The 69101-nt window shown below is 47.2% G+C and overlaps 4 protein-coding genes across 11 annotated transcripts in view; 3 read left to right on the top strand and 1 right to left on the bottom strand.

Moving 5' to 3' along the window:
• The first annotated feature begins 14728 nt into the window (after nt 1-14728).
• Nucleotides 14729-42065, top strand: USP30 (ubiquitin specific peptidase 30). 4 transcript variants are annotated; one of them, XM_035017202.1, is made up of 13 exons: nt 14729-14941; nt 18298-18407; nt 19478-19660; nt 24464-24567; nt 28987-29085; nt 29692-29734; nt 30917-31011; nt 35566-35625; nt 36119-36205; nt 36741-36869; nt 36969-37188; nt 39010-39130; nt 39752-42065. In XM_035017202.1, exons 1-13 carry the CDS (start codon nt 14859-14861, stop codon nt 40014-40016), a joined length of 1599 nt encoding a protein of 532 aa, XP_034873093.1. In that variant the 5' UTR covers nt 14729-14858; the 3' UTR covers nt 40017-42065. The 4 variants fall into 4 exon arrangements, with proteins under 4 accessions (XP_034873093.1, XP_034873092.1, XP_034873096.1 ...); XM_035017201.1 differs by having other exon boundaries at nt 29689-29734; XM_035017203.1 differs by having other exon boundaries at nt 14859-14941; nt 29689-29734; nt 36789-36869; nt 39752-40016.
• Nucleotides 42066-42246: 181 nt separating this feature from the next.
• On the bottom strand, nt 42247-45966 carry ALKBH2 (alkB homolog 2, alpha-ketoglutarate dependent dioxygenase). Of its 3 annotated transcripts, none has more exons than XM_035017206.1 (4): nt 45728-45966; nt 45039-45472; nt 43838-44036; nt 42247-42559 (listed from the first exon to the last, which is right to left on the bottom strand). In XM_035017206.1, exons 2-4 carry the CDS (start codon nt 45313-45315, stop codon nt 42253-42255), a joined length of 783 nt encoding a protein of 260 aa, XP_034873097.1. In that variant the 5' UTR covers nt 45316-45472; nt 45728-45966; the 3' UTR covers nt 42247-42252. The 3 variants fall into 3 exon arrangements, with proteins under 3 accessions (XP_034873097.1, XP_034873099.1, XP_034873098.1); XM_035017208.1 differs by having other exon boundaries at nt 45813-45966; XM_035017207.1 differs by having other exon boundaries at nt 45829-45966.
• Nucleotides 45967-48182: 2216 nt separating this feature from the next.
• UNG (uracil DNA glycosylase) lies at nt 48183-58591 on the top strand. The gene is made up of 7 exons (XM_035017200.1): nt 48183-48329; nt 48953-49159; nt 49710-49805; nt 52048-52145; nt 52824-52912; nt 54194-54372; nt 57576-58591. Exons 1-7 carry the CDS (start codon nt 48198-48200, stop codon nt 57714-57716), a joined length of 942 nt encoding a protein of 313 aa, XP_034873091.1. The 5' UTR covers nt 48183-48197; the 3' UTR covers nt 57717-58591.
• A 5304-nt stretch (nt 58592-63895) lies between these two features.
• Nucleotides 63896-69101, top strand: part of ACACB (acetyl-CoA carboxylase beta) — a 123827-nt gene continuing 118621 nt past the window's right edge. For 2 of the 3 annotated variants that reach the window (XM_035017198.1, XM_035017196.1), the window contains exons 1-2: nt 63896-63997; nt 65409-65504. The gene's annotated coding sequence lies outside the window, so the exon portion shown is untranslated. The remainder of the gene's footprint in view (nt 63998-65408; nt 65505-69101) is intronic. The other variant, XM_035017197.1, reaches the window with a different exon arrangement.

The following is a 69101-nucleotide window of genomic DNA, read 5'->3' as shown; positions in this document are numbered from 1 at the left end:
AAGAAACTTAACCTGCGGTTTAGGAAGACAGAGACTACCTTTTATTCTTGTACTTCTTTTTGAACTTTATTTACCCTATGTATAGATTATAATAGTACATTATATTAACATGAGTATAAAAAACTAAATTAATTTTTAAATTTAAATAAATAAAAACCTCATCATTTTTACCTCCTTTTTAATTAAGGAAGGAATTGTCACAATAGTGTCATGTCTATACTTGAATAGATTAAATATAAATGAATCTCTAAGTAATCTGCAAAGTTCACATGCTCTGACATTATTTGAAAATTTATCTCAATAAACTGCCGTTCCAATATGTATTGTATTCTTATTCTGAGTACCAGATTTCATATTTCAATTTCTGAATTATTTTTTTAATTTTGAGATAATAGGTTGTTTTTTTTTTAACATGAGATTTATTTTCAACAAAAGTGGTGTTTCCCTCAAGAGACTTACAGTCACATATGTATATTTTTATATATTCATACATCGACCTCTGGATTTTATAACTGAACATCCTTTGGCATTTGTGAAATAATGCTGATTACATAAGATATGCTATTTGTAGACCAATTAATAAAAACTTAAAAGTAAAATTTAATTAAAATTTTTAAATGAAAATTAATTTTACACCGATTGAGAAGTAAACATTAACAATACCCTTCAGTATTCAGAGCCTCAGAGAGCTGTATCAGTCACACTAAAAGTCACTTGGGAGAATTTCTCCGTGGCTTACAGAGGAAAAAAAAATTTAAGTCAAGAAAATACACATACACTAACAATGATGTATCCTTTACAACAAATCCAAACAGTGTCTACCTTTACCATCCAAATGGCTAGTGCTTCTAAAAATTAAAACAAAAATCCCCACTAATGCCCCATCCCATAGTCTTGGGATTTGCTTAACAATCACCAGTGGCTTGTAGTAGAAGAAATTGGTAAGCCCCTCCACAAGGCCCCTGTCCTTTCTGTTGCTTGGTTGTATTTCTCCAAGATTCTCAGGGTAAATTTGATGTCCCTTAAAAATTCCCATCCTCTAGCTTTGTATTCCTGATGTTCTCAAGGATAGCCTTCGACAGAGTCTCACTCTAGGTAGCTGTTACAAAATCCTTTCATTCAGGAGAAGGCAAGAGGTTTCAGCCCTCTCATTCACACACTTCATAAACAACAAGACTTTGCCCAAGCCTCCCCTCTAGGAAGGTATTCCGGCTTTTTAGAAACCACTTTGCAACAGCAGTACCATTCCCTTCCAAAAGACCTTGCAGAAAAATTAGGAATTTCACAGCATAAGAGAAAAGGCTGGGAAAAACCAATGTCATTGCATGGACTCATCAATTCAGTCCACATTTTCAAAACAGCAGCTAATGCTTTCTCTTAAAACACAGACCTCAAAAATCCCTTTAGGATTGCGAGCAATTAAAAGGGAAAACATAACACCCCCAGGTCCCCATAAGATTCTGACGGATCTGAAAAATAGAACTGAGTCAGAGATACAGAGGCTGGACTGTGAAATAGGAAAATGGCTTGTCTCCTTGGGGCCTAATTCTTTCCTCTCCAACAGTTCCTTTTACATTCAAGAAGCCATGCAGAGATGCCCCCCTGCCGGTTTTCATTTTTTAAAGGAAAGCCTGTCTGCCTCTCCCTCGCCCCCATGATACTCACGGCAGCTGCCTTAGCTGGAATAAGTCCTCCTCCATGTCCGCGCTGCGCCAGGACGAGCCCTTTTCATGGCCCTTACATGGTGTTGGTGGATGACGAGCGGTCGGGGTTTCAGCACCAGGGTGCTGGACAGCTCCCGCGCCGCTTCCTCCCTTGGCGGCAGCTGTTCAGGGGAGGGAGCCGCCGGGGACCAGCCCACGAGACAAAGCCGCGGCCGCCAGGAGAGTGGGCGGAGAGGAGGAGGCGGAGGGCAGAGCGAGCTGCGCGGGGAGAGGGGGCGGGGAGAGCCCTTCTGGTTAGAGGAATTTACAGGCTCTCTGTGGTTGGCGATGTTTTACTGGGTGCCTATAGGGCACAACAGCCTGTGAAATGGCTGTCGAGGTACCAATGAGCACTCTTTGGTTGACAACCCCTCTCTAAATGTTTATTTGTAGGGATTCATTAGTGTTGTTATCGGTGTAATAGTCTTGAAACCCAGGCTGGTATAGCAAATGAAGGGAATGAAAAATTCAAAGAAGCATGCATGAAAATACTGTTTATTGAGCACCTACTGTATGCCAGACACTGTAATAGGCGCCAGGTATATGCGAGACAAGTTAGACGTGTCATTGTCATCATGGGGCTGTCTAGTGAAATGGATCAAGAAAAAAAAATGTTAAGTATGGGAAGCTCAAAGATCACTCATTCATTCATTTATTCATTCATTCAGGAAACAAGCATTTTTGAGTGATTTCTATAGCCCTGACACTGGGGAATCAAAGATTAATAAAACCAAATCCCTGCCTTCAAAATCCTCCCGATCTATGGTTTCCTCATCCTCCTCCAGCTACATTGTCTGCCCTCTTTAGGACTTAAGCTCCATAAAGGTTTGCTGATGTACCCCAAGGGCCTAGAACAATAAAACTTTATTTATGGACACTGAAATTGGAATTTAATATCCCTCACTAAACTTAACCCCAGGGCTTTGCATTGTGTACACTCAATACATGCTTGTTAAACTGAAAACAAACTGAACTTTCATTCCAGGTCAGTAGGGATTTGGTATCTATTGTAAGCCGTGGAGAGCAAGGGTAATGATTTCTATTAGAGCTGGCTAGTTGGAGGTCCATTGGTAGTGTGTCCAACTTGTCCTGGTTTGCCCAGGACCTCGAGTTTTAGCACTGGAAGTTCCAAGTCCTGGGAAGACCTGAGTCCCAGGCAAGCCTTGACAGTTGGTTACTCGACAACCACAAGCCAGATCCACAGAGAGATGTGTTTTGAGTAGCCTGAAGGGTTAACAAGAATACTTTTAAGTGTAAAGATTCAAAACCATGACACTCTTAGAAGAAAGCATAGGAGTAGATCCTCATGACCTTGAGTTAGGCAGCGGTTTCTTAGACATGACATCAAAAGCACAAGAGACAAAAGAAAAAAATTAAATACATTGGACTGGACCAAAGTTAAAAGCTTTTCTGCCTCAAAGGACGCCATCAAGAAAGTGAAAAGACAACCCAAGGCATGGGAGAAAATACTTGCAAATTATATACCTGATAAGAGACTTACTTCAAACAATATAAAGCACTCTTACAACTCAATAATAAAAAGGCAATGTAATTTAAAAACGGACAAATAGTATGAATAGATATTTCTGCAAAGAAGATGTGGCGCCTGGGTGGCTCAGTCAGTTTAGTGTCCGACTCTTGATTTCGGCTCAGGTCCTGATCTCAAGGTAGTGAGATTCAGCCCCACATAGGGCTTTGCACTCAGCAGGGAGTGAGATTCTCTCCCTTTCTCTCTGCCCCTCCCCTCACTCTCACACAAGCTCTCTCTCTCTTTCTCTCAAATAAATCAATAAATCTTTTTTTAAAAATGTGTGACTAGCCAATAAGCACTTGAAAACAATGCTTAACATCATTAGTTATTAGGGAAACGCAAATCAAAACAATGAGATACTACTTCATACCCACTGGAATGGCTAGAATTAAAAAGACAGACCATAACTAGTGTTGGTGAAGATGTGGACTGGACATTCCCCTCATACACAGTTGCTGGGAATGTAAAATGGTGCAGCTGCTATAGAAAACATTGAGTAGTTTCTCAAAAGTTTAAACAGAGTTACCTCAGGACCCAGCAATAAAACTTGTAGGTATATACCCAAAAGAAATGAAAACACAGTGTGCCCAAAACTTGTACACAATGTTCATAGCATTGTTATTTATAATATCAAAAAGTGGAATCACCCAAAAGTTCATCAAGTGATCATCAAATTATACACTTAAAAAGAGTGAATTGGGGATGCCTGGGTGGCTCAGTCAGTTGAACGTCCGACTCTTGATTTTGGCTCAGGTCATGATCTCATAGTTGTGAGATGGAGCCCTGTGTGAGGCTTCGGGCTCGGCATTGAGTCTGCTTGAGATTCTCTCCCTCCCTTTCCCTCTGCTCCTCCTCCTGCTCATGATCTCTTTCTCTCCATCCCCCACCCTCAAATAAATAAATAAATAAAATCTTAAAAAAAAACCCAAAACAAACAAGCAAAAAGAGTGGATTATGTGGTATGTAATTATACTTCAATAGAGCTGTTCTTTTTTTTTTAAATAATGACTTTTAATAATTTTTAATAATAAGTAATAAAATTTGACTTCCAATTTTTTCAACATTTAAACAGAGGGTTATCAGCTTCTTGGGGAAGAGGGAAGCAGTGTTCCTCCACTGGGTCTGCCTTTCTGTCTGGCCACTAGGAAGTGGTGTCTGCACGCAGCGTGCCTGGCATTATCAAAGCTACAGCAAGCTTCACACATTAAGGTTCCCTCACTGCCCTCTGGAGACTTTTGAGGTGCCCCTGAAAACTGGGAGAACAGTACTCAGTACATAATAGGTATTTGAAAAATCCTAAAGAATTAATGTTTTCTCTTCTTTCTTAGAAACATGGTTACATTTTCTAAAGCAGTGGTTTCCGCCTTTGAGTGTGAGTGAGCATCCCCCAGAGGGCTTGTTAGCTTGCAGATGGTCGTGCACCACCCCCAGAGTTTCTAATTCAGCAGGTCTGGGGTGAGGCTTGAGAGTTTCCATTTCTAACAGGTTCCCAAATGATACTGATTCTGTTGGTCTGGGGACCCCACTGAGAACGCCTGTTTTAAAGTTATGTCTGGATGAGATTATCAGCCAAGAAAAATACGACCCATGTTTGTTTATACCTCTGATCTTTGAGACATCCTTGAGCAGATATGAATATCATAAAGGCAGTAACTTCCAGCTAACCACATTATCCATCTGTCCGGGAAATGGGGGCATGCCAAAAGCCAGATGGGTTTTATTTCACATCAGAGTAATGCATCATGGTCTCTCCTCTCAGATTCTTAAAACAAAATCTGTAGGGGCTGGAATAAAGACTGAAAAACCGCCCCGTGGCCTGAAATACTGAATATATAATTATGTGCTATGAACAAGTAATTCTCCTATCAACTGTGATCTGAATTCTATTATTATTAAGACAATAGTCCACTAGTTATAAAAATGGCACTTAATTTTTTTAAAAGGAAGCCTGTGGATTTAAATTCATAAAGAGATTTGTCTTTTTTTTTCCCCCCCCTTTGGAACTGAAATAGGATAAAAAACCAAAAGGGGCAAATAAGCCTTTGGTGGTAGATCCCTGTTCTGCTAGCCATGCTGGTAGGATGGCATTTCCACCTGGAGTCATTCCCAGGTCCCTGGCATTATGCTGGGAGCTGTTAATTACCTACTGACTTTACCCAGGAGCCAGTAGAAAGAGGAGGCTTGGCTACATTAAAAAATATAGAGGTGTATAACTTCAAAGACTCCCTTGGCCATATGTCTCATTAGTCTATGAAACACAAGATCTCTAATCTACAATGAGAGAGGCCTGAAGGGGGCAAAGAGAACCTATTTTCCCCTTCAATTCTGCCCTCTTTTTCTTCCTGTATTTTGGGGCAGCTGGCTCAAAAGACAAACTCTAAAGCTCTGCTAATAAAACCATGATCTCTCAGACATTGTATTTCCAGAGGAACATAAAATAAGCAAGAGGTAAATGTGAATCAGAGGCCAGAACACCTATCCAGACCTAGGGAAGAGATTATCAAGCAGAAGCAGTTCAAGATATCTGAGTCAACACTGAAGAAGAGATAGGTCTTTTCTTTGCAGTCTTGTGACTTGTATTTTCAATTTCTTTCATTCAAAGTGTTTCCTAATTTCCCTTGTCAATTCTTTGTTTACCTATTTATTATTTAGAAATGTGTTGTCTAATTTCCATGTATTTATTGGTTTCCCAAATTTCCTTCCATTACTGATTTCTAATTTCATTGCATTGTGGTTGGAGAGCATAATTTGTATGGTTGCAGTCTTTTTAAATTCATTGAGACTTGTTTTATGGCCTACTGTATGGTCTATCTTGGAGAATGCTCCATGTGCACTTGAGAAGGAAGTGTATTCTGCTACTGTTGTGGGAAATGTTCTGTAGATGTCTATTGGATCTAGTTGGTTTATTGTGCTGATCAAAGTTCTCTTTCTTTGCTGATCTTCCGTCTGGTTGTTCTATCCATTATTGAAAGTGGGGTATTGAAATCTCCAACTGTTATTCTTGAATTGTCTATTTTCCCCTTAAATTCTGTCTTCTTTTACTTCATGTATTTTGGGGTTGTGTTGTTAAGTGCATCCATGCTCACAGTTCTTATATCTTCTTGATGAATTGATGTTTTTATCATCATAAAATGTCTTTCTTTGTCTCTAGTAACATTTTTTTTGGTCTTAAAACCTATTTTGTCTCCTATTTGCATAGTCACCTCATTCTCTTTTGGTTATTGTTTGGATGGTAAGACTTTTTCCATCCTTTCACTTTCAACCTATTTGTGTCTTTGAATCTAAAATGAAAAATCTCTTGTAGACAGCATATAGTTGGATCATGTTGTCTTATCCTTTCTGCCAATCTCTGGATTTTAGAGAATTTAATCCATTTAAATTTAATGTAATCATGGATCATGTAGAAAACAAATTATGTTTTATGTCTGTTTTGTTCCTCAGTTCCTCCATCACTGTCTTGTTTTGTGATAAACATATTTTTTAGTGTACCATTTTAATTCCCTTGTCATTTCTTTTAATATATATATTTTTAGTTATTTTCTTAGTGGTTGCTCTGAGGATTACCACTAACATCTCAATTTATAACAATCTAGTTTGGATTAATACCAACTTAATCTCATTATTCTACAAAAACTTTGTTCCTGTGTATCTTCATTTCTCCCACCTTTTAAGTTGTTTTGGTTATAAATTGTATCTTTATGCATTGTAAATAAAGAGAAAAATTAGTTACAAACAAAAACCACATTTTCCATGTTTTATATATATTTTTAAATATTTTATTTATTTATTTATTTGACAGAGAGAGACACAGCGAGAGAGGGAACACAAGCAGGGGGAGTGGGAGAGGGAGAAGCAGGCTTCCCTCTGAGCAGGGAGCCCAATGTGGGGCTCAATCCCAGGACCCTGGGATCATGACCCGAGCTGAAGGCAGACGCTTAACGACTGAGCCACCCAGGTTCTAAAGTTATGTTAGTCTGAAAAATTCCCTTTAGTATTTCTTGCAGGGCAAGACTGCTAGAAAAAAATCTTGGTGTTTGTTTATCTGGGAAGTCTCAATTTCTCCTTCATTTTTGAAGAGTCGTTTTGCCAGATATAGGATTCTTGATTGACAGTTCTTTTTTCTTTTAGAACACTGAATATATATCATCCTGCTGCCTTCTGTACCCTATTGTTTCTGATGAGAAATCAGTTGTTAATCATATTGAGATCCCTTTTGCGTGAGAATCACCTCTCTTTCTGCTTTCAAAATTCTCTTTGTCTTTTGACTGCTTATTTGTGAGTCTAGGTGTGAATCTCTTTGAATTTATCCTGGAGTTCACTGAGCTTCTTGGATGTGTAGATTATTGTTTCCTATCAAATTTTGGAAGTTTTTAGCCACTATTTTTTCAAATATTCTTTCTGCCCCTTTCTTTCTCCTCTTTTCTGGGATTCCCATTGTGCATGTGTTATATGCTTGATGGTGTTCCACAGGTCTCTAAACCTCTGATCAGTGTTCTTTATTTTTCTTTCTGCTCCTGAAATGGATAATCTCAATTGATCTATTTTTGTGTTCATTGATTCTTTCTTCTGCCTGCTCAAATCTGTTGTGGAGTCCCTCTAGTGAGTTTTCATTTCAGTTATTCAAGTCCAGAATTTCTACTTGATTTCTTTTTATAATTTCTTTCTTTTTATTAACATCCTCTATTTGGTGAGACATTGTTCTCACTCTTTCCTTTAGCTTTTCATACCTGTGTATAGGAAAAACCTGCCCAGTTTTCCTGAGTAGGGAAAAACCCAGCTCTCCTTCCTGTGTTTCTCTTTTACTTTTCAAACTACTACCACATTCACTACACTTCTGCCAACATATTTCTCATACCATGATTTCCCACACCAAGCAATTGTCTGTAACACCAGCTGGATGTCTTATAATTTAACTCAACCCTGACACAATTTACCTGGAGATACTGTCAGATCCTACAGGTTAAGGGCTCAATCCCGTAAGAGTGCTTCTACCTCACTACAGATAACAATTGCAATTAGGTTACCCACAACTTCTGTCCAATTTGGCTACAGATTGGAGGTTCCCATGACCCCCACCTCAGGTTCAATTAATTTGCTAGAGTGGCTCACAGAGCTTGGGGAAAGAATTCCTTACATTCATCAGTTTATTAAAGGATATGATAAAGGATATAGATGAACAGCCAGATGAATAAATACATAGGGTTGAGGACTGGGAGGGTCTCAAAATGCTGGAGCTTCTGTCCCCATGGAGTTGGGGTGCATTTGCCAACCGGGAAGTTCTCCAAACCCGTACTATTGGGATTTTATGGAGGCCTCCTCATATAGGCATGATCAATTATTAACCCATTTCTAATCCCTCTCCCCTTTCTGGAGGATGGAAGGTAGAGCTGAAAATTCTCACCTTCTAATCATGGCTTGCTCTTTCTGGTGACCAGCTCCCATTCAGAGCCATCCAGAGCCCACTCAGAGTCACCTCAATAGAATGAAAGATGCTCCTACTGCTCTTAACACTTAGGAAATCACAAAGGTTTCAGGAGCCTTGTGCCAGAAACTGGGGGGCAGATACAAACACTTTGGAAAACTATTTGGCAGTTTCTTAAAGCAATGTGCTAAGATCTTATAGGACTACTGTTTGAATAGGAATGGGTGACTTTGAATGCCATTCTTACTGGGGAAAAACAAAGAAAGGAATCCAGTCACTGTTTGACAAGACATAAATTAACATCAAATAGGAGGAAGTGTACACAATTAACCATATCCAAGTTCTAAAAAGCCTATAGGGGCTTGCTAGTTTAAGAAAGTGAATATACACAATGTATGAACTGATCAGTCATATAAATTAGGTAATGATTACTGTAATTCCTTCTTGCAAATTATTTTTATAAAGAACTTACATTAAAGAGCTACCTAGAAAGGGTTAAATGTGGGCTCAATATTGTCAGGATCTGAGGTAAGAGGAGCTTAAAAGCTGAGTTTTAGGATTCCTCTGGAGACTGGACATCAACTAGGATATGAGTTACAAAGGTTGCAATAATCCAGAACTATTGCTTACAGAAAGAAAAAAATCATACATATAATCTTCTCTTAAAAATTGGTTTTCTAGGGGTGCCTGGGTGTCTCAGTCGGTTAAACATCTGTCTTCAGCTCAGGTCATGACCCAGGGTCCTGGGATCGAGCCCTGTATCAGGCTCCATGCTCAGCAGGGGTCTGCTTCTCCCTCTCCCTCTGCTCTCTCTCTCAAGCAAATAAATAAAATATTTTTTAAAAATTATTTTTCTAATTGTAAAAGAAATAAATGATCATTTAGAAATTCAGATAACATGCAAAAACATTCAGAAGAAAATAAAAATTATTACTATATACAACAAAGAGATAACCAGAGTTACCACTTTGGGAATATATCCTTCTAGTCATTTTTTGATGCTGGGACACCCATACATAAATATCTTTTTATAAATTTGAAATCATATTTATCCTACGGAGGCTTGCTTTTTTCACTTTTCACAAGCTTCTAATGAACATTCCTGACCAAAAGGAATGTCAGTTTTGATACTGTCTCCCCTATGTTTTTCAAGTTTTAAATTTTTAATTATTTTTTGAATAAATAATGCATGCACATGGTACAAAATTCACAAAGGACAAAAGGATGTCTTTCCCTGTTCTCAGTAACATAGTTTCCTTACAAGAGGCAAACAGTGTTCCTGGTTTCTTGATTCTCTCTATATTTATAAACTCTTAATTTTTATTCTCTCCCACAAATAACAGCATTCCATTTCATTGTCCTACAACTTACTGTTTTCTCTCAATGTCTTAGACTCTTAGAATCTTAGAATCTTCCTTGTCAGTCCACAAAGAGCTGGTTCATTATTTTCACACTACACAGTACTCTGCTGCATGGGTTACCATAATTTTGCTGGGTATCTTCCAATCTTTTAATATTAGCAAAAAGACTGCAATAAATATCTTTATTCTTACCTCTGTATGATAAATACTTAGGTCACAGAATATACAGATTTTTAATTTTTCTAAGTAGTTCAAATTGCCTTGGATGGAGATACTCATCTATGCTCCCACAGGGATCCCCAAGAGTGCCTGTTTCCTCATATAATTGCCATCACTCTGTGTTATTGTGTTTTTCATGCTTTCAATCTGATATATATTAAATCAGAGGAAGAGAGACAGAGACTGAGAGATCATTTTTAAGGTATTGGCTCACATGATTGTGGAAGTTAGCAAGTCCAAAATATTCAGGGTGGGCCAGGAAGGTAGAGACCCAGAGAAGAGTGAATATTGAAGTTCAAGTCTAAAGGCCATCTGCTAGCAGAATTCCTGCTTGTTTGGGGGAGGTCCATCTCTTTGTTCTATTCAGACCTTCAACTGATTGGATGAGACCCACCTACGTTAGGGAGGGCAATCTATATTACTCAAAGTCTACAGATTTAAATATTAATCTCACCCAAACATCCAGAATAATGTTTGACCAAATTTCTGAGCACCATGACCCAGCCAAGTTAACATATAAAATAAACCATTACATCCAGGGGAAAAGATCAATTGCTTAAGTTCACACAGTCAGCCAGATGGAAGTTTTGGTCTATGTCTAGAACCAAGGATCTCTTTATTTAAGCCCAGTTCAGACCTGTAGTTTTAATACTAGTAACACTTACATTTGACTCCCCAGAGGGTTCAGTTTAAGCAGAGAAACCCTTTTCACCTCTGCTAAACATTTAGAAATCTGAGTGCTTATCTGTCACCCCATCCCCTTCTGGCCCTTGGGTCAACTCATAAATTCATCCAGGGAGGAGGGAGAACTAGCTTCAAGAACGTGTTGCTGACATGATGAGGGCCAACTGTGTGGTCAGAGGACTTCTGGGAAAAAACATAACAACAGAAGAATGCAGGAGAGTCCTGGAGTGTTGTTTGAGGCAGAATTTACCCATTTTTGAGCCATTTTGTTATGTTTTTTGGTTTTTTGGGGGGCAGGATGTCTACGAAACAACCACGTAAGGAAAAAAACAATAACAACATTCTGCTAATGCTTGTATCTTTCTGTTTTTATTTTCTCTGTCTGGAAATAAAAGCAAGTGTTCCATTCATGTGGAAAGGATCTTATCTTCTTGTCTTTCCAGAACAGACACGTAGGCCCAAAGCTGAGGATAAAAGATACCAAGTGCTACATAATCTAAGTTGAGAGAGTTGCCAGCCAGAGCCAGGCTTTGGGGCCAGTCCTGCCCTCAGGGTTTACTAAGAGGGGTTGGGTCGATGAGGCTTTTGAGGAGAGGGGCACCCAGGTCTCTACTAATGAGAATGCCCCAAGGAAAAGTCTGTGTTTAGCCCTGCATCAAGTTCTAAAAACTGGAAAGGAATTCAATGCTCTTTTTCGTAGTTTACCTATCTGGTAGGAAAATAGAGCACAATGATAACTTTTAAAAATATTAAAAAGACGCCCGATTGGATTCTAGATCTTTCTTGTGGCTTTGTGTGACAATATGATTACAGTTTCTGACATCTGTCTTCTGAGTCACAGGGGAGCTAGCAGAGGGGGTGGAAAAGGTATTCAGAGCTGGACTTCTATCTCTCCAGGTCACTCTCTCCTCTGGAGTCTGGGAGAAGGCTTTTGAATCACATTTGAGTTTTAAATTCAAAAATAAATGGGACAGTGACTTAAATATTGAAATGAGATGGATCTCTGAAAGTAGCTACATAGCTGCGTTATTTAGGGACCTACTCCATGGTGTGAAAGGAGGAGGTCCGACTTAGTATAAGTGGGGGCAGTTGGAAAAATATTGTTTCAGGTCTTTATCCCATGGGGTTTAGGATCTCAAATAAACCATTTACCTGCAAAATAATCCCAGCAGCTGAGAGATGCCCAAGGCTCTGTCAGATGAGCTTGTGATCTCCCAGGATGCTGCAAATCCTTGATCCATCTGATGGATGTTAGAGCAGGCACTGCCTTGTTCCTGGCAGCAGCTATCATCATAAATTAGTAATATATCCTTATTTTTAAGAACTTCTATTAGTCAATGACAGCCACACCCCTACTGGTTAGAGGAGCAGCAAGGACCAGGCTGCAGGCATTTTTAACTTCATGCAATGTGGAGTACAGATCTTCCTTGACTTGTACAGGGCTACATTCCCATAAACCCATCATAGATTGAACATATTCTAAGTCGAAAATGCATTTAATACACCTACCCTATTGAACATTACAGCTTAGCCAAGCCTATCTTAAATGGACTCAGAACACTCACGTTAGCCAATAGCTGGGCAAAATTATCTAACTCAAAGCCTATTTTATAATAAAGTGTTGACTATCTCTTGTAATTTATTAAATACTTTACTGAAAGTGAGAAACGGGATGGTTGTATGGGTGCAGAATGGCTGTAAGTATATTGGTTGTTTACCCTCCTGGTCACCAGGGTGACTGGGAGCTGTGGCTGGCTGCCATTGCCCACCATCATGAGAGAGCATCGAACTGCATATTGCCAGCCCAGGAAAAAATCAAAATTCAAAATTCGAAGTAAGGTTTCAACTGAACGCATGTAGTTTTCACACCATTGTAACGTCAAAATATCGTAAGTCAGATCATCATAATTTGGGGGACTGTTTGCACTGTTATTACTCATGGGGTCACTGCAAGAATTAAATTGAAATAAGGCATATAAAATGGTCAAAATTTTGTGAATTGATTGACTATACTCTGTAAATGCCAATTATTTAAAATAGTCTGGTATGTAGACTTCTTAGCATACTTGTTGGTCAGGATGGCAGAATATTCACTAGGCAGGTTACTGTAGCAGTTCTCAAAATATAGTTGCAGGACCCCACTTTGAGGACCTTTTCAGGGGGTTATTGAGGTCAAAACTATTTTCATAATAACACTAAAACGTTTTTTTATTTGCCTTTTCCACTGTCACTCACTCATGAGTGCACCCTGGAGTTTTCCAGAGGTTCACAGCTGGTGATGAAGTCACAGCTTCAACGTCTAATGGAATGTATGCTTTGGTATTCTTGGATTTTAAAACTTTTCTCAGCCTTAATCAGTGGCTGCCAAGGACTGGAGGTGGGTGGAGGAGTGGACTACAAAGGGACAGGTGGTAATTTTATTTGGGGTGGGGGGTGAAGGTGCTATACCTTGTTTGTGGTAGTGGTTACACCACTATGCATTTGCCAAAATTCACAGAACCAAATATAGGTGAATCTTATTGTATAAATGATACTTCGGTTAAAAAAAAAAAAACCAAAATTTTTTCTCGATTTTAATTTCTAATAGTCTACATATACTTAGATATAACCCACATACACAAAAGATCTCAGAAATTTTTAAGCATACCAAAGGGTCCTGAGACCAAAAACTTTGAAAGCCACTGAATTAAAGCATTGATTTCTTTACTAAAGCAGGTGCAATCACTTGCTCTGGAGTTGGGGAGAGTGATTAAAAGGGAGTGCAAATTCTCTCTGGCTCTAAGGTTCTAGAAGCTGTGTTGTCCAACGTGGTAGCCACTGGCCACATGCGGCTGTTGAGCGCATGAAAAGTGCCCGGTTCAAATCGAGATGAACTTAGTACAAAAAAAGAACGTAAAGGATCTTGTTAAAAACTATTATAAAGAAATGACAAGGGCGCCTGGGTGGCTCAGTTGGTTGAGCGACTGCCTTCGGCTCAGGTCATGATCCTGGAGTCCCTGGATCGAGTCCCGCATCGGGCTCCCTGCTCGGCGGGGGGTCTGCTTCTCCCTCTGACCCTCCCTCCTCTCATGTGCTCTCTCTCATTCTCTCTGTCTCAAATAAATAAATAAATAATCTTAAAAAAAAAAAGAAATGACAATATTTTGGACATAGCGGGTCAAGCAAAAAGTTATTGTTAATATTAATTTCATCTTTTTTTTTTTAAACTTTCACGGGGCTATTCGAAAATTTAAAATGTGGCCTCCGTTATATTTCTGGAGAGAAAGAGACTTCACCGCCAATCTCGTTTCCACCATACAAGCTACTTCCTACTTCCTGTGAAGTGTGGGTCACTTTGGGGTTGGTGTGAAGGTAGAATGTGAGTAATGCATGTGACGTACTTAGCAATGCATGTAAGTAAACAGTAAGTTCGGTGGCTATTGTCGAAGGCCTCGCTCTCTCTGTTGATGCCATCAGAGATGGGCCAGCCTGCTCAGTAAAGGCCCTTCCTCCGCGACCTATTTACACTCTGATGACACCAGAGGGTGATAACTAAGGGTGGCCGAGGCCTGATCCCGCTTTCGGGCGGGACTGCCCTCTTCATAACGAGAAAATTAAAATGACCCCAGGAGCTGGCAGTGGGACATCTGTATTTAAAATGCACGGAGCCAGAGTAAAAGTTGAACACCCAGCGGGCAGCGGGCCGCAGGCCCTCCCTTGGTAACCGACGCCGCCGCCGGTTGCTAAGGGGGAGAAGGGGAAACAAGGATGTGGTCCGTCGGCTCTTGTTCTCCGGCGGCAGCTGCTTCCGGTTCTCCGGGGAGCCCGTACTTCGTCCTACCTTCCCCGGAGGAGCTGGGACTGCGGCTGCGGGTTCCGCCGCCTCGAGAGCCCTGGGAGCCCTCCGTCCCGCGCGGTGGTAGCGGCGGGGGCGGCGGCGGGTCTCCCGCGCGGCCGCGATGCTGAGCTCCCGGGCTCAGGCGGCGATGACCGCGGCCGACCGGGCCATCCAGCGCTTCCTGCGGACCGGGGCGGCCGTCAGGTGAGCCTTGGGGGGCGGGGCGGCCGGAGAGGCCGGGGCCAGGGTCCCCAGCCTGCGCCTGCGGCGGCCTTTCCCGGCGCTGGCAGGGTCGCCAGGGCCGGAGCGAGCATTCCGGAGGCTTCTGCGGCGGGCTCGGTTGGAGGCCCAGGCCCCGAAGCGGGACGGCGGATGGGCCTCCAGGCCCTCCAGTTCTTCGGCAACGCCAATTCTGTCAGCCCTCCCCAGTTCTGCTAGCGCCCCAAATTCTCAGTGCCCTGCCCCCCACCTGCCAGTGCCTCCTCCAGTCCTGTCCTTGTCCCCAGAACTTCCAGACACCCTCAGGCTTGTCAAAGCCCCGAATTCTGCCAGTGCCCCTCAGGCCTCTCAGTGCCGCGCAGGCCTTCCAGGACCCCTTAATCCTTTCAGGGTACCCCCAATCCTTCTGGGCCCCCCGGTCTTGTCATTCCCTGGGCCGCCAGCGTTCCCCAGTCTTGCCAAGCGCCCCAATCCTGCCGTGGTTCTCACAGCCCTGCAAAGCGACCCAGGTCTGCTAGCCCTTCCCCCATTTTGTCAGTACCCCTATTCCTGTCATCCCCCTACCCCCCAGTTAAGCCAAGGATCCCTTACTCTGTGTGGGTCCTCAGTCTTATTAGTGAATCTCTATCTTGCAAGGGTCCCGGAACAGATCAGGATCCCTTAACCTGTAAAGGCTTCCAGTCCTGTTACGGTCTCCCATTCCTGCTAGGAACCCCAATAGTATGGGCCCCCAGTCCTGTCAGGGTCCCTATTTCCCTTTTCTTCATCCTCCCATGGGCTCCAGTCTTGAGAGCTGAACGCTGCACCCCCATTACTGACCCTAAATGACTGAGACCTGTTGCTCAGCCTAGCTGCTTTCCTCTGAAACTGGAGCAGGTTTAAAGAGCTTATTAGTCCAGGTCCGGGAGCTCTTAATGGCTATCCTGTCCAGTGCCCCCATTCTGTAGGTGGTAAACAGGCCTTCAGATGGCTTTGCCTGTGGCCCTCCAGCTGACCTCACAGTAGAGCTGGGGGAGAAGACAGATCTTTTTATTCCCAGACCCCACTGCTCTCCTTGTGTTGTCATTTTGCAGAGGAATGGGGGTTCCAGAGTCACCAAATTTCACTGGGCTTTTTTGTCCATACCTTGCTGAGGAACCTGGGCAAGTCCTCTCCCAACCCTTCAACACTGTCTTTCTGTTTCCCTCACGAGGTTTGTGGTTTTAAGCACAGACTTGGCATGAGTTCAGATCCACGCTGCCTCACTCACTTTGACCAAGTTGGCTACATCTCTAACGTGAAAATGAAGATGAAAAAAAAAAAAAAAAGAAAGAAAATGAAGATGATAGGGGCACCTGGGTGGCTCATTCGGTTAAGTGTCTGCCTTCAGCTCAGGTCATGATCCCAGGGTCCTGGGATCGAGCCCCGCCTCTGGCTCCTTGATCAGCAGGGGAGTCTGCTTCTCCCTCTCCCTCTGCCCCTTCTCCTGCTTGTGCTCGCACTCCCTCTCAAATAAATAAAAATCTTAAAAAAAAAAAAAAAGAAAAGAAAATGAAGATAATAGAACCTACCTGTGAGATTGTTTTCAGGATGAGATAAGATGATCACAGTGCCTGGCATAGAGTATGCACCCTTAAATATTAGTGTTTGCTTAGGGGATTTAAAGCAGTTGTAAAGTGCTGTAGAATTTCAATGATGGTTCTTTTTAACCTTTCCAGGCACTTTTGTTAATACACCTGTTGCGTACCTTTCCAAGCACTTTTGTTAATACACCTGTTGCGTGGAAGTCGGCACAATAAAGCACTAAGAAATTCAAGGATAACTTTCCCGAATGAAATTGAGATGATAATACTTAATAATCATAGCAGCTAATGTTTATTAAGCCCTTACCTTTGCTTCCTATGCCCTAGCGCTTGTTTGATTCTCAGAACTCCATGAGCTAGGTCTCATGGTCGTCCCCATTTTACAGGTGACAAAGCTGAGCCTGAGAAGCTAAAATGATCCTCTAAGGAATAGCAGAGCCAGAATCGAACCAGATTAATGCAGCGCCCGTTTCTTAACCAAGTTCTGTGTGCTTTCTGTTGACTCTGTCTTCAGAGAACAAAGATTTATTTGGAGGGCGCCTGGGTGGCTCAGTTGGTTAAGCAACTGCCTTCGGCTCAGGTCATGATCCTGGAGTCCCTGGATCGAGTCCCACATTGGGCTCCCTGCTCGGCAGGGAGTCTGCTTCTCCCTCTGACCCTCCCGCCTCTCATGTGCTCTCTCTCATTCTCTCTCTCTCAAATAAATAAATAAAATCTTTAAAAAAAAAAAAAAAGATTTATTTGGAATTCAGTTTCAGTTATGTATCATATTAGTTATGACATTAGGAAGATGTTGGTTTAGTGTTGACTGAGCTGAGCTCAAAACAATATTCATATGATCCAAATACTGGAATAAGAATATATTACACACACACACATACACATATCAAACACATGTATACAGGTATAACACATATATATATTCACACACATATCGTTTGTCTTATTTGGTGGAAATACAGAACTTTGTATAAAAACTGTTTTAAATTGCTTAAATGTCTTTATTTGTCGTAAAAGAATAACTTCAGTGCTTAAGTCAAGTCTCAAGAAATTTTGAATTCAGTAAAGATTTAGAAGATCATTTATGCCATTGTATGCCTCCTCCCTGTTTAATAATCTAAAAGATAAATTCATTTCTGTATGTTTTCTCCAGTATCCAGTCATTCAGTAAATACCGTTAGGGACCTCTTAGGTGCCAGGCTTGATCTAGAGACTTGGGATATGTCAGTGAGTAAAACAGACAAAGATCCCTGCCCGCAGGGACTTTGCTCTCCAGTGAGGGACACAGACAATAACCGTAGTTAATAAGTGAATGTTTATGGCAGAAGGTGGTAAAAAGAAGATGCAGAACTGGGTAGCAGGGACCAGGAATGCAGGTTCTCACTGTTGGTTAGAAGTGCACGGGAGGTGAGCGAGAGAGCCATGCAGTGATCCGGGGAGGGGGAGAGCATTCCAGGCAAAGGGAGTAGCCGTGCTAAGGCCCTGAGGTAGCCAGTGTGGTGCCAGTGTGGGAGGCAGAGTAAGGGGGGAGAACCTGGGCTCCCCCTCTGAGTGAGATGGGGCTTCTGTGCCCTGACTTAGGTTTTAAATCCTAATGTCTGAACATAGCTGATTTTCAAGACATAATCTTGTACTGTATGATGACTTCGACTTGAAAGTTAGGTGTTGGGTGGGCCAGTCGGTTACTTTGATGAAATGTTATTTCTTCGTACCTGTATCTGTATTTACACACGCTGTGTTTGTGATGAGGGAAGACAGTAAACCTGTTTTCCTTTCTAGGTATAAAGTCATGAAGAACTGGGGTGTTATAGGAGGAATTGCAGCTGCTCTTGCCGCAGGGATCTATGTGATTTGGGGTCCTATTACAGAAAGAAAGAAGCGTAGGAAAGGTAAGAATGAGGTCATTAACCCCGTCCACTGTCCCACAACAGTACAACAAGGGGTGGGCATTTTTTGTTCTCTTGTGTCTCCAGCTTTCAGGCAGTGCTTTCTTTTAAGCAGAAATTAATGACTCATTATTTTAGACCCTGTAGTGCAAAGATTTCTGTTCCCCCCGCTCAAATCTTGAGTTTGAGACATACTCTGTCACGAAAAATTTCACGTGGCTTAACTGTCTGACTGTTCTCCTTCATCTGGTGCTTGTATTGTTCAGCAGTGCGGCTGACTGATCGTGTGATACGTTTGTGGTCTCACTGCCGAGCTGCGAGTCAGCTAGGAAGAGTTTCCAGTTAGCGTCTTTAATACAAAATTCTATTTCCTTATTTTAAAACAAGCCCCCTTTTGTAAATGCTGCTCTCCCTGTGTTGATTAGAACAGCCACAACAAACAAACAAAAAAAGGGATCGGTATAGCAAAATGTTCATCGTTAAATCTGGGGGTGGTTATGATTGGAGGTGATGATATATCCTCTCTTCTTTTATGCATGTGTGAGAACTTTCCTAATAAAAAGTTTCTTGGAAAAGTTTCAGCAGAAAAGGGAAGTATGTCAGATTTTGTCGATCTCTCTGCAGAAAGACTGATCAGAATTGCTATGGTGGTGTCTTTTGCACTGATTACAAGAACAAAATCATTGTCCTGGGGAGCAACAAAAGAACGGTTGTTTTCTTCTGTTCTGACGTTGCTTTCTTATCAAAGGAGAGAGAGAGAGATGTTACGAAGTGTTTTGTACAAACCGTGCCAGACACCGTGGTGGCGGTCAGGAGTAACCCATGACAGGGGACCTGTCCTTCTGTCACTTCCAGTCTTCTGAAGGAGCAGCGCTGGGATCAGGCCTCCATACGGACAGAATGTCTGATCCCCCCCCCCCCCCCCGCCGCCGATGTCTGTGGATAAGGACTTTCTGAGATTGGGATTTTCAGTGTCAGGTTCCAGTGCAGAAAGTCTGGCTCCCAAATGGGAGAGAAAGAAAGAGCAGGTCCAATGTGATATGCTTTTCTCTTCTTCCCCTGACTTTTTTCAGGGCTGGTGCCTGGCCTTGTCAACCTAGGGAACACCTGCTTCATGAACTCCCTGCTGCAAGGCCTGTCTGCCTGCCCCGCTTTCATCAAGTGGCTGGAAGAGTTCACCACCCAGTACACCCGGGATCAGAAGGAGGCCCCCCCCCACCAGTATTTATCCTTAACGCTGTTGCACCTCCTCAAAGGTATCTAGCTGGGAACTTAAAGGGGATTGTGTGCATTTTGAAAACAGCAGCCCAAATGACAGGCAAAGGGCTAATAGCTTTTGTGTGAAAAAAGATCATGCAGGGCGCCTGGGTGGCTCAGTTGGTTAAGCGATTGCCTTCGGCTCAGGTCATGATCCTGGAGTCCCGGGATCGAGTCCCGCATCGGGCTCCCTGCTCGGCAAGGAGCCTGCTTCTCCCTCTGACCCTCCCCCCTCTCATGTGCTCTCTCTCTCTCATTCTCTCTCTCAAATAAATAAATAAAAAATCTTTAAAAAAAAAAAAAGATCATGCAGATCATCATGAAAAAAAAACAAAACACACTGAGGGCCCAGTAGATACAAACAGCTATTTAAAAAAAAAAAAATTTTAAGTTGTAACCATTTATTTTTAAAAATTATCAGTGTATTAGCAGCTTTTTAGGGAAGAGAACAAATCCACTGCCACTTAAGCATTTTGATTGTAAGAAGTCCTCTGGTTAATTAAAGTTTAGAAAAAAAGAAGCGTCTTAGCCCAAGAAATAAGGTGGTTCGCAGAAGAAATAGTACAGACTGTATTTAGGTAGATACGAAGAGTATCTAACGGGCACTCAAATACTCAACTTGGCCATCATCAAAGAAATAGAAATAACATAGCGGTGAGGTTATCGTTGTGTCGCCTGTCAGCAAAGACTGAAAACTCCACAGTCCTGCCCAGCTGTTGGACGACACGTCCAGACGTGCTGGTGGTGGTGTGACCCAGGGCCGGCTTTATGGAGAGCAGCTTGGAACGACACGGTGATAGCTTGCAAAGTGCTCAGTACCATCTGACCTAGGAATTCCGTTGACCATGACCGACGCTAGCCCGAAATGGCGTTGTAAGAGCAGATGAGCTCGGGAGTGGCTGGCCAGCTGCCCTGAGCTGGGGAATCACATGTATACAAGCTTGGCACGGGCCTGAAGCCGTCATCCATCCACCTTCATTTTTAAACCAGCTTTTTTGCCCGTAGAACTAGTTTTTCCTCCCATAACGTCTCTTAACGTCCCGAGAACATTCCACAGAACACGATTTGGGAAATGCTGTGATGTGCACAAAGATTTCCCAAGACCTGGTTACAAAGGAAGGCAGGGGAGGAGAGCGTGTGGGTGTCCCAACAGCAAAATGATTAAGCAGTCACTGGAATATTACATAGCCATTATGAATCCTCTTTGTCAAGTGTTTGTTGTTGTTGTTGTTGTTGTTGTTAATGTGGGAGAGGCATAGACTATAATGTTAAGTTTAAAAGAGCGTTGTTCGAAATATGTTGTAATTTGACTTCAGCAAAGCGACGATTTCCACGGATAAAGGCTGGACAGAAAAAGACCAAAATGTTTACTATGGCCATTTGACAGTTTGGAAACCTTAAAACAAAACAACCATATTTCTAAAGTTCTCAACAATAAGCACATATTACTCTCACAGTCAAAAAAAAATTGGATTTAGAAAACACTTGGCTCACTGTTGCTTCGTGGAGTCGTGTTCCCAGGTGATCTCAGCTTGACACAGAAAGCGAGTTCTGCTCTTCTGTATAACAGGCGAGTTGAAAGTAATTTCTTCTGCTCCCCTGTTTTAAACAAGTACCATCCCAGAGTGGAAAGCTGAAATGCGGGCAGTATAACGCAGGTTCAGGACGTGTCCTAGCGTGACTGCCAGTTCCCCTCTCTTCACACGCATGACCCACAGCTGGGAACCAGAGCCATGTGGGCAGCTACACCTGGAATCTAGGCTCCCTTCCCTGCCTCTGCTTTTCAGGGTCATTTATTTTGGTTTTTAGAGATAATTTTTACTTTCACAAGTAACGCATGAATACATTCTGCTGGTAAAAGGTAAAGCATCACGTGTAAGGCGACAGTTCCCTTTATCACTGCCCCACTCCTGTTCCCCTCATTTCTTTGCCAAAGTAAAATACAAGTGTATCCTTCCATACTGTTTCCTGTGCATTTTAATATGTTGCTAAGCACCCACAGAAATTACATATTGTTTCATTTATGTTTTTTCGTAACCAAATAGCATAATAATATCCGTGTTGGAGAAATGTCCGTTCCAGTACACGTAGCCGTACCTCATTCATTTCTTTCTCTTTGTGAGTGTATCGGTCTTATGTCTTCTGTGGGCTGCCTGCTCATTCCCATTGCCCAATTTTAAAAAATTGTGATAAAATATCCATAACATAAAATGTACCATCTTCACCATTTCTAAGTACACATTGGGTAGCATTGAGTACATTCACATTGTTGGGTAACCATACCCACTATTCTCTTCACCAGAACTTTTCCATCATCCCATCCTGAAACTCTGTATCCTTGAAGCAGTGACTTCCCATTCTCCTCGATCCCCAGACCCCAGAAACCACTGTCCTACTTTCTGTCTCTGTATCTCACAGAAGTGGGATCATACAGTATTTGTCCTTGTGGGTCTGGCTTTATTTCACTCAGCATAGTGTCCTTGAGGTTCATCCACGTTGTAGCATGGGTCAGAATTCCATTCCTTTTTAAGGCTTCGTATGAATAATACCCCATTGTGTGTACACACTGCATTTTGTTTGTCAATTCATAAGTCAAGAAACATTTGGGTGGTTTCCACCGTTGGCTATTGTGAATAATGCTGCTGGGCATGGGTGTACAAAGATCTACTCATGTCCCTGCTTTTAATTCTTTTGGGTATATACCTAGAAGCAGAATTACCGGATCAGCTGGTAAGTCTGTTTAGTTCTTTTAAGGGCTTGCCATACTGTTTTACGGGGCAGAGGTACCATTTTGCATTCCCCCCAACAGTGCACGCAGGGCTCCAGCTCTCCACATCCTTGCCAATGCTTGTTATTTAGTCTGTCTTTTTGATAGTAGCCATCATGGGTGTGAAGTGATCATCTCATTGTGGTTTTGATCCGCATTTCCCTACTGGTAAGTGATGTTGAGTAGGAGTCTTCATGTGTTTCTGGCCATTTGTATTGTTGTGGTTTTTTTGTGTTTGTTTCTATTTTATAAATGTCTACTCAAGTCCCTTGTCCATGTTTGAATTGGGATGTCTGCATTTTTATTGTTGTGTTTCGGGAGCTCTTAATATGTTCTGGATATCAATTCCTTATAGATATGTGATTTGCAGACCTCATTCCCTTTCACGTTGTCAAGATATTATTATTTAGCTATGTGCCTCCAGGGCCTTGTTGTCATAAACAGGCTACAGTGAATGTTCTTGTTTGTGCCCCTAGTGCGCACAAGCCTGTGTTTCCCTAGCATAGATCCTGGGAGAGTCAAATTGCTAGGATATAAATTGTAGGATGGGAAAAACAGTAGACATTGCCAGATCGCCCCACAGCATTTTAGGCTAAATTAGGCTAAGAGGGACATTAAAATTTTCCTTCAGAGGAGAAAAGCTAACCGATAGGCTGCCTGGGGAGCATAGGAGGAAGAAGGGAAGTACGGTTGCCTGCTTAACGGGCTCCCTTTGTTCTGGAGGGTAAAGGTCTGACCCCAGGCTATGGCCGCCCCGTTAAGGCGAGCCTTAGGACTTAGCACTGGCTAGCAGGGCTGCTGCTTCTCCCCAGGTTACCACCCCGAGTCACCACCACGTTCAGGTAGGGAAGGAGGTGGCATTGCTCAGAACCTCTGGAGTCAGAGCCAAAGGAATGTCTCAAGTTCACTAAGTGCAAATCAGAAGAACTAGGCTAGCTTAGTTTTCCCGGAGTTAATTGAACTTGGGAAGCTGCCCTGTGGTGGCAGGCCCCTGTATTTTTGGCTCCCGCACTCTAGAAGTACTGGCCCAGTGAAATATACTATGGAAGGGGGCGGGCAAGATCAGGAATCATAAAACTATGGCGCGTGCGCCACGTCTGCGCCACTGCCTGTTTTTGTCAATAAAGTTTTATTGAAACAGCCGTGCCCATTTACTTGCTCTTTACGGCTGCCGTGGTGTTACAGCAGCAGAGTTGAGTAGTTGCTGCAGAGCCCGCAAAGCCAGAAATGTCCCCTGTCTGACCCTTGACTGCAAAAGCGTGCCAACCCTTGATGTAGCTGTAATTATAATATAAACTCATAAGCCCCTCACACTTCTGTTTTTGTTCGTTAGGCTTGATTCCACTGATGACTGAAAAGTAAACTCAGGGGCGCCTGAGTGGCTCAGTCGGTTGAGTGTCTGGTTCTTGGTCTTGGCTCAGGTCTTGATCTCACGGTCATGAGTTCGAGCCTCGCGTTGGAATCTGTGCTGGGCGTGGAGCCTATGTAAAAAAAGAAAAAGAGGAGAGAAAAAAAAAGGGAAAGTAAACCACTCAGCAGCCCCCTTCAGGCTGCCATGTATGGCTTGCTGTTTTACCATGATAATCAGAAACTCCAGGGAGACGGACACAGGTGAAGGCCCTGTGGCCTCAGAGAGAGTCCTGTAGAGGGGAGTCAAGCACTGAGCGTGGGTTGGACTAGATGAATGTGTAAGGGCTCTCCCGCCCTCAGAACTGTGAGTAAAAACCATTTGATTCAGCAGGAATCTTGCAACAATTTATCAATGATGGAAATTCAAATAGCTGAAATCAGTTACTTCATTTAAATGCTACAGGCTCATGAAAAATCACGTTCATTCGGGAAACACGCAGTGCCTAACAGCCCTCTAAGCCTTGGGTAAGGCTACAAAGAGGAATAATGAAAGAGCTATAGTTCCAAGGTGAATTTTACAGTGAGATGCTTAATTAGCTTTGATACGTTGTGCGGGGCAGGTTTCCTGGTTTCTTGTTGTGCTAGTGATACAATCTAATAATTGCATTACCTTTTTGGTTCCCAGCTCTGTCCTGTCAAGAAGTCACCGACGATGAGGTCTTAGATGCAAGCTGCTTGTTGGATGTCTTAAGAATGTACAGATGGCAGATCTCTTCATTTGAAGAACAGGTGAACACCCCATTCAAAATCCTGCCCACTAATGTGCTGGGGCCTGAGCTGGCAACGAGGGCTGGAAACTAGCCTCGTTGCTGCAGCGTGAGGAATAAATGCCAGTGTCGACCTTGTACTTGCCTGGCCTGAGTGTACATTTCTGGGGCAGTTTAGGATTCTGGAACCAGATCATGAACTTTGTTCCTATTCTCCCGATCAGAGGAGAAAGACAGCTGTTTTTGTTTCTGTTTTTTTTTTTTTTTACCCAGTGAGTGGCAAGGTTAGCAGGATAGGGTTTGAACAGTTGTCAAAGAGCGATCTTCGTTTTCGTCCTTGAGTGACTTTGCACCTGGATCCTTCAGAGAGCAGCAGGTGGCTTTACCTTAGAAGCTTAGAGGTTCAGGTGAGACCCTTTTTTGAACCATACCCTTGTTTAAAGAAAAAAAAAATCATTTTTCGAGGCTAGATTACTTGAAGTGGCCCCTGACCTTGAGCAGCCGTCATGAGCAACCCCAGGGCCTTACACCAGCCCCTCGTACCCCCTTTCCTGCAACTACAGATTCACTGCCTTTTTTGGTCCCGACCACCCTCCTCCTCCTCAGACCGCTAGTATGGACGGTGAGTCTGAGGCCGAAGCTGAGACAGTGAAGTTGTAGGGATAGGTCATTTAGCTTCCAGTGATGTGCGGGTATGTCCTCCCTGGCCACATTCCTGGGCTGGCTTTGGCCAGCTTTGTGTTGGCTGCTTCTGCTTCCACCATCCAGACACAGGACCCAAGAAATGGGAGACGGCTTTTAGGCTCCCAAAAGCGTGGGACAGGAGTGAAAAGCATTTAAAAATGCTGGAAAGTGAGGTGGGAAAGCTCTCCAGCTGCCCTTATTTTATAGAGACTACCTCTGTTTCCATTTTAGTCTGAAGCTACGTAGGTGTTCCTTTTTAAACATGGTGTTGATGGTATCAACTTTCTTACAAGGCATCTCGATGAATCCCTTGTATATTGAAATGTTTTTCCATTTAGAAAATACTTACTGAATCCTCCTCTGGTAGCTGCCATGATTTAGCTGCATTTTCCTCTCTCTAACCTGAGAGAGTGACAGCGATTTAGCCCCAGAGACATCGAATACCTTGTCTAAGTCCCGCTCTTGTGTCAAGGATCCACTGACGCGCCAGTTCTCTTGGGCAGTGTTTCCAGCAGCCTCAGCCTGCAGCTGAGCCCCGCAGCTGTAGCATTCGAGGGAAAGAGGCGGGCATGGCTGGCCGCCGGCCTCTTCCTCTCTGAAGGCAGCCAGAGCTTCTGGCCCGGGGCCTTGTCCACATCTTCGTTATTCCTGATCCCGTCAGTCAACAGCAGACACTTTCCAGTGTCTGGAGCTAGAGCTCGTGGGGGATGTATCCGGCCAGGTGCTCGCCTCGTGTGAATTCTCCGAGTTCATCCTCACGGCAACCCCGTAAGGTCTCACTGTTACTGTCCCCATCTTGCAGATGAGAACACTGAGGTTCAGAGAAGCCCAAAGTCACACAGCTCCTTAAGTGGCAGAGGCAGGATTCGGGCCACTTGTGCTAAAGTGCACAGCGAAGCTCCACCCTCTTCTTCGAGGCATTCCTTTTGTCAAGGCCAAGTAGTTCCATGGCCGACAGTGATGGAATAGGGTTTAGGTCTGACTCCAGCCTGTCTTGGGATTCTTCTCCCTGGGGAACCCTTGTTCCTGCTTCAGATGCCTTGTCTGTGAGCCTCCCGGAAAAGCTGGTCCCCTTTCAGGCGGGAGCACCGCCACTGGATAAATAGCCAGGCGGCCCCATCTGCCCCTGGGTTGTGCGTCCCACGAGGGCCTTGCCTTATTTATCTTTGAACCTTTCATCATCCCTTGCTAACTGCCCTTCATGGCCTGGGAGGGGATTCTTGTATACGGGCCACAAATGTTTATGGAATGCCTGCCTCAGGCGGGGCCTGCCGAGGGCCTGGGCTTATGGTGGCAAACAGGACTTGCAGGGCTCCTGCTCACAGGAAGCTCCTGTTCTAGTGGAGGACTGTGGACAGTAAAGGGGTACCGCCAAGACAAGCGTGCTGACGTGCCAGTGTGAGTGTAGGGGGGCGTGCAGCTGGGGTGGGGGGCAAAAAGCAGTGGGGAGACTCCCTTAGGTAGGGAGGGCGCTCCTGGAGACGCGAGGTTTTTGCTGAGACCTGAAGTCTGAAAAGAAGGGAGGCCTGTGAGGAGCTGGGTGCAGAGTGTTCCAGACGGGCCTGCGCAGGGTGAGACCTTAAGGATGCCGCATTGGGGAAGGGCAAGGGGGCAGCGTGGCTGTGGCCAGGGGCAGGAGGGCAGCGGAGGGGAGGGGCTCAGGGCTTGGCAGGCCGCAGGTTGTGCAGGGCCCCGGGCGCTCTGCGCCGGAGCTGGGCTTCTGCTGTGTGTGCAGTGGGACCCACTGGCAGCCTTGTCCAGGGACTGCTGTGACCTGGTCTGTGTTTGAACAGGACATGCTGTCCCGGAGGGACCGAGGGACCGTAGTGGGGCAGAGGGAGCAGAGTGGAGGGTCGGGAGGCCGTTGCTGGTGTCCAGGCGGCCGATGGCCTGGCTCCGACTGGGGTTGAGGCAGGGGGGACGGAGAGTCCTCGGGATTTGGGGTGTGTGCTGGAGGTAGCTGCACCAGCAGGAGGTGGCGGGGGTGGGGGGGCGCTTCTTATGTCAGGGAGGGCCTTGCAGGAGGGTCTCCTTCAGGACGTGCCTTTTCAGCAGAAATTTGAAGGATGAGAAGGAGGCAACTGTGTGAAGACGGGGGCGGGCTCCTCAAGCCAGGGCGTGGGAAGAGCAGGCCCCGAGATGGGAATGTGTGTGCTGGCTCATGGGGCGGGAGGAGGCCCAGGGCGCAGGCCTGGTGAGCGAGGCAGGGAGGGCGAGGGGCCACATCAGGTCTTCGGGCTTTGTAGGCCGGCTGGGGGTGGAGACTTACCCACCAGGAAAAGCACTGGGAAGTTGAAAGCGGAAGAGGAAAGGCATCTGCCTCTTAAAAGATCACCCTGGTGACTGCAGGGAGAGCATAGCGGGCCAGTTCCTCCGGAATTCAGGGGAAGAGAGACCGACCCATCTCAGAAGAGCCAGGGATGGCTTTGGCTTTCGGGGAGAGCAGCCCCCTGCCATATGATGCAGCAATTCCACGTCCAGTGTATGCCCAAAAGAATTGAAAGCCAGGACTCCAGCGGGTACTTGTCCACCCATATACATAGCCGGTCATTCACAACAGCCAAAAGGTAGAAGCGGCCCGGTGTCCAGCAGCGCGTGAATGGATAAACAAAATGCGGTGTATGTGTGTGTACACATGCAGTAGAATATGGATACGTGTACGTACTTACGTATTCATATACACGCACGATGGAATATCATTCAACTTTACAAAGGAAGGAGATTCTGACACGTGCTACACCGTGGATGAGCTTTGCAGACGTTGAGCTCAGGGCAATAAGCCAGTCACGGAAGGACAAACACTGTATGATTCCTTATCCAAGTTTCCACAAGTGGCCCAATTGCTGGGGACAGAGAGAGGTGGCCGCCGGGGGCTGGGGGCTGGGGATGGGGAATCAGTATTTAATGGGGACAGAGTTTCGGTTGGGGAAGCTAGAGAAGTTCAGAGGATGGGTTGTGTTGATGGTCACACAACAGTGTGAATGTACTTAACCCAACAGGAGTGTATGCTTAAAAACAGTTAAAATGGCAGCTTGGATATCATGTGTGTACTTTACTGCAATAAAAAAGGAGTAGTCCGGTGGCATGGAGGCCAGGGCCATGTTGACAAAGCTGAAACAGGCTCAGAGACAGCTGGTGTGAAGGCAGTGCCCCCCCCCCCCTTTCCTTCTCTCTCCCTTTGGGCCCCTTAGTTGAGGGTCTTTGTTGTGAAAATGTCTGGGATATAAACTTGCATTTAATGGGCCGAACCTTGAGAAGGTGGAGAGCAGGGGCACCTGGGTGGCTCAGTTAGTTATGTGGCTGCCTTTGGCTCAGGTCACGATCCTGGGGTCCTGGGATCGAGCCCCGTGTTGAACTCTCTCCTCAGCGAGGAGTCTGCTTCTCCCTCTCCCTCTGCCTGCTGCTTTGCCTACTTGTGCTCTCTGTCTCTCTGTCAAATAAATAAATAAAATTTAAAAAAAAAAAGAGGGGTGCCTGGGGGGCTTAGTCGTTATGCATCTGCCTTCAGCTCAGGTCATGATCCCCGGGTCCTGGGATCGAGCCCTACATCGGGCTCCATGCTCGGCAAGAGGCCTGCCTCACCCTCTCCCCCTGCTTGTGTTCCCTCTCTCGCTGAGTTTCTCTCTGTCAAATGAATAAATAAAATCTTAAAAAAAAAAGGTGGAGCAAATTCTGCCCCGTTAGCTGCGGGGGGTCTGCCTGGTGGTGCACACAGGGCCCCCTCAGGCCTCTCTTAAGCTGCTTTGCCCTTTGACAGGATGCCCACGAGTTATTCCATGTCATTACCTCATCCCTGGAAGACGAGCGGGACCGGCAGCCCCGGGTCACCCATTTGTTTGATGTGCATTCCCTGGAGGTAAGCCCTTGGTATTTCCAAGACGTGTGTGGTTTGTGCATTTTCATAGGGATAGATAGAGAACACGAGTATAATCTTTGTACAACTCTAAACTCAAAAGTAAGTCTCAGTAAAAATCAAGAGTGGGCGTGGGGCTGGGGGATTGTCTTATGCTGCAAACTCTGCAATTGGTGACTTTGGTTAGGGGTGTCAAGGCTCTTTAAAATGATTCATTGCTGCAATTTGGGGTGGCTTTGAGAAGAAAAGGTATTTTTCCCCCTATTTAATACAGGGAACAAGGAGCGATAGGAATGCTAAATGAATCCTCATTTCCCTGGAACATGATAAATATTAGGGAGTTGATAAAAGTTAACTAATAAAGGGGTGGGGGGAAATATTCCAGAGAGAGGAAATGTGTTTTTCATTTGATGAAGGATTAGGTACAGTACCCAACCAGAGAGAATCATCAGGGCTACTTTCAGGATCTGGTTAAAAATTGGGTTTAAGTGGTGCAACCAGCAGAGAAACTTGTAAGCTTTAGGAGCAGGTGAGGGGGTTAAAAGGGATCGCAGCTGGGTTTTCAGTCTGTTTTTTTTTTTTTTTTTTTCTTTTTTTTCCCTACAGCAGCAGCCAGAAGTAACTCCTAAACAAATAACCTGCCGCACGAGAGGTAATCATTCCCCTCGAACTATAAGACGCAAGACGGGTACTTTTGAGATGTGACAATGATTTGCTTGTTTACAAAAACAATAACTTTTTTTCTGGGCACATCCAGTCCAATTTGAACTGTGTGTACTTGCAAAGGAACTTGGGTTTTAGAAATAGCTCTATCTTGTTCCCTTGGGCCATCTTGAATTGTTCCCTCACGCCTTGCTCAGTTTCCCGCCTGGAAAAAAAGTAACGGACTTATTTCTACTTCAAACAGGGGTTTCCTTTCTACCTTCTTGAATTGATCTTGTGAGGAGCTTCTTAGGCTGAAACTGTCATATCCTCAGCAAATGATCACAGTCCTCGTTAGAAGGAGATTGTTTTCTTAAGACCTAAACTTAAGGAAAAAAAAAAGGAAAGACACGTGAATTCCTTTGTGCATCAGTAGTAATAACAGTGATTATCTTTTGAGGCCCAAACTGTTTGCCAGGCACCATAGCATCTCATTTAAGCCTCACAGCAATGGTGCGAAGTTGATCGTGGGGATAATGGGTTAATCATTGCCCTCATTCCCAGTGAACAGAGGTTCACAGAGATGAAGTGACTTCCTGGGTCATAAAACTAATAAGAAGCAAAGCCAGGATAGAGCCCAGGGCCGCCTGACTCTAGGGCGTGTGTTTCTGACTAGCCTACCACGCTGTTGATTCCTCCAACTCCTGTCCTATCCAAAAAAAAAAAAAATCCAGTTTTTCAGAAGTTGCTTATTCTGATGATTTATAGAAGTTTATCTCACTTTCTGGAATGTTCCCTTGTGGTATCCTTCCTTGGACATCTCAAACATCTTAAGCGAATGTTTGTGAAAATACATTATTCAACACCAGTTCCTTTTTTATTTCATTTTTTTTTCCTTTCAAGATTTTATTTAAATTCAAGTTAGTGAACATATAGCATAAATTCCGTTTTTAAATGTGGCTGTACCCATTATACAGAAACCACATTTAAGGACTTGCATAAATTCTCCTGGGAAGGGGATGGGTTGCCTTTTTGATGGAAGTCAATAAGGAAAGCTATTTCAGTTTACTTCTCAGGAACATTTTTTTTCCTAAAGAGGGAGTTGCTATGAAATACTAAAAAGGAGGGTGAGTTTGGAGGTTGGTGCCAAAGGGCTCGAGGTGGCATAGCAAGACATGTTCTGTGTTTCCAGGCTCACCTCACCCCACGTCCAATCACTGGAAATCTCAGCATCCTTTCCATGGAAGGCTGACGAGCAACATGATCTGCAAACACTGTGAACACCAGGTAAATACAATACCAGCGCTTGATATTTTCTGGCGAGGTTTTCTTTCAAGTCGAGACTTGGGAAGCATCTAGAGAGTGTGGACTGATGTTGGTCGGTGGCGTTTGTGGTCACCTGGGCTCTGTGCACCTAGTGGACAGACCGCCTCCCTTTAGTCAGTGACCCTCGGGTGGCATCTTCTGCCCTGAGAGCAGCAGACCCACTGTGCACTGGCAGGAGCTGCGTCTCAAGGTTGGGTCTATACTGACAGTAGACACAACAGATTCTGTTGTTTGGTTGGGTTTTTGGGGTTTGGGGGGGTTTTGCTTTCAGCATTTTAAAATAATTTTTATTTGGAAAATTTCCAACATAAATACAAAAATAGAGAATTGTGTAACTATCACCTCGATCAATTTTAGGATATTGTCATCCTCCCCACCCCCACCAAAAAAAAAAACCCCGTGCCCATTAGCAGTTACTCTCCATTTCCCCCACTCTTCTAGCCTTAGGCGACCACTAACCTACTTTGTGTCTCTATAGTATTGCCTATTCTGGATATTTCATATGCACGGAACCATACAATACATGGTCCTTTGCGACTAGCTTCTTTCACTCAGCATCATGGTTTTCTTTTATTCCATTAATATGGTGAGTTGCAGTGATTGATTTTTCTAATGTTAAACTAGGCTTGTGTTTCTGCAGTAAACTCCACTTTATTGTGATGTACTTTTTTACATATATTACTGGATTTGGTTTGCTGATACTATCTAAAGGAGGTTAGTGTCCGTTTATGAGGAATATTGGTCTTAACAGTTTTCTCGTAATGTCTTGTCAGGTTTTGTTATGAGGATTATACCACCCTCATAGCATGAGCTGGGAAGTGTTCCTTCCCCCATTTCCTGAAGGACTTGGGTTTAGATCAGTATTGTTTCTTCCTTAAATATTTCCTAGAATTATCCATTTCTTTTTCTTTCTTTAGTTTTAGTTTTGCGGAATTTTTTATGAGACTTTGCTGTTAGGTACATACACATGTGCTAATTATGATGAGTTTACTCTCACTGTCTTGGTAAAATGTCCCTTTTTATCTCTGGTAAGACTCCTTGTCCTGGAGTCTATTTTGTCTGGTTAGTTTTCATCTGAGTGGTGTTTCTTTCTTCCCCTTTTTTTAAAAAATTTTATTTGTTTATTTATTTGAAAGAGAGAGAGCAGAGGGAGGGGCAGACGGAGAGGGAGAATCTCTCAAGCAGACTCACCGATGAGCGTGGAGCCTGATGCTAGGCTCCATCTCAACCCTGAGGTCGTGACCTGAGTCGAAATCAAGAGTCAGATGCTTAACCGACTAAGCCACCCAGGCGCCCCTAACTAGTGTTTCTATAGGATATCTCTTTCTGTTCTTTTATTTTTGACCTAACTTTGTCTTTGTATTTAGAGTGTGGCTTTTGTAGATAGCATTTGGGTTCAGTTTGACAATTTGCCTTTTAATTGGTGTGTTTTGTCCATTTACATTTAACATTTTTATGTGGTCGGATTTAGGTCTGCTAGTTCACTGTTTTCTATTTGTCTCATAATTTTTTGGTAACATTTCTTATATCTCTCTTGGCAACAAATTCATTTGGTTTTCATTTATATGAAAATGCTTCTCTTTTGCCTATTTTTTCCCCCCAAGAATAGTTTTGTTTGGTACAGATTGGGGGGTTGACAGTGTTGCTGTTGTTCAGGTTCGGTTTGATTTGGTTTGTTTTTTTGACTGAAGTCATTTGGTGCCTCTGTTTCCAATCATGGAGTCTCGTTAGGAAGCAGATGACTACGGAAGGGTCTCAGTTTATGGAGGGGAAGACGAAGCAGGCAGAGTCTGTGGTAGCGATTGCCTTGCATCATCTTACAGCACATGGAAACCTTACGTCCAGATGCCCCCCACCGCTGACTTGCTGTTTCATGATGGAGGGAGATGGAGGGGAAGATCTAGGTGGAGGGTAGTGCAGGAAATCAGATCTTCCCGAAGTCTCTACTCTCCACACCTTGCCCACTAGCTCTGAAAACCACATTGCTTCTTGAGCAGCCTGGCAGGGCCTGAAGGAGCCTCTCAGATGCACCACGGGCTCTCAGGCTGTGACCGGTGAATTTGCAGCAGTTGCACTCTCTCCTCGCTCCCCGCCGTTCTCCCCACCCCCACACACCCGCTCCTGGTTGTGCACCTCCTTCTGATCCCCACCACGGCCACCTGTTACGTGTGAAGCAGTCTACAGATTGCACTTGAGCATCAGGCAAAGAATAGCTGACACGTGACATGTGGCATCAAAGCAGGAAGATAGGCCTAGAAGCCTGTGCGGGAGGGTGACATCTTCCCTTCAGGGGCGAAGCCGAACCCTTGAAGGCCTTGTCTGCTCTTGAGCTTCCACCCCTGTTCCTGCCAGTCAGAGCCCCCCCCCCACCCCAAGGAAATGCGACTTGCCCAATGCCACAGAGCAGCAGAACCAGGGCCCTACCTCTCAGGGTCATTCTCTCTCCCAGCCTCACCCCCCCCCCATCATGGAGGGGGCGCCTGCACGCCTGCCTTGGTTACTTTCAGTTCGTCACTGTAAAGGTGTTGTTCTGTTGGCTTCTGGCCTCCACCTTTTCTGATGTACAGCCAGCATCATTCACGGCGCCCTCCTGTTCGTAGAGTGTCACTTTTCTCCCTCTGCCAGCTTATAAGATTTTCTCGCTACTTTTGAGTTTCAGCTGTCTGTGCACCCTGTGCCTAGGTGTCCTTTTCTTTGTATTTGCTTGGAATTTGCTGAATTTCATAAATCTGTACATTTATGTTTTTCATCAAATTTGCACATTTTTTTTGGCCATTATTTTTCCAAAAAATTTTATGCCCCATTCTCTACGTATTGGTCTGCTTGATATTGTTCCACAGCTCACTGAGGCTTAGTTCATTTTTCTTCAACCTCTTTCCTCCACGTTCTTCAAATTGGGTAATATCTATGGACTTATCTTCAAGTTCATGGACTCTTCTCCATCTTCGCTTTGCTTGTCCAGTGAACTTTTCTTTCTTTCCTTTTTTTTTTTTTTTAAGATTTTATTGATTTATTAGAGAGAGAGTGCCAGTACTGGAGGAGGGAGGGGCAGAGAGAGAAGGAGAAGCAGACTCCCTGCTGAACAGGGAGCCCGATGCGGGACTTGATCCCAGGACTCTGGGATCATGACCTGAGCCGAAGGCAGAGGCTTAACCAGCTGAGCCACCCAGGTGCCCCCCAGCGAACTTTTCATTTTAGTTATTGTTCTTAGTTGTATAATATCCATTTGGTTCTTTATAGTTTCCATTTATCTGCTGAGACTCTCCATTTGTCCCCCACCAGGACTAAATAACTGTCTTCCTTTGTGTCCTTGAGCTTATTTGCCATAATTCTTTTTAAGGTCCTTGTGCTAATTTCAGTATCCAGGTCATCCATAGGATCCTTCGCCATGGGTCACATTTTCCTCTTTGTGCTGTATGTCTAGTAATTTTTTTATTGCATATTTAACATTGTAGTAGAGACTTTGGATTCTGTTATGTTTCTCTGAAAAATAATGAATTCTGTTCTGATGTGCAGTTAACTTGGCTGAGCTCAAAGCCAAACTGTCTTCCCCACGTCAGGCAGCAAAATCTGCAGTTTTCTCAGCTTCTAGCTTCTGCTTTTTTGCCAGGCTCCTGGAGTTTCCCTGTGTAGGTGTGTTTGTGTGGGTGCGCACACACGCATGTGCGTGACTTGGAATTGGGCAGGGTTTATACATTGATCTGGGGGCTCATGCTCTTGGTGGCTCCCCTCTTTCTGGGATTTCCCCGAGCCTCTGCACCAGCCCTGAACTCTGTCTTCTGATACCTCCATCCTGTGAGACTGCAGCTTTTTGCCACCTGACACTGAACTGCAGAGACCCGGGAGTTCCCTCAAGCGAAAAGTTACACAATGCAAATCTCGCTGCAGAGTTCCTGTTTCCCAAGAGTTGACAGTAGCTCTCCAGTCGTCCAAATGGTTGTGTTTTGTTTTGGTCCAGAATTTATATGCATTATCTCAGGGAGAGCTAGTCTAGCCAAGCTACTCTGCCATCACCAAAAGCAGCCACTCTTACCCTATTTTATCATCTGGGTTTTTTTGCAGTTAATAACAGAACAGGCACATCTTTCCATACACTCACCCATTCCTCTACTGTGCTATTTTGAACAGAGCATGCTGTTCTGTGGACATGACGTAATTTATTTAATCATTCCCTAGAAATTTCAACTGTTCACATTTTGCTGTTATAAATAATGCCGGGATGAACATCCTCATAGTTTTGTCCATGGTTATTTCCTGAAGATAAAATTCCTACATTGCTGGGTCAGGTATGTTCTTTTACAGTTACCTTATAAGCTGTCCTTCAGTATCACTGTACCTCTGACGTTGACAGGGTTGTTTGTAATAGAATTTGCTTCTAGGTAGGTACACCGTGTTTCAATATGTCAGTGTTGGGCATCTAAATATTACACTGTTTCATAGGCATGTGTCTTCCCATCTCTAAAGCTCTGACTTGAACCTACGTCCTTTCTGGATTTTCTGCAATGTTTGTTTCAGAGTCCTGTTCGATTTGATACCTTCGACAGCCTTTCACTGAGTATTCCAGCTGCCACGTGGGTATGTACCGAGCGATGGTTTTTTTGGGGTCCGTTTTGGAGACATTCAAATCCGAACGGGCTTTGAGACATGTTGTGTAGCCAAGGTACTATGCATTACTCAGACACATGGTTGGCTGAACCTGTCTTGGTTGTAATGTGTGGTACCATGGCCTGATCTGGCGGGAGAAGAAAGTGGATGGTTTTTCTCTGGCTGCAGGAATTTCGGTTTTCAACACACACACGTATTAACCTCAAATTCAAAGATCTCTAAAACAGTGTGGGAGTCCATAAGTTTCTGCAGTGTTACGTACATCCTCATAGCCTTGAATCCGCCCATAATAGCAAGTCTAGGATGCTTTGAGCTCCACGTTTGCTCAGGGAACGTCCAATTGCATCTATGAAGCTTTATTGCCCATATAAGCAAAAATAAAGCTCTGGGATCACATTGCCTTCTGTTAATAGTTTCCCTGTAATTGAATTGTAATCATGAATTTTGTTTTCTGGTGCTAAAGGGGCATCCACTGACCTTGGACCACTGCCTTCACCACTTTATCTCATCCGAATCTGTGCGGGACGTCGTATGTGACAACTGTACGCAGGTAAGCCTCTAATGTCCGGTGTCACCCCCCAGCGGGCCTGTGTGTCCCGATGCAGCACCTCTCACACCACCGCTCACCGCTCGCCTGAGCTCCTCTGACTATACCCAGGGGGGCTTTTCGGCCACAGCCACGTAACCTGGCTAGGAAATTGGTAGCTCTTCCCCAGATGGGTTCACTTCATCTGCAGAATAGTTAAAGAAAAACCCTGAGTGCTGTGCTTTGAGACAGGACCTCCCTCCCCCCCACCCCCCGACCGACACTCACCTGCCTGACTCCCCTGAGCATTTGTGTGTCATCCTCTGAAGAGGAACCGTGGGCAGAATTTCTGAGGACACAGAACAAAATAGATGATGCGCCACAGCAGAGTTCCTGCATCGCACTGTCATTTCTCTTGTCCCCACTGTCACTGTTACTTAACGATTAAAACAGTGAGAACGACTCACAATTAACTGGGCAGCTGAGCTCCTTTCGCAGGTCAAAGTCAGGTGCCAACTGAATACAGGTGTAACACCAACCTGGCTGTGGCCCTCCCCAGATGTTACACTTCAAGAACTTCTGCAGAGCGATCTTTCTCTTACTTCAGATCGAAGCCAGAGGGACGTTGAATGGGGAGAAGGTGGAACACCAGAGGACCACCTTTGTTAAACAGCTGAAACTAGGCAAGGTGAGCCCCCCCCACACGCCTTGTTGGCTTTGCCCTCGGGGACCCCTGTGTCCCGCCCCCGACACTCAGCCACGTCCGGTTTCTCTCCTGTCCCTGCAGCTCCCTCAGTGTCTGTGCATCCACCTGCAGCGGCTGAGCTGGTCCAGCCATGGCACACCCCTGAAGCGGCATGAGCACGTGCAGTTCAACGAGTTCCTGATGATGGACATCTATAAGTATCACCTCCTCGGGCACAGACCTGGTCAGCACAGCCCCAAGCCCAGTGAGACCGTGGGGCCCACCCTGGACCTGCAGGACGGGCCGGCTGCCCCCAGATCAGGTGTGTGCCCAAGGGGCTAACACACGGAACTTACAGCACAGGGAAAAGGAATTTGGTGTCACCACCTTCTGGGGCCCTTATGCCACGAGGGGAGCTAGTCCAGCGGTTGCTTAAGTTCTTGAGAATAGCAGGCTTGGGGGTACGGGAGGGAAGATTCCTTAAAAGAGGTTAAACTTACATAGTAACGAGGTGTATGGTTTTAAAAATGGTATCACAGTTGAAAAAATACGGGAAGAAAAACTTAAGATTGCTGACAGAAGGGTAATTGGCTCCTAGCATTCCAATGAATTTCTTCCCCCACCCCACCCTGTAGGGTCATGTCATTTATAAAGATGTGGGGAGGAAAAGTTCTGGCTAAGGATCATGTCCTCGTTACTGAGTTCCTTACTGATCTAGCTCCACTGCTCTCCTCACTTGAGACTAATTACCGAGTCGGGCCCCCCGGGAGCAGGTGGCTCTTACTGCCCCCGGTCTTGGCTGAGGGGAAAATCGAGGCCCCAGGAAGTGAAATGACTGGTCACAGAGCAAACATCAGTCCACTGGGAGGACGGGCACCAGAAGGCAGCGTTGGGCAGTTTTTAAAAGCTATCTTTTCTAACGCCTTGAGTTCTTTAGAATTACATAGACCAGGAAAACCCACCGACTCTGAGGGCTCCGAGCCTAGACTCCCTGTCCGTACCTGCTCCCAGTCAAGCCGGAGGCCTGGCTTCCCCGCACCCCGGATGCTCCTGACTTAGCGTCCCTTGCTGCTTTTATTCTTTCTCGCCTCTACGGTTGCGTGGCCTGGCAGGACACCATTCACGGGGAGACTGTATTTTGCCTTTTTTCAGCAGATCAGTAGACGAACGTCAGAGCAGCCATGGTGTGAAGAGGGCTCAGTCTTCGGACCGCCTCACCCTGGATCCCTGCTCCCCCGGCCGCATGTCGCAGCATGCTCGCTGTGGCTCCTGTACGGCCCACAGGGGCCTGCTGGGTACTCACAGGGCCCCGCACAGGGCACTTGAAAGGGCAAGAGAGGTCAAGATATCCTTCGTTATTTTACCTACACCCATCAACATTTATCAACACGGTTACGTGTTGGTATTCTTTAGAAGCTGGCAATTAAAGAATAGAGAATGTTGAGGTCCGTGGTTCTCATCAGGGAGTTTTGTCCCCCAGGAGACATGGGGCAGTGGCTGGTGGCATTTTTGGCTGTCACAACCAAGGAGACGGGTGTTACTGGCATCAGGTGGGTAGAGGCCAGGGATGCTGTGAAACCTCCTACGATGCCCAGGACAGCCCCACAACCAAGAGTTAACCCAGCCCACGTGTCAGTAGTGGGAGTTGAGAAACACTGGTTTAGGTTGAAATGCCAGTAAATTAGCTACAGCTTAACTCTGGCGCATCTTTAGCAAACAGGGACGGGGGCTGCAAGATTCACGAAGCTGTCAAAGTGAGCCGCAGACCAGGAGTTAGACCCGCTTTTCCTACTCGGGATTAAGAAAGTCAAGGACAAAAAGGTAGGGGCGCCTGGGTTAAGCTTCTGCCTTCAGCTCAGGTCATGATCCCGGGGTCCTGGGATCGAGCCCCATGTTGGGCTCCCTGCTCAGTGGGGGGCCTGCTTCTCCCTCTCCCCCTGTTCCCTCTCTCTCTCTCTCTCTCAAATAAATAAATAAAATCTGGAAAAAAAGGACAAAAAGGTAGGAATCAATCCAACACAAAATGAATTTGTTTTTCTCTTTGCAGCATTGTTGGGGAGTTAAACTCAAGGTAATGGAGGGCACGGTGTGTTCTCCTACAGCCACTGTTGTGGTAATTGCCTTGGGCCTTTTTCTCTTGCAGTTCTGGATCAGCCCGGGGGCCCGAAAACACACATTTTTATGAATGGAGCCTGCTCCCCATCTTTATTGCCCCCGCTGCCAGGCCCGATGCCCTTCCCGCTCCCGGTGGTTCCTGACTACAGGTGAGCCGCCCTGGAGAAGCACAGTCTTCATTTCTCATAGCTCCTGGTTCTCTTGGTTTCCAGAATTAGCTTTGCACAGAAATGGATGACAATGCAGACATTTTTCTTTCATCTTCAGGTGTAATTTCACTATTACACATTCCTGTTTATTTTTGTCCCAACTGGAAAGCATTTAAAAATAAGAATTCTAGGGCGCCTGGGTGGCTCAGTCGGTTAAGCGACTGCCTTCGGCTCAGGTCGTGATCCTGGAGTCCCGGGATCGAGTCCCGCATCGGGCTCCCTGCTCAGCGGGGAGTCTGCTTCTCCCTCTGGCCCTCCCCTCTCTCATGTGCTCTCTCTCTCATTCTCTCTGTCTCAAATAAATAAATAAAATCTTTAAAAAAATAAAAATAAAAAAATAAGAATTCTAGAAGTACGTAAAATTTAAATATATGCGTTCTGTGTATGTATGTGGGAATGCATCAGTCTGCATTTTAAGGGTCGTGTAGTGGTCACTCGTATGGAGGTACCCTCTATCAGTCCCCCATCACCGAACAGCTAGGATTCTTTCACTTTTTGGTTTTGCCCATGACCCTTCTTTTTTGTATCTGTAAATGGCTTGCATGTGTTCCTCCCATTCAGCTCCTCCACGTACCTCTTCCGGCTGATGGCGGTTGTGGTCCACCACGGGGACATGCACTCGGGACACTTCGTGACCTACCGACGGTCCCCGCCGTCGGCCAAGAACCCTCTTTCAACCAGCAACCAGTGGCTGTGGATCTCCGACGACACGGTCCGCAAGGCCAGCCTGCAGGAGGTCCTGTCCTCCAGCGCCTACCTGCTGTTTTACGAGCGTGTTCTCTCCACGATGCAGCCCCAGGGCCGGGAGTACAGGTGCGAAGAATGACGGCCCTGCCCCAGAGCCGATGGCACTGTCCACGTGGGCCGGGAGCCAGGCAAGGTCTGGCTGTGTGTGCGTGCGCAGGTGGCCCCGCCAGGGTCCTCAGCCTTCGGTGTGTCCTCAGAGCGGGCTCCCTGCAGGAGCGCTGGCCCCCAGTTCAGACCGCATCTGGCCCCCTGAACAGCTCCGGGGGCGTGCGCTGGGTGGTGTCCTCGCTCTGCCGCGACCATTCGTTCTTGGATCGTCTTTTTACTCACCCGATGCCGGTAATTAAAAGAAACCCGGTTCTGGAAGCCACCTTTTTTATATTCGGCTATGTTAGGTGTTCTCAGAGGGGAGGTCGCCTTGTCTAATCCTCCAGTCGGTTTCAGCAGAGATCTTTTATTTTTAATAAGCAGGCCCCCCAAACTGGTGAAATTATTAAAGGCAACAATTTGGAAGAAAAAGTGCCTTTCACTTTCGATTGCTTTCGTAGCACGTCCGTTCTGGAAAATACACATTGTCTAAGAGTCCTCTGAACAACTTTTGAGAAGAGCTCTGCTCCTTGCAAGTTTCTCCGCGGAGAGCAACAGGACTCCTAAAAGACGCCTGAAGAACACCCGCCTTCTCTTTTTGTGGGTCTTTTCTAATCTTTGGATTCTTTCTGTCATCAAAGTGCACCTGCCAAATCTGCCCCCCCACCCCCACCCCGGGGTGGGGGGGATTCTTCCGCTGCTCCGCCAGCTGTGAGCTGCTTCCCGCTTGCTCTTACTGCCGGCACACTGGACGGGAGACGTGACGATGGTCTGTCATCCACCTGCGTGAACAGTGGGCACGGGGCAGCGTCCGTGCCGACCACTGCACCTCCTCTGCTCTGGACAAAGCCAGTTTTTACACGACATCCCCACCCCCCCGTGGACGGTTATTTCTAACCCTGCCGCCCCTGCAGTGCTCCCGAGGTTCACAGGTGCAGCTGGGGGCTGTGTGAGATTCAGGGGCTGGGGTCTGGAAGGGCACTGACCGCAGGGCCACAGTCGGACTCCCTCGTTTGGCAAGGGTAGGCTTAGGCTCAGCGAGCATCCAAACCCCAGCCCTTTCCACAAAAAAGAAGAAAGTTTTCAATTTGTAAAAAACGTATCCTTACAGCTGATCATCTAGTACTGTCATTTGCTTATAGGTCCATACTCTACATTTATTGTACAAAGACTGTACTGAGCATTCTCTTCCCTCTTGGGAGAAGGCTCATGGACGCAGCCCAGCACCACAGGAAGTTTGAGGACACAGTGGTATCTATGTTCTAGCTAGGTTTTTTTATTAAAAAAAATTCAAACGGACTCTTCAGAGTTAAGATTTGGAATTTGAACTTTCTAAAAGGTCACCCGAGGTGAGGCTGAGAACGGGGCTTCCCCTGGGGGGGTGGGCTGGCAGACGCTGCTAGACCAGGCCTGGGTGTCCGCAAAGAGCGCAAGGGGCCCGGGTGATCGCCGTCCCGCCGGGCCCAGCACGCACCCCGAGGACTCACAACTCTCGACCGACTGAACGTACCATGGAAGGTTCTCCGGGCCCCGGACGTCCGGGAGAGAGGAGCAGCGTGAAGCGTCCTTCCCGGTTCCGTTGCAGGCCCTGGCTTTGATGTTGCCTCGAGTACAGCTGTTTTGCCTGAGTCCGGGGGACAAACACCCGATGATGTGACCCTTACACCGTGCTGCAAAACTAGCTTTCAGTAACTGCTCTTCTGCCGCCGTTTCCCCTTTGAAATCTGCTGTTAAAGAGATGCCGGGCCCGGAACGGTCAGCTGTAAGCTGATGGCGGGTCAGAGGCTGGGGTGGCCATGCACGGTCTCTGACCCGGACTTAAAGCTGACATCCTCATTTTGTAAATTATTAGGCATTAAGTAGCAGCCACCTCATCTTTCTAGCTTTAAGTTATTTACAGAGCGGCTTCTCTGGGCAAAAACCTAAGTTAAACTAGTAGTTTATGCCATAATAACTTCTGATTTATGTATTTGCTAAAGGTACCTTTTGTATCTGCTGTGTATTATAGTAATAAAAGAATCTTTTTGTTAGGAAAAAAAAACTGGTATTCTTTCATAATTGACCAACTTGATACAACCATCCTCTCTCTGAATTCTGCATTGTTAGGTAATAAGCCCCATGCTTGGATGCAGCCTTTCCTATGTTCCCTGTTGGGAAAAGAGAAGCCAGCTCCCTCTTGGAGTAGAGAGGGAAGGAGAAAAGAGAAGAACAAACCACCGACAAAGTTTTTACTTTTTAGTGGGCAGAACTTTGCGAAATGTCAGATTGACCCGTGGGGCTAGAATCTTCTTCCGTACGGGGAGACTGTGGTACCAGTGAGTGTTGGTCGGGTGGTTCATCATAAGCAAACTTCCGTGGGCCAGCTGAAGCCTGACCACCTCCACCTTCCGGGTGGGCTTTTTCCCCCGGGAGTCCTTATGCCGGAAGAAGAAGTCTCTGCAGGCCCCAAAGGAGACAGAAGCTATGGGGCTCCCGGGAGCCAGTTCTCGTTCATCATCTCGGTGCTCACCGATGTGGTCACAGCCGTCTTTATACCTGCAGTGAGAACACAAGCCCAGTTTACAAAACAGCCCTCTCCTGGGACCCGCCAACAGGGCAGAATCCTCATTTTCCCCCAGCGTGACAGGTGCCAGGAGCAGCCCCTGCTGTGGGTCTGTGGGGGCTGGAGGGCCTCATCTGGGTCCACAGATGAGCCAAGCCTGAAGCACTTCCACTCGATCTTGTCCTGTTTGATCATGTGCTTTAAAATGTAACTCACCAAAAGCAGCCAAAAACTCGTCTTGGGGTTTTCCCGGTTCATGTATGTAAACCTTCAAATGGTTTCTCCCCTACTTAGAATAAAAAACCCTGACTCCTTGCCAGTTTGGCCCCTGCCCGTCTCTGAGCTCATAATAGCCCTCTCTTCCTCCCCTCATTTGCTGCTCCAGCAGTTATCAGTGGGATTTCCGCTCCTTACACACTCCAAGCCCCCTCTGCTCTTCCTCAGGATGTCTGTGTGGCTTGCTCCCTCATTCCATGTCGTCTCAGCACCTCAGGGAGCCCTCCGCTAACCACCTTCCCCTAAACTCAGGGTTGGTAAGCAGGGCAGTTCCGTCCCCCCAAGGGACGCTCGGCAGTGTCTGGAGACATTCTGGTGGCTGTGACTGGGGAGGGGATGCTCCTGGCATCCAGGGGGTGGAAGCCAGGGAGGCTGCTCACATCCTGCAAAGCACAGGGCAGCCCCGACAACAGAAGTATCCGGCCCAAAATGTCAGAGTGTTGCTGGTGCGAAACCCTGCTCTCAACTTAGACCCCTTCTTCCTGGCCATTCTTAGCAATATCAGCCTGTTTAATTTTCTTTAAGACACTTATCAGCGTCTGAAATGATCTTGTTCAACGGTTTGTTCATGAGAGAATCACCACTCACTTCCGCTGTGGCGTGGCCTCCACAAGGACCAACTGCTGATGCTCTCCTGGCCACATCCCTGCCGCACTAAGGGATTTGTTGTACAAATGAATAAAATATGGTGGATCTTATCTTTAGGGAACAAACTGAGGGCTGGAGGGGGGGTGGGTGGGGGGATGGTGTAACCGGTGATGGGCATTAAGGGGGGCACATGATGTGATGAGCACTGGGTGTTATATGCAACTGATGAATCACTGAACCCTACATCTGCAACTAAGGATGTACTTAATACTCTATGTTGGCTAATTGAATTTAAATTTAAAAAAAAAATGATGGAATCCTAAACTCCCGCCTTCAGAAGAAGCAGATTTATACAATTCAGTCCAATAGCCGAAAAAGGAAAAGGAAAAAACCAGGTAGAGTGTCACCTGTTGACAAGCACAAAGTTGAAAGTCTCTCCTGTCACCATAGAAACACGATCCCGGACGTGCTCTAGAACTGGGATCCAGGGCTTTGGAGACAGAGTGAGGCCCGAGAACGTGTAGGTCAGCCCCGCGTTGCCATAGGTCGCTTGCTTCCTGGGCACACTGTGCCACTTCCCGAACACCTGGATCCTGGCCAGCGCACCTGTGCAGATAAAACACGGCAGCTCAGAAGAGCAGGCAGGCGAGTAACCCACACGCTTGCTCCCTGAGGATTCAGGATCGAAAGGAAACTGAAACAGGAGTAACATTTCACTTCCTGACCAGGGACAGAAATCACTGTGGCTTCCCCAAAATGTTCACGTAAGAACAGTGGTTCTTGTCCTACACTTAGAGAAACACGCTCTCGTCCAATTTTCTTTTTTTTTTTTTAACACTATGCTTTAATTTTAAGCCTTAACTCCAGTAGAAGCATAATAAGAGGCTGAAATGCAAGCAAACTGAAGTCAGGCTACACGCTAGGGTGATTCTGCCAACCATGGGGACTAAGGGTGTGGGGCCCCCAAGAGAGATGAAGCCAACGCAGTTAAGGCTGTGGGCTGGGGTCTCCCGTGCGCTTCTCTCTGCCTCCACGTGCGCTGCCACCTTGCAGCCGTTCTCAGCGTGTGCTCCCGGACCAACAGCATCAGCAGGCCCTGGAAACAGCCGCTACACCGTGGGGGAGGGCTCCAGCCATCCCAGTTCTCAGAAGCGACAAAGGCCCCCCCGCCCCCCGGGGTGATGCTCAGAACCCCCGCTGTGGGGGAATTACCTGGTTATTTGCGGTCTCTCCTACTAGACCAGCTGCACTTCAGAGTCATCTGGAGGCTTTCTAAAAACACTGCTGCTCAGGCTGCACCCCGCCCCAGCTACTCCGATTCAGCTGGTCTCGGGTAGAACCCAGCATCCCTTTTGTTTTTTACCTTTCCCAGCTGATTCTAATCAGCAGCCAGGTGGCAAATCATTCCCAAGTCTGTCAGCTCCTGGTGGGCAGGCAAACTTTTCTCCAGTTTGTATCCCAGGCGCCCAACATGGTGCTCGGCCCACAGATGCCCAGAGAGTATGTGTTGAATCAGTTAATGAAGTCACCGGTTCAGATTTCCCCAAACACAGAGCACTAGTTTTGTCAAACAAGTCTTCAACATACACCCCGAAGTCCTCGGCTTACCTGTAAAATACTCCACTCCTTGCTCCAGCTCCTGGAAAATCTTGTCCGCTTCGGCTTTGCCAAATAGGACTGTGTAATCACAGCTCAGGCCCTCGGCTCGGATGTGCCGCCAGCTGGGGCCGGCCAGGGGGCCTGCATTCCCTGGGGTTTCTGCCCTGGGCCTCTTCCTGCTGCTCTCCTCGTCTCCTCTCAGCCCTGCTGGGCCTTCTCCACTCACCTCTCGCTCCCTCTTTCCCAAAAGGCCCCCTAAAGCCCCCTTCACCAGGAACCTGTCCATTCTGTCTCCCTAAAGCACACGCCTGGGAGCCAGCTGCAGGGCAGAGAGAGAGAGTTTGCCCAGGCTCTGTCCCAGATGCAAAAATTGGCTTGGTGGCCAAGTGGGCCCACAGAACTTCTCCTCGGTGTTTTCAAGTTCCCACTTCTAACACCATGTCCTAGAAAGGAAGTAGAGGATGTTGAAGTTGGGAGGGTCACTCAGGATGTCCTGGGTCCCCCACACCTGTCTATGCATCACAGTCAGCTGGCTGTTTTGCAAAACCCCAACTGCCTGCATTCCACCCACCAAGCACCTGACCTTTTCAAGAAAGCCCACCCTGGCACGCCTGGACAAGGGAAGGGGTTTGCCCAAAGTCACCCAGAGAAGCAGATTCCCGGTCTCCTTCCCCCCCCCCCCCCCCCCGCCTCCTGACCGGCCCTCCCACGCCAGTATGCCCTTGGGTAAGTATAGTGATCCTCGAACGGCTAGGATTCAGAATCTGATCCCAAAACAGTTACACGTGGTCACACGCACGCCGAACTCCGATAGAAAATAAGGATTATGACACCGAGCAGGGGGCGGGGGCTCTCTCGGACACCGCAGACAGCGGCCGCGCCGCCCCGAGCCCGGCAAACACCGGAGGCGGGGCTGGCGGGAAAGAGCCAACACCGGGGCCGCAACGTCACTTCCGGGTGGATTTCGGGGGGCCCGCTGGGAAATGTAGGCACCTCGGCGGAACAGTGCGGTGAGCGGCTCCCTGGCGCCACCTGTTGGCCTCCTGGGCGCGCTGCAGGCACTGCAGGTTTTCCCCCTAGCCACTTACTCCCTGGGGAGGTGGGCCACCCGGTGGGAGCACGACCCCATGGCTTCTGTATTCGTCTCCACCCGTCGGGCTGTGTGGTTCTTGCAGGTCGCTTACCGTCCCTGGGCCTGAATAGCTTCCCCTGCACAGTGGGGGCTATAAAACCTCCGCGGTGAGAGCACTGTGAGGATTAGATGACAGGACGGGCCAGGAATGCTTTCGTGCTCCAAACAAACGTCAGATTCTGTTACTGCTCCTCATTTTTGTTGACTCTCTGTCTCCCCCAGTGCAATGAAAGCTCCGTGGGATTCGGGGCCTTTGTTTTGAATCTTCTTAGTGCACGGTTGTGCAGATTTTGACAGAAGTACACAGTTGTGTGACCACCACCACGATCATGATCAAGAATGGTTCTGTCACCCCACAAAATTCCCCCAAGCCTTTTGGTTAGAAACTCGCCCTCGCCCGATGCTAACCCCCGAGCCCCGGGCCACCACTGAGCAGTTTCCTGTCCCTATAGTTCCGTCTTTTCCAGAATTTTTAAAAAAGATTTTATTTATTTCAGAGAGAGAGCTCAAGCAGGGGGAGCAGCAGAGGGAGAAGCAGGCTTTCCGCTGAGCAAGGAGCCCGATGTGGAGCTCGATCCCAGGACTCCAGGATCACGACCCCAGCAGAAGGCAGACACAACCTACTGAGCCACCCAGGCACCCCTTTTCCAGAATTTCTTATGCATGAAACCATACAATAGATAGCCTTTGGAAAGTAAAGATAAGGGAAGTTCCAAAAGGATTTTCATATGCTAAAGAGGACTCACAGGATACCCGAGGTCTTGGCATTGTCAAACTAAGGTTGCTTTTTCCTCTAGCAAGGAAGGCATTAACAAAGACCGTTTGGAACTTCCGGGAGGAACATTATACTCTGCCTGCCTCAAGTATTTGTCAGCGGGCTGCAGGTTCTAAGGACGTTTAATTTTATCTGTTTCCTTCTGCCTTTGTTTCCCACCTCATCTGCCCTCAGCAGGGTTAAATTTTGGAGATGGAGACAAACAAGCAAAGAATGCATACGATAATTTTAGATAGTACAGAAGCTACTGCGTGACCAGCTAGAATGGGGGGGGGGGGGCAGGAGAAGGCCTTTCAGAGGAAGGGACCTGAGTTGAGACCCAAAGCTTACCATGTAGGGGGACAGTGCATGCAAGAGAGTACAGGCCACACAAGGGACAAGCTGGCTATGTCAGTCACCTCACAGTAGTAAGGGCTTGGGTTAGAGGCAGACAGCTCTGCCAGCAGGGTAAGAAGCTGGGGTTTATTCTAAAATTTGGAAACTGAAGGGAGGATTTTTACCTGGGGATTACCATGATGTAATTTACATTTCAAAAGGATCACTTTCCTAAGAAAGAGGAGAGCGGCTAGGGATTGTAGCCAGGTGATGAAGAGCAGCAGTTGAATCTGGGATTTATTTTTTAGATAGAACCAAGAGGATCCACTGTCGGTTTGGATGTGGGGAGGGAACGCGGGAACAAGAAGAATGGCAGGTGTACCGGAGTTGCGGGGGTGCCTTGAAGAGGATGCAGACTTTGGAGTTTAATCTTCAAGACCTCAGTTAAAGTCTCCCTCAGACCTTACAGGTTAGGCAAAACGCAGGACCGCACTTGGCGCTAGTTTACTGCCAGTAAAATAGGTTGTGAAACTGGATGAGAGCAAAACAAATGGCTGGTTTAATGCTAATTTCCCTCCCACAACAACCCCTCGGGGCAGGTACTTTTTTCTCCTTTTCACCCGCGGTAGAGGTGGAGGGACGGGCCCCAAGGCAGGGGTGTGATGGCTGAGTACAATGAATGAAAGAGTAAGCACAGGAGCTCAACGCACCCAAGGAACCCGCCTACCACCTGAGGCTTCCAGCCCCACCTGGCCCCAGGGGCGTCCCCCGCAGCTCCTCTGGCACATGCGCACTAGGACCCCCGCCGACCCCCACCGCCCCCGACCCCCCGCCCATCCCCCGGACGGAGCATGCGCGGGCCGTTTGGCGCCAATTTCGGACCGCCGCAGCTGGTGCATACGGCGGGTTCCCCGGGCAGCGCGCGTCCGCTCTCCTCGGCTCCGGGATGATCGGCCAGAAGACCCTCTACTCCTTCTTCTCCCCGAGCCCCGCCGGGAAGCGACGTGCCCGCAGTCCCGAGCCGGCCGACCCGGGGACCGGCGTGGCGGCGGTAGCTGAGGAGAGCGGGGATGCGGCGGTGAGGCGCGGCGGGGACAGGGCACCGGGGGCAAGGGACGGGGAGGAGGGCGACGGGCCCCGCTCGGCCGAGGGGTTGCAGGGACGCGCCACCGACTCGGTAAGCTGGGTCCCTGCGTTCAAAGCGGACTGCACGTGTTCAAAACAGCCTCTGCCGTTCCCGGTTGGCGGCCATTCTGAGGGGCCAGCCAATGGAGATGGACCTCGGGGCCCACGGCGCCAATCAGAGGCGAGGGGGCCTCCCTGCTCGGCCCGCCGTCCAATCAGAGGGGAGGGGGGCGGGACTCACCACGGGAGGTTTTTACCGCGAAAAGACCACGTGGGAACGCCGGGGGCGGGGCGCCGGGGTCAGGGCCTCCCTTCCCGCCAACGCCACGGGAGACGTCGCGGGCTTTGCTCACCGCCCCTCTACCTGCTGCAACTTAGAATTCAAAACCCGGGGCAGCGGTTCCTTCCCGGACCCGACGCCCAGAGCCCGCTTTTGCTGCGACTTACCGCGTGGAGGCTGCAGCCCCGCGAATGGGCGTGCTCCGCAATGGGCCGTGGGGTTGGGGGCGGCAGCTGCTGGCGCCCGGGCGCGGCCCGCTGCAGCTCATGACCCGCCTATGCGGGGACCACTTGCAGGCCAGCCCCCCCAAGAAGGCCCGGGCCGTGCAGGAGGACCCCGGCACGCCGCCCTCCTCGCCGCTGAGCGCTGAGCAGCTGATCCGCATCCAGAAAAACAAGGCCGCCGCCCTGCTCAGACTCGCGGCGCGCAACGTGCCGGTGGGTTTCGGGGAGAGTTGGAAGAAGCCTCTCAGCGCGGAGTTCGGGAAACCGTATTTCATCAAGGTAAACCTGGAGGCTGCGGGCCCTTCGGTCCTGCTAGGGTAGCTTGCGGAGAGTCCACGTTTGTAGGCTCCTGTATTCCCTCTCTTACGCCCTTTTCCCGGTAAGACTTAGGTAAAATAACAGCCACGGTGTTTGGCGTTCGTACGCTTTATTGAAGTTTTTAAAAGACTGTAAGATGGCATGGCTTTTTGTAAACCATTCAGCGGGTCTGCTCTCCAGGAAAGGGCGGCACAGTAAAACCGCAAACCAGACTGCTTGAAACCTGGTGCCGCCTTTACAAAAAGAGGGAGGGCCTGTCACCTAATAGGAAGTGAAAGCAGCGAGACCAATCCACGTAGACCCGGTCCAAACAAAGGGGCAGGGCACCGAAGCGGAGGGACATCTTTGGTGACCTGCGAGTCAAGTTTTTGTTTCTCGAGAGAATTGGGATGTAAAACGTGGCGGAGAGCCAGATAATGCTCCCGTTAGCTTCCACTGGAAGCTTCCTTACTGGACTCTTAACACTTGGCGGTGAGAATCTGATTTGAAATCTGGTTTGTCTTTACGCCAGCTAATGGGATTTGTCGCGGAAGAAAGAAAACATTACACTGTTTATCCACCTCCACACCAAGTCTTCACGTGGACCCAGATGTGTGACATAAGACATGTAAGTACAGGCTGGTGGTGAGTTTTAGTAAAAAGAGGTATGGCAGTCAAATAGTATGTACTTGTTAGTTACCGACGCTGCAGGCAAGTGCCTGTCCGTGGTGGAGTAATAAATAAAATAATGAAATTGTGAAGTTTGGCTGGCTATGTGTTAGCCTGTTAGCTTTCTAACTTGAAGCATGTGCTGTCCGTGCCGCAAAAAAGGGAATATCTGTACATAGACCCGTGTCTATATACTCTAGTTCTTTGTATTTTATTTAATCCCTGAAACCAACGGCATACCAACGTTAGGTCTTTTTGTGGTGATGTTGAGGAAACAGGCATGAAGCACTGAGGTCTTTTGCAACTGGTTAGGCCACCCCTCACCTTAACTTGCAGCTCCCTATTTCTATCTTTTATAGTTGATGCTTTCAAGCTCTTGACTTCTGGCCCAAACAGTTTTACTATCCTGTTAGCATTCCGTTGCACTGGTTCATTCTATATACCGGCTGCTGGTTGGTCTGGTCACTTCAGTCTCCTGCTCAGAAACTTGTTTATGGCTTTACACTCATTCTATGAACCATAGAAGCTGAACATGAAAATAGTCAGTTAGACTTTCCGGCCTTCCCTCCACCCCCAACTCTCCTCCTTCACAGCTGGATAGTGTGACAGTCTTCTGCCTGTTGAAAAGCCAACTAGATCTATCTACGGCACCTCCCTTGAGGCGTGTTGCCCACTACCTTTCTGATCTGGTTTTCCTGTCCAGTACATTTGGTTTCTGCTTATGCTGGAGATCTCATATTCTATTCTTCTCCTTTTCCCTCCCTCATGTTGTAAGACGACGGCAGGAATCCTGTGATCCTGTGCTATGTCTGTTACACCAAATAGAAGTGAAATAGGTGAATGACCCTTGTGGATAAAGCTGCCACACTTAATACTTTGCAGACTTGACCATCTTTCACTTTGAAGCAAGAGCTTTGAATATAGCTCTTGGTTTTATAAAGTTAAAGAAACTTAAGTCCTTTTAAATTCGGTACTAGTTTGTGCCTTGTTTGAGCTGTGGGTCCTGTTTTGAATACCAATCACCAGTGTCAACAGAGAGGAATAGGAGAGCGTGAAAGTGCTGAGGATCAGATGGCCCAGCGAGGCCTCTTCACAGAGAAGCAGGTGGAAGGAAGGTCGGGGAGGTGGAGTGGCTCCTTCAAGGTCCTCCCTTATCCAGCACGAGAACCCAAGAGCTGCCCTGCTGGGACAGGCTGCTTCATGAGGGAGAATCTCCTGCGTTCAGAGTGAGCATCAATGGTAGCAACAGGGAGGTCCACAAAAGGTTACTGATGTCTGAAGGTTGGGTTTTGAAGGATATAGTATATGTTGGCTACGGGAGGATTCTGAGGAGGAAGAAGAGGTGGGCAGGCAGCAGATCAGAAGGACTAGCTGTATCTTAAAACCGCCCATGACCTTGATCTCATTACTTTCATTGCATGTTGCCACCTTCTCCGTGGCCCTTTGACCTCATTCTCTTCTGGTTTCATACCTCAGAGGATATGGGGGGAAGAGGCATCTTCCTATGTGGCTGGTAGGGAATTTGAGTAGCTTCAACTCATTGAAAAAGCAATTTGGTACGTGTCTATGAAAATTTAAAATACACTTGTCCTTGGACCAGCACCTCCTATTTTGAGTCTGTTCCATGGAAATAAAAACAACAGCATGTAAAGATAATACATACTAGAGTGTTTATAGAATTGTTTTTTTGTGATGGAAAAAACTAGGAAATAAGCCAACTAGCTGTCAGTGACTGAGCACTCTGGGCATTGAGGATGCCTAAAATGCATGATGTGAGAACCACAAAAATGTAGGGTCATGAGTACCCTCACCCCAGTTATATAGGTAATTTTACAGGGTTGAATCAGGAAGGGAATAGGGATGAGTGGAGACAACGAGCCACTTTGTGTGTTTCTGGATGGTTGTACTTGGGCAAGGGCATATTTTTATAATCTGAAAAATGAAGGAGGTGGACTTATTTTCACACACCTGCATCAGAGAAGGAGCAGGGCTGTGTAGCAGGTGATGGAGTGAAGGATAATTTGACAGTGGAAAGTAATGGGACTCAGTCACCCACTGCCTTCCGGGGGTTCTTAGTTTGGGTCGGGGAGAGGGGGGCTGCCTTTCTCATCATCGTGGTCCTTTGTACAGGTTATCAGCCAGGTGTTTGTTTAACCTGCTCGTGCGACAGTATTTAATTTCTTGGCACATGGTATTCACAGGTGAAGGTTGTCATCCTGGGACAGGATCCGTATCATGGACCCAACCAAGCCCATGGGCTCTGCTTTAGTGTTCAAAGACCCGTTCCACCACCACCCAGGTACGATTGCTTGACAGATGGCTCGGGTCCAAGTGTGATTACTTTCAGATGTGTACTTTGCAGGTTCTAGGTACACTTGTTGGGGGGACATTCAGTAGCCTTTGGAGCAAGATTTCTCTGTCTTGTTACTGTTGACATCAGGGTTTGGGTCTTTGTGCAGGAGAGGTTTTGTTCTGTGCTCTCACTGTAGGATGCTGAGCAGCATGCCTGGCCTCACCCACTAGATGCCGGCAACACTACCCCCGCCCCCAGAGAGCGCTAGTAAAATGGCAATGAAGAATGTCTTTAGACGGTGCCTGAAGTCGCCTAGGGGGCAAAATCACCCCTGGTTAAAAACTACGGCTTCGGGGAATTTTACAGACAACATATGTGAATATAACCAATACAGAAACATACCAAACCATAAATATTAGTTGAGAGGTAGTAACTCCTGGGCTGATGTACTTAAATCTTCCAAAGCGCGCTGTTCCTTAAATCTGAGCCTAAACCAAAATAAAGATCTTCGGCAAGGTTTCCTATCAGAAGGAATGACGGTGCGTCCTCAAATCTGCGAGGTTCTTGCTGTTCTCCCCTCCAAGGGCTGGTGGTGCAGGCTGTGATCCTCAAGTATGTTGGGGGCTACTGAATTTTCAGAATTGTGCTCAAGATCCCGTTCTTTTTCTTCCGGTTTGTTTTCAGTTTGGAAAACATTTATAAAGAGCTGTCTACAGACATAGAGGGTTTCGTTCATCCTGGTCACGGAGATTTATCCGGGTGGGCCAAGCAAGGTGAGCCAACCACTCCTAGATGTGCTTTGGACGGATTTCAGCACACACTTCTCTTATGTCCTGCTGGCTTATGTTTAGCAAAGAACATGAAGAACTAGAGCACTCACATAAAATGGCTGCATTTATAGAAATTAAAAAAAAAAATGTATCCCCCTTTTTATCCTCTAGCCAATGTTTTCTTTCTTGTTTTAATCATAATTCAAAAGAGAAAAATTTGTTTCTCAATATTACTTATTTTTAAGTTTATTTATCTTTAATATTTACACCCAACATGGGGCTTGAACTCACAACCCTGAGGTCGTGAGGTCAATAGTCACATGCTCCTATGACTGAGCCAGCCAGGGGCCCCTTGTTGTTATTAATATTTTAAATTTACCTGCTAACTTTGACCATTTAGGAGATGGCCTCGCCTTTCTCATTTCAACACTAGGGCTGTGTTTTTTTGTGTTTAATACCTATTTACAGGTCTGTCTTTCTCCCTTTCCTTCCTCCCTCCCTCCCTCCCTCCCTCCTTCCTTCCTTTCTACAAATGAACTATAACCAGGATAAGAAAAGAATGTTGACTGTTTGGTTTCTTATGGTTGGATTTTTGTTTTAGTGAAATGTTTCGGTTTCCTTTTGTTATCTTCTAGGGTTACTTAATGTCACATGGGATATACATGTATATTTTTAAGATTTTATTTTGAGAGAGAGAGGATCTCAAGCAGACTCCCCACTGAGCACAGAGCCCGACATGGGGGCTCACTCTCCCAATTCCAAAATCATGACCTGGGCCGAAATCAAGAGTTGGACGCTTAACCAACTGGGCCACCCAGGCGCCCCTTGGGATGTATTTTTAAAACAACTCTGATGGGGCGCCGGGGAGGCCCAGTCGTTAAGCGTCTGCCTTCGGCTCAGGTCATGATCTCAGGGTCCTGGGATCGAGCCCCACATCAGGCTCCCTGCTCAGTGGGAAGCCTGCTTCTCCCTCTCCCACTCCTCCTGCTTGTGCTCTCTCTCGCTCTCTCTGTCAAATGAATAAATAAACTCTTTAAAAATAAATAAAACAACTCTGATGACACATGTAAGGCCTAGTCATTGATACAAACTCAGAAGATGATGAAATTGCAGAGGTGAAAGGACAGTGCTCTCTGATGTTGCCCAGAGGCACCCACCAGTCATGTTGGGATGTTCTCTCTGGAAGCTGATTTCAGAGGGCTGCACTGTGTGTGTGTCTTCCTCTCTGTCTCTCTCTTTTGACTCATTTGCCTCTTAACCTGTTTCTTTGGTGTGTGTCCATAGGTGTTCTCTTACTCAATGCTGTGCTCACGGTCCGGGCACATCAGGCTAATTCCCATAAGGAGAGAGGATGGGAGCAGTTTACTGATGCGGTCGTGTCCTGGCTAAATGAGAACTCCAGTGGCCTTGTCTTCTTGCTCTGGGGCTCTTATGCTCAGAAGAAAGGCAGTGCCATCAACAGGGTATGGTGGTTTTGTTTTTAAACATTTTATTTTTTTGTTTTTATATATTTTTTTATTAACATATAATGTATTATTTCTATCTGGGGTATAGGTCTGTGATCCATCAGTCTTACACAATTCACAGTGCTCACCATAGCACATACCCTCCCCAGTGTCCATCACCCAGCCACCCCATTCCTCCCACCCCCCTCTCCTCCAGCAACCCTCAGTTTGTTTCCTGACATTAAGAGTCTCATAGTTTGTCTCCCACTCTGGTATTGTCTTGTGTTTTTTAAACATTTTAAACCACTTTAGAAAATACTAGGAATCCCTGCGTGTGGTTCTGGAAAACCCATGGCACAGGGTGAAATTTATTTTCCCTAAAGGCTTATAATGAGGGCCAGATTTCCCATTGAAAATGGAAGCAAAATTCAGACATAGGAATGATGAGTTGTGTGTGAAGAAAGCAAAGGGCCAACTTCTGATTTAATAGTACTATAAGCATACACTTGCTACATACATAGAATGAGAATGGCCTCCACTCACTAAAACAGACGGTGCAGTAAGGCAAGGACCACACCCCCCATGCGCTCCTCTGCTCCTTCTATGTCCTTATGGAAGTACCGACATGCCTGGTGCTGAGATGAAAAACCAGAAGCCATCCTTGAATCCTTTCCCTCATTCCCTTAAACCTACTCCGCCAGCAAATCCTATCCCCTTAGCTCCTGAGCACATCCCAGTCCTGCTGCTCACTGTTGACACTCCTCACACTGGAGTGAGCCACTGTCACTTCTGTCTAGGCTGTGATAGACCGGGGCTGAGGGCTGGATGGAGGACAGCATGGTGGAGGAGAGAGGTGGGGGGGCGGGGGGAGGCAAGCATCCAAGGTGAGCCTTGGTCCGGGCTGCTGGGAGACCCAGGATTCAGAAGCGAGGGTCGGGAAGAAGTCAGCGAGTATGCAGTGCAGTGAGTGAAGTAAAGGGGTTCGGTGAGGTCACCTGACAGTAGCTTGTGTGACAGCAGGAGGTAGCTGGGCTGTCGGGAATGGCCAAGTGGACTGAATCCCCCACCCCGCATCTGGCATCACACCCAGCACTTTCCCTGCAGAATCTCGCTTAATGCCTCGTAAAGTATTAGAGTGATAAAGTTGCGGTGAGTGGCGGGGCGGAGATCGGAGCCTGCTCACCTTGCTCATCTAGGGGCCCGGTGGGGGTGTATTCGGGTTCCACGCTGGCAACCCGCTCCCAAGTCTGTCCACTTCTCCATTTTCTCTTAAATGGAATTGGTTTTCATCTTATTTAGTTTTTTTTTAAGGTAATAGGTTCACATGATTAAAAAAAATGAAATAGGATAGTAAGGTACGCAGCGAGAAGTTTCCCAGCCGAGTCCCCTCTGTTAAGTTGCTTTCCCTGCTCGGGTAGGCGCTAGCTTACCGTTTCTGATGTCGCCTTCCTAAGTCTTGATGTGAACAGCAGTGGAGTGTGAGAGTCAGGATGAGTCGAAAGTTCTGTGTGGATGAACAAGATGTTTTCAGGTGTTTTGAGGTAGAGAATAGTAGGAGTAAAATGTGGCACGAATGAAGTAACTGCTAAGGTCGGAGCATGGAGAGAAGTAAGCGCTCCATGGGAGTGCTCTCCCATCTCTATGGTCTGCGTAGCTCCTACTCAGCGTGTGTGTAGTTTTTATTACTGAAGATGGTTTGGTTTGACAGGAAACAGTTGTAAGAGTAGCGTGATGATTAGAAGCCAGGTGCATGTCCAGCTGGGTAGCTTTCCCCGAGCACTAGGTCTGTGTATTCCGCTGCCTCCTTACCCGTGACCCCGGGCACACCAGATACCACGCTTTCCAAGGTAGGTTCTCCTTTGCTCATCCAGCCTTGCCACACTGGCTCCTGTGGATCCCCCGGGAAAGAGAGTACCACCACGTGCTTGTCCAGCCAGAAATCGAATAGCATTTGTGACCCCTTCCTCCCTCCTTTCCCCTTTCCCTTCTTCATCTCTGCTCCCCACCCTTCTCCCCTCCCCATACCCTGTCAGGGCATTCCTTCGTAGCCTTCCCTTGCTCTCAGACTCCTCCTCACCTGGCCGCTTTGGCCTTGGTTCAGGCCATCATCTGATCCTGCTGGAGTGTCGGGTGCGGTCCGCCTGAAAGGCCCTGCCTTGGGCTGGCGGGCTGGGGTCTGGAGCTGCCTCTCGGCCACAGCTCCCCTTTTTCTCTCTCCGCTCCAGGCTGACTGGAGCACCTCGACCTCTTCTTGCCTCCCCTTTCCCTGCCTGCCTTTGAACATCCTGCCTCCCCTTTCCAGAGGCTGACTCACTCATCCTTCAAAGCCCAGCACGGCTCACATTTTCAGGAGCTCGAACTGCATGGCAGGTGGCATGCTAGTAAGCACTCAACCTGTGTCACCTCTCAGACCCTCCCAATACACACGGGCATTGTTGGTTGCCGCACAGGATCTCCGTAAGCTAGGCGCTGTTGGATCCCCTTCACAGCCGCAGAAATACCTGCGGCCTGGATTCATTGACTTCTCTAGGGCGGAGTCAGAACGGACCCAGGCCACCTGGATCCAGGCTCCGGGTTCTGCACCACACTGGGCTGCCCTCCTGTGGTTATGGCCCCTCCTGGACTGAGCTCTTTGAAGACAGGGATGCTGTGAAAACAATTAGTTGGGAGGTGGTTTTTATTTAAATACAGAAAAGAAGAAAACAAACGTGGTCCAGAGTCTTCCTGCTCCGGAAAGTACCGCTGACATTTAAAAAATCAGTGTTCTGTTTTTGTAGACCATTCAGGTAACACAGAAAAGTGCAAAACCGAAAGTAAATGCCTTCCACTATTTCTTTACCTCACGGAACTACCATAAATAGTGTTTTGGGTCTTTTTCCAGAAAAACTTAGGCCATTACATTTTTTTCTTCCACTTGATATATTTAGGTTTTCCCTTATCAGCATATGTAGCTCAGCCTTATTCTTCTAGTAGCCTTGTGGTGTTCCATTGTAGGAAGTTCAGAAAACTATTTTTAGCCAGTTGCGTAACCCTGGATTTAGATGAAGCTTTACCTGGTACAAGCCATGCTGCCGCAAACCCCCTTCCACCTGCGTCTTCGTATAGGTACACACGTCGTGGGGCCCTTCAGCAACTGCATTCTTGGCAGTGAGATTACGGGGTCCTAAGATCCGGGCACGCGGCCAAACGTGCCGCCCGTGACTCCTCTCCCTCTCTTTCAGAAACGCCACCACGTGCTGCAGACAGCGCACCCCTCCCCGTTGTCCGTGTACAGAGGGTTCTTTGGATGTAGACACTTCTCTAAAACCAATGAGCTGCTGCGGAAGTCTGGCAAGGAGCCCATCAACTGGAAGGATCTGTGACCCTGAACTGGAGGGCTGTCCTGGGCAGTTTTCTAGAGGCTGCTATTGAAATATTTGCCAGGAGCGGCAGCTTGACCCAGACAGAAGCAGCAAAGGCTCTACCCTGGCAGGGACCATATGGCTGTCTTTGCAACACGGCTTCGGCCTAAAACCTAACATCACAGTATCTGGGAGAGGGTGGGAGGTCAAATACAGAGACTTCTTTTGTCTGTCACCTTTATGGTAAAAGGGGACAGGGGACAGAAGCAGCTCTTGGTACAGTGGGCTGTTACTTGTTTTTACCCGGCAGGTTAGACTTTAGGTTGTAAGGTGTCAGGTGTGTTTAGTGCCCCACCCCCATGCCCCACCTGGCATTCCAGTTCTTGGCCAAGTACACTGTTCCCTGATCCTTTCCCAAGCCCTCACGCCCCTCCTTGAAGGAGGCAGGAGGACAGTTTGCAAGTGCCCAGAAGTTTAGGGATGAACATTTCTGAGGCCTAATCCTCTGTGTGAGCCTTCACAGACAGGCAGGGGGAAGTGAGCTGGGGCTTGTTTTCACAGTTAATCCTCTGCGTGTTCCTAGGAATGCACGGGGGAAGTTGAACTGGAAGGAAAAAAAGGGGGGAATTTTTAAATTTTTTTTTTTAAGCGAGGAACTGCTTTTCTCCTAGGTGCATCCTGAGTTGGGGTTTTTAAGGCAGCATAGACTGCCAAAGGCTGTTTTTTATGGACTGAAATCACGTGGGGATTTTTTTTTTTCCTGCAACACTGGTGAATTTTGCTGTTTTATAAAATACTTAGGCAGATGTATATATATGTATTTTGTAATCTTTTGTTCGGGAGACTGTCTTTGTTAGGTCTGCACCTTCATCCTTGATCCTGTTAGAGATGCTGTTGATGGGTTAGCCGGGGAAAGAGTTAACCCCGAGTTTGGAAATAAAAGATTGTTGGACCCCACGCCCTTAACGCCTGCTGCCTCTGTGCCCCGGGGCGCCTGCGGACGTCCTTGGGCGGCCTTTGGGCCCGGGCAGCTGGTGGTGGCCATGGCAACCATGGTGGGCCGGAGGGGCCACCCCCGCGCCGCCCCTCCTCTTTCCTCCCGCCCCGCCCCTCGGATGGAGCCGCCCACCCCTCCGGAGGCCGGGTAATCCCTGGGCGGGTTCCTGGGAGGGGCGCGAGGAGGCCCGCAGCCCGAGGTCTGCAAGCTGGCTCGCGCCCCGAGGGCCATGGCGGGGGCGGGACGCGGCCAGGGACCAATGAGCTCTGAAGGGGCCTTTTGGGGCTGGAATAAAGCATTTCTCCGGGGATAATGGCTGTGTGTTCTGCCAAGCCCCGGACAGTGCAAGGGGAGCTTCCCTGCCCCCACTCTGCTAGTGTTTTCCAGACCCTTCCCTGGGACTCGGGACTGGAGGTGTGAGGCCAGGGCACTGGGAAGACGCCCTGATGGCCCACTGACCTGCTGGCACTTGCGGGGTGGACGATCACGATCAAAGCTTGGACTCCCGTGGTGTGTGATAGAGAAGGAAGCCAAAAGTCAGGGAAGGGCCTGATTAACAACGTGCTGGTATTTCAGTGGGCGAGAGAAAAAAAATGCATCCAATGAGAAAGACGACCTCATTTCTTGTTGGGGGTAGAAATTTGAAAACCTTTTGCTGGAGAACATTGCTTCCCATGCAGGCCTTCGTTTTCTTGACATCTGGGAAGGAGGGTGTGATAACTGCATTGTGCACACTGTGCCATCAGCAAGCAGGCTTTCACAGAAGGAGGGTGCAAGACAAGGGTGCCTTCTCAATTTGCCCTCTGGTAACTGTGGGGGCCTCCCTTAGACATTACAGTGGACTCCCTGACCCAAGGGAGAAAGGAAGGAATCCTGTTGCTACATCAGTTAGGTTTCAATAAAGGCTTCTCTCCCAAGACAGTGCTGCGAGTAGGGAAGAAGCTCCAAGCCCTGTGTTACCATAAATCATTCATAAAGTGAACTGATATGCTTTTTCTTTCTTTTTTAGATTTTATTTATTTATGTGACAGAGAGACACACAGCGAGAGAGGGAACACAAGTAGGGGGAGTGGGAGAGGGAGAAGCAGGCTTCCCGCAGAGCAGGGAGCCCGATGTGGGACTCGATCCCAGGACCCCGGGATCATGACCTGAGCCGAAGGCAGACGCTTAGCGACTGAGCCAGCCACCCATGCGCTCCTGCTTTTTCTTTTTTAATACAATGACACATCTAGTGATGCTTTGAACAGAACACAGAGCTGTGTGTTAAGTGGTTTATGACACCACCCCTCCCCAAAAAGAAATGCAAATTTAATCACTTGCTTTTAAGAAACAAGGCTCATTTTGATGAACTTTGAGCTACGCAGTTGTGGGTTTTCCTCCACACTTTTGGATGTGCTATGATCACAGCACTAGATTTGCAAAAATGATTAAAAGGCAATCTTGGCCTTTTAGGATGGGGGTCAGCACACTTTTTCTACATAAAGGGTCTATATAATTTAGGCTCTGCAGTCATCCTGCCCATGAGAACCACTCTACTTCCCCTTGTAGAGACAGTAGCCACATGCTAAATGTAAATGAGCAGGTGCAGCTGCCTTCCAATAAAACTAGGCACACTGAAATTAAAATTGAATATTATTTGCGCGTGTCGGGAAATCTTTGGTTTCCCGCCCCCCACCTCCCCAGTGCTGCATGGCCCATTGTGGGAGCATGTGAGAAGCCCCCCCAGGATGTCTCCCTTCTCAGGCAAGGAAAAGAGCATCTGCTGAGGGCTTTTGGAAAACAAGTCAGTTACTGCAAAATGTCCTGCGAACCCCAAGTTATGAAATAATCGTGTGGACGTCACCATGAACTGAGTCCAGCAGGGCAAAGTCGGAGAATGGGAGTTTGTTTTTTTTTTAGACTTTAGCATGTTGTTAGTATGCTCCCATCATTACAGAATACATTCTGTCCCTCTTAAAATGTACTCTTTGCTTTGGTTTGCACCTAGAATAAAAAGCCTTAGAGTTTGGGACTGGAGAAGCAAACTTTATGAGGCATATGTGTGTGGCTGTGGCTTTTCATCCTTGTCGATCCTTCGAGACCTACAAGGAAAAACAGGTGGGACGCTCTGGGCTACCTCGGAGAGTCCTGGCTTGTTGACTGGTGGCGAGCCAAGCTGAGAAAAGTCTGGAACTTGGGTGGCCTCTCTTCCTCCTTGGAGTCCTAACACACTTTGAATCTGGGTTTCACAACCTCAGGTCACCTTGTTGATGATCTTGGTTGGAATCTGTTTAAGTTTTTGAAGTATGTTTGGAAATGCAAATGTTGGTGAGTGGGGCAGACCTGGGTGGCTCAGTTGGTTAAGCGACTGCCTTCAGCTCGGGTCATGGTCCCAGGGTCCTGGGATCGAGTCCCGCATCGGGCTCCCTGCTCTGCGGGGAGCCTGCTTCTCCCTCTCCCACTCCCCCTGCTTGTGTTCCCTCTCTCGCTGTGTCTCTCTCTGTCAAATAAATAAATAAAATCTTAAAAAAAAAAAAAAAAGACCAAGAGATCAATACTTGGCATTCTTTGCTACTCAGTTGTGGATTCCCTGAGCCCGGTCCCTCCCAGCTAGTGGCATTTACAGTGGTGAGGGATCCAGAGGCTTTAAACAAGCCCTTAGTATGCCTTAAGCCTCACCACAGATGCTTACCTGGGTGAGGCAGGCAGGCCAGGTCCGAGGATCCAGAGGGTCCAGCCACGAGAGTCCTTGGCTTTCATGCAAGGTGGAAATCAAACGCAAGCCAGCGGGAAGTGAGCAGAGTTTATGGAAGACAACAGATACAGACACGGGAAGACTCGGAAAGGAACCGGAGCATGAGTCTCGTTTTTGCCTGGGGTCTGGGGTTTTTACTGACTGATTATGGTCTCGGGCACGTGTCATCCCAGGCAGCTAGGAACTGGTGAGAACAAGGACCGGGTCCAAGTGTCCATTCTAAGGCACTTATTCCCTAGAACCCTGGAACCAGTGGGTCTTGGAGTGAGGCTCTCTAGCGCCAGTGGTCTGGAATATGCATGTGATGGCTTTGTCCGATCCTTCCTGAGATACTCTCTTTTGTGCTGGAAGACTCCAAAGCTAACCATTAACTCCTTGTCCCTTGTGAGGGGGACATATATTAAGGCACATGTAGGGCAGGGGTGCAGGTCTAGCAAGAATAAAAGCAGGAAAAGACGTAAGGAAAGAAAAAGCCAGCTTTTTCTTTCATGGGGTCCCTTCGGTTTCCCAGTCTCATGGGGAAAATAAAAAAATATCAATGCCAGGCTCACTCCCAGAAAGTGATTGAATTGGTCCTCAGGGAGAAGCGGAGATATCAGTATTTTTACACAGTGTCCAGTTTATAGCAGGACCAGCAACCTCTTTCTAGAGGCCCTGTTTTCCTTACGCCATGTGGTGGCTTAATTTTTTTCTTTTTGGTGATAATGATACTTAGGACTTTCTGAATCTGAGATGTATTTGAAGAAATCTGTTTCTCTATGACTGTTGTTGTGTTTGGTGGGAAAAGTTTATGAACGTACTCACTGGTCTCAAGCCTATCATTCGGCTTCTAAAAAATACCTATGACCGTAAAAAGAGAGTGTCAAGGGATCGCGGAGCTACCAGAATGAGTTTGTGCGTGTGTGTGTGTGTGTGTGTGTGTGTAGGGGGAGCTGAGAGTGTTTGTAGTCTTTTGGAAAGTACGAGTTTCATTAGGAAGCCATTCGAAGCACCTGTTACGAGCAAGCCACTATGCCAGAAGCTTGGCGTATGTCGTTTTATTTCCTTTTTCCCAACCACGTGGTGAAATAGCTGCATGAGGAAACAGACTCAATCATTTGCCCAGAGCCACAGGTAAGGGAGTCAGGACTCGAACCCGCGTGAGCCTGGTTTCAAAGCCCAGTCGTCTTGCTACTACTTACACTCTGCCCAGATCATTGTTATCGATGTTCTCAGGGGGGATTTCTGAATGGAGTTTATACAGATTTCCTTAAGTCACGGATAGCTCTCCCAGGAAAAACAGGACACGTTTGTAGGTGAAAATGTGCCCCATTGAGAGGACTGTGCGAGCTACTCCTGAGGGACCGACGTTTGGATGAGTCACCGAAGCCCCAGCCTTGGGGCCGCGGATCAGGGAGGAGGCAAGGTTTGCGGGCCGCGCACAAGACCTCCGCTCCCATCAAACGGATGATTGCATCCTCCCCTCCCATAAAGCGTGCGTGGTGCTCTCCCCGCTTACAGCCGACAGAATGAAGGCCTCAAGAGCAGGCCCGAAGTGCGTTTCCTGCTTACAGGTCCAGCAGAGAAGATCCTGAGTCCAGGGTGCTGACTTTTCCTTTCTGGAAAACAAGCCCACGGAGGAAGTGGTTCTAGCTGCACCTGCCGCCATTTAAACCGCTTTGCTCGGTTCAGGCTCTTGCGGGGTTTTTCCACTTGCTCTTCAGCGAGGCACATCCTGGGTTGACTGAGATCGGGGCCACCGAGCTGCCGCCCCCCCTTTTGTCAGAGCACAGCGCCCTTTTGTGTGGCTTCTGCTCTCCCTGCTCTGGGTTGGACCCGGAGGTGACCTTAGTCCCACACGTGTCCCGCCCTCCCCGCGGCACAGAAGGCTGGCAGCACGGGCTGGGTGCCAGTGAGAACCAGCCGAACCAGCATGGAAGTGGACTAATTTGGGGTTGTTTGTGGGTTTTTTCCTCTCCCTAAGGCACAAGAAATAGGACACATTTTATTGAGCGGCATTTTCATTCAGAAGGTTTTACGAAATCTTTTCCGGGGCGGGGTGGCGGGGGTTGTGCGGAGAGAAGCCAGGTGATCCTTGGATGACAGTTGCATCAACCCTGGGGAGCTTTTCCCGGAGGGCTTGGTCTAGAAGCCATTTCTCAAATACCCAACAACCGCGTGCAATCAATTTTCTGCATGTCCTAGGAAGGCCAGAATGACCTGGTCCATATCGCAGATGACGACGTGGACTTTAGATGCCCCCTGGCTTAGATATCAAAGAATTGTGAAAGACAGCAAAGGTCTGGGGTTGAAAGGTGGCAAGCAGCGCTGTCCTGCCCTGCAGGGCCGCCCCAGGGGGCGGGGGGTGCGGGATCCTGTTCCAGGCTGCCTGGGCTGGGACTGCGCCAGTGCCTTGAAGGTTAAGTGCTCCAGGGATATTTTTAAACGGCAGGGATCAGTTAATCTAAAAGTGACGCTCACACTCCCTGGCCACGAGGAGCAGCTCGCCAGCTTAGAGTCGGGCCCTCCGCAAACAAGGAACCCGGAAAGCACAATTGAGACCCGGGAAAAGGAAAGGTGGAGGGACAGGTGGTAAGTGAGCTTACCCCTCCCTGGAGTCCCTGCCTGGAGAGCCGGCGTCCGTGTAGACAGGGGAGGGAGGGGGCTATCCTGCCCGGGGAGAGCAGCCCCTGCACAGAAGGGGGCAGGCGGGCCTTCCAGGGGAACGAGAATTCCTGTTCCGTTTGCGGGGAGCTGATCTGAGGGCTGGAAATGGAACCTAAATGAAGGAGAAGGGCCTCTCCTTGCTTCTATAAATGGTTATTTGCTGGGAATCTCTGTGCAGGCTCTTGTCATCGGTTCCACAAACCGAAACGGTAGGGTTAGGTTTTAGGTTTACTGAAAAGGCAGTTGTGTTAATTTTTTTTTTTTTTTTAAGATTTTATTTAAGAGAGAGAGCACAAGCAGGGGGAGAGGGAGAGGGAGAAGCAGGCTTCCCGCTGAGCAGGGAGCCGATGATGTGGGGCTCGATCCCAGGACCTGGAGATCATGACCTGAGCAAAAGGCAGACACTTAACTGACGGAGCCACCCAGGCGCCCCAAGTCTTCTGTCGTAAGGATAACTACTCTGTTTCTTAAAGATGTCCAATCTCTCAAACTGTTACGCACTTTTTTTTTTTTTTAAAGCAGACTCTAGGGGCACCTGGGTGGCTCAGTTGCTCGGCTGAGATCATGATCTGAGGATCGTGAGATCGAGCCCTGCGTTGGGCTCTGCACTCAGTGGGGAGTTGGCTTGAGATTCTCTCTCTTTCTCCCCCTCCCTGCTCGCTCGCTCTCTCTGTCGCAAATAAATAAATAAATCTTAAAAACAATAAATAAAAGCAGACTCTAAGAGTAAAGCATTTATAGTGGCCCTGTATCACTAGAAAGACATTTCATTTTTCTGAGGTGCACTACAAAGTAAAAGTCAAGTAGCATGGAGTAAAACAGGTCTCCTTGTACTATTCTTCTACCTGTCCCGCCCCCTCCTGCTGTGTACAGTTTGGTATAAGACTTCCTAGACCTTGGGGGCTCCTGGGTGGCTCAGTCAGTTAAGCATCTGACTCTTGGTTTCGGCTCAGGTCATGAATTCAGGGATGTGAGATGGAGGCCCAAGTCAGGCTCTGAGCTCGGTGTAGAGCCTGTTTGGAATTCTCCCTCTCTTGCTGCCCCTCCGCCCCCCACTCTCTATTTCTAAAAACAAAACAAACTTCCCAGACCTGGTTTCTCAAAGACCTATTCTGTGCCTTCACCTGGTACACAACTCTCTCTCACGATGATCGTTATTATTATTTATTATTTTAACATCAGTGGGCTTCCATGTAAGTTGGGTGACCGACCATCTACAGTGGTCCAGGACTGAGAACTGAGGGGGACCTCCTGGGAAGCCAGTCTTTCCATTTAAAAACTGCAAGGTAGAGACATTGTTTTATAAACTGTTGTTTTTTTTTTTCCTTCGAAACAGTGTCTTGGGATATATCTAGAAGATGTGATTTCTTCACTGACTTCTCTGAGTTTTAAATGGAAAGACTCCAGCCGATCCTCAGTCATGTGATTGGAGGTACAAACATCCTCAGTTTATGAATTTATTTGAGCAGCTCTAGGAAGGCATTTTATGTTTATGCAAAGGAGGTTTTTAAAACATTTTTTTAGAAAGATTTTATTTATTTATTTGGGAGAGAGAGAGCAGCAGAGGGGTGAAGGGCAGAGGGAGAAGCAGACTCTCCGCTGAGCAGGGAGCCCGATGTGGGGCTCGATCCCAGGACCCTGGGATCATGACCTGAGCTGAAGGCAGATGCTTAACTAACTGCGCCACCCAGGCACCCTAAGACATTTTTTTTATTTTGACTCAGTTGACAGACAATGTTACATTAGTTTCAGGTGTGTACCTAGTGGTTCAACTTCTCTGTATGTTATGCTGTGCTCACAAGCGTAGCCACCGTCTGTCACCATACATCGCTCTCGCAGTATCATTAACTCTATTCTCTAGGCTGTGCTTTTATTCCCAAGGCTTCTTCATTCCTTTACAGAGCCTTTCCCTTCTCCCATTTTGCCCATCCCCCCACCCCCTCCCTTCTGGAAACCATCAGCTTGTTTTCTGTATTTATTGATCCGATTCGTCTTTTTATTTATTCATTTTTTTTGGATTCCACTTATGAGTGAAATCATATGGTATTTGTCTTTCTCAGTCTTATTTCACTTAGCATGATACCCCCTGACTCCATCCATGTTGTTGCAAATGGCAAGATTTCATTCTTTTCTTTATGGCTGGGTAATATTCCACTGTATCTATCTATAGATATTTATTTACAAATATATATATATATATGTACACCACATCTTCGTTATCCATTTGTCTATTGATGGACACTTGGGCTGCTTCCTTATCTGGGCTATTGTAGATAATGCTGCAGTAAACATCGGGATGCATATATCTTTTCAAATTAGTGTTTTCGTTTTCCTTGGGTAAATACTTAGTAGTGCGATTACTGGATCATATGGTAATTCCATTTTTTAATTTTTTGAGGAACCTCCATCCTGTTTTCCAGAGCGGCTGCCCCAGTTTGCATTCCCACCAACAGGGCAGGAGGGTTCCCCTTTCTCCGCATCCTTGCCGACACCTGTTATTTCTTTTCTTTTTGATTTTAGCCATTCTGACAGGTGTGAGGTGGTATCTCATGGTGGTTTTCATTTGTATTTCCCTGATGATGAGCGATGTTGAGCATCTTTTCATGTGTCTGTTGGCCATCTGTATGTCTTATTTGGAAAAATGTCTGTTCAGGTCCTCTGCCCGTTTTTTAAATCAGATTTTTTTTTTTTTTGGTGTTAAGTTGTGTAAGTTCTTTATATATTTTGGATATTAACCCTTATCAGATTTATCATTTGCAAATATCTTCTCCCATTCAATAAGTTGCCTTTTTGTTTTTTTGATAGTTTCCTGTGCTGTACAAAAGGTTTTCATTTTGATGTGGTACCAACAGTTTATGCAAAGGAGTTTTTGGTTTTTTTGGTTTTGGTTTTGTTTTTTGCTTCTGCTCAGGTGCTATGTAAGCTCTGTTTTATCACCTTTATATATGAGACATAAATTAGAGTATTATATGAGATACTTGATCTTTAGGGGTCAATAGACATTTCAAGCTTTTCAAGTGGAGACTCCCTCAAAGTCTTATCCCTGTAGAAACTTTGTGATACCTTATTCTAAAGTTTCCTCTGAATTTTGACTCAAAGATCTTTAGAGGAGGGTGCATCTGTACCCTGAGAAGCCTGGAAGGATGGTCAGAAATCATGCATTTTACCTGAACACTTCATGCACGTTTCACATTCTATTCTAATAGGTCTCTTCGTTATAATAATAGTAAACTTACTACCATGAAGTAAGAGAATTCTCCAGGAAGATAGGATGGGTTTGTTTAGATTGTGTTAGACAATCCGGGCTGGGCGCAACAGGGAACCCGAGGTACTGATTACTACGTGATTGGCATGCAGCAGGTGTTGAATTACGCACAAGGACAATCCTAGGACGAGGTGTTATTTACTCCATTCCCCAAACCAGGAAGCCGAGGTTTGGAGAATTCACGTGACTGGCTCTGGGCCGTCACATGACAAATGGCAGTCTCCACTCAGGTCAGCCCCACACCAGAAGTGGGGCTCTCTGGACCTCTCCGGGCCACCAGCACAGCATACCTTAGCACCCTTCCCTGTGCTGGGACCCCGGAATACAGCCTCACTTTTCAGTTAGCCCGGGATTGGTACCACCACGGTTGGACCCACTAACACACCTTTCCAAATCAAATCAAATCAAATCATGGGTGAGAGTGATAAGAAAGGACAACCCTGCCCACACTCTCCCTTCTGTTTGGAAGTAAATGGGTCTCAGGCTCCAGTAGTAACTAGAATAATCAGTTGTTGGAAACGCCCCTCTGAGCAGATCTTCCTTCCACACTGTTAAAAGGAAGGCTGTGGTCTCTTATTTCCACATTCGCAACAAAGTGGGACTTAGGGGCCCTCCTGTTTGGAGGAATAACCCACGTAAGGTGAAGGGGCTCTGGTTCCAGTTTGGGAAACATTGGGCTGCCCATGGGGAGCCCAGACCCTTTCTGGCAGACTTCTCAGAGCCTTGAATATACTGACCTGTGATGGGACCCTCCAGAATGCAACTTTGGGATTTGGCAGCGATGGGGACCATCTTTCAGGGCTGGTGTCCGCCATCGGCACCTCCTGAGAAGCATGGAATAGTCTCATTTTGTACCTTCCTCAGTTCCGCTTCAGAATTGCAGGAGGCAGGATCCTGCCATGGATAAGTGTCTTAACAAGGCTTGAGCTTTTGTACAGGGCTACAAGGCAGCGTGTGTGCGCGTCTGTGTGTGTGTGTGTGTGTGTGTGTGTGTGTGTATACCGAGCCAGAGCCCAGCCTCCCAGGTTCTGGATGGATTGGAACAGGGACATCTGCCAGCAGACTATTGGACTAACTCACGCTTGGGGTGAGGTGGTGGTGGGTGTCGGGGAAGCACGAAGAAAACACACAGGCCCTGCAGCTGGTCGGTCACGTCCAGCTCTGCCGCTTCCTGATGTGACCTTGGGCAGCAGATTCCTCCCCTGCCTCATCTCTTCATTTGCCAAACGGGAGCACGAACTTCCTAGAGTTTTTGTGGACATGCAAAGGGATAGTAAGCATGAAGTGCATAGTTTAAGACCTGGTATACAGTAAGTGCTTAACACACATTAGCCTTTATTATCATTTAGCAGTTTCCTCAGTTTGTTCAAGGATTGCTGCGTGCCTCCCGCCGTGTCTGCACTCCCTTTACCAAAGAGCCATTTTTTTGGGAACGCTTGTTGCTGGGGAAGGGGTCAGGGAGCCTGGGGCAGGGGGGATTCAGCTGCCTGTCCAAGGTGGTTGCCCACTGCCTGACCTTGACGCTCACACCCTCAGACTCGCTGGAGCAGGAAGACCCTCTGGGGAGGCGGGAAGGATGGGCTGGATACAGAGGCGGACCTGGGCTAGGTGGAGGCATGATGCAGCCAACAGGTATTTCCTGACCCTTCCGTGTGCTGGGCCCTGCACTGTGGAGCCAGGGGCAGGACAGAGCCAGTCCTCGCCCCGAGAAGCTTACATTCCATGAGGGGGGTAGAGATGAGTGAGTGTATCGGTGACAACATA

The sequence above is a fragment of the Mirounga leonina genome, unplaced genomic scaffold (assembly GCF_011800145.1).
Source record: "Mirounga leonina isolate KUSES-001 unplaced genomic scaffold, KU_Mleo_1.0 Mir_171, whole genome shotgun sequence".
Lineage (NCBI taxonomy): Eukaryota > Metazoa > Chordata > Mammalia > Carnivora > Phocidae > Mirounga > Mirounga leonina.
The sequence above is the reverse complement of the archived record's forward strand: the minus strand, read 5'-3'. Positions and strand labels throughout refer to the sequence as shown.

Coding starts and splice junctions, on each gene's coding strand:
- ALKBH2 (XM_035017206.1), bottom strand. CDS start 45,315: ATGGACAGGTTCCTGGTGAAGGGGGCTTTAGGGGGCCTTTTGGGAAAG. Junction 44,037..45,038: donor AGGAGTGGAGTATTTTACAG/GTAAGCCGAGGA, acceptor TTATCTGCACAG/GTGCGCTGGCCAGGATCCAG. Junction 42,560..43,837: donor AACTTTGTGCTTGTCAACAG/GTGACACTCTAC, acceptor TTCTCACTGCAG/GTATAAAGACGGCTGTGACC.
- USP30 (XM_035017201.1), top strand. CDS start 14,859: ATGCTGAGCTCCCGGGCTCAGGCGGCGATGACCGCGGCCGACCGGGCC. Junction 14,942..18,297: donor CGGACCGGGGCGGCCGTCAG/GTGAGCCTTGGG, acceptor TTTCCTTTCTAG/GTATAAAGTCATGAAGAACT. Junction 29,086..29,688: donor TTGATGTGCATTCCCTGGAG/GTAAGCCCTTGG, acceptor TTTTCCCTACAG/CAGCAGCCAGAAGTAACTCC.
- UNG (XM_035017200.1), top strand. CDS start 48,198: ATGATCGGCCAGAAGACCCTCTACTCCTTCTTCTCCCCGAGCCCCGCC. Junction 49,806..52,047: donor AGATGTGTGACATAAGACAT/GTAAGTACAGGC, acceptor TGGTATTCACAG/GTGAAGGTTGTCATCCTGGG. Junction 52,913..54,193: donor ATCCGGGTGGGCCAAGCAAG/GTGAGCCAACCA, acceptor GTGTGTCCATAG/GTGTTCTCTTACTCAATGCT.